This window comes from Chenopodium quinoa, unplaced genomic scaffold (genome assembly GCF_001683475.1).
Source record: "Chenopodium quinoa cultivar QQ74 unplaced genomic scaffold, ASM168347v1, whole genome shotgun sequence".
NCBI classification, from domain to species: domain Eukaryota; kingdom Viridiplantae; phylum Streptophyta; class Magnoliopsida; order Caryophyllales; family Amaranthaceae; genus Chenopodium; species Chenopodium quinoa.
Window position 1 is genome coordinate 414,643 of NW_018742931.1, and position 71,856 is coordinate 486,498.

Sequence of the window (71,856 nt, forward strand, 5' to 3'; positions counted from 1 at the left end):
ACGCCAGCCCCCTGGTTCCGGCGGCCGGAGCAGACGCCACCACCAGGGGCTGGGCGTCCTGGCCAGGCGCCCCACCTCTTCTGTTTTTTTTTTTAAAAAAAAAATTTAAAAAAAAACCCTGCCACCGTGAGCCGTCCTTCCCTCCGCCGCTGTGGCCGCCAAGTCCTTGCCTTGCCGCCTCAACATTGCCGTATTTTCGGGTGATTAGAGTGTGGGTATGGGTTAGATTTTTTAATTTTAGGTTTAGGGCAATAAGGTAAATTCAATATAGATTTGTGGGCTTTATGTGGAGATTTGCGGGCGATGTTTAGCAATCCACAAAAAATAGTGTAAAAATTTATCATTATCTCTTTGGGTTTTTTTTTTTTTTTTTCTTCTCTTCTTCTTCTTCTGCAGTTTATTACTTTAATTTGCTAAAAATCAAAGTATTTTACTTGTTAAAACACAAAGTATTGGAAGAGTCTATCCACCCATTAATAATCAATACTCCGTACTACATAACATTCCAAGAAATGATATGTCCAATAACTTATTTAATACTTTCAAAAACTTATATTGCGTATATGAATTTCAAAAGTCGAGATGTTTAAAAATTTACATGAATGTCAAATGCGTAATAACTTATATTCGTTCTAGTGAGTAATCTATCTCAACGCCATTAGCCTCAAGGGGGGTTAGTGACCACCTAATAAGACCAAATTGCCTACACTATCATACGTAGTACTTAATTAGTAATCTCTCTATTACAAGCTAACAAATGCAACACATAGAATTAGTTATCCCTCCATTTAAACTCTCCTTGCTTCACCACAAAATATATAATTAAAGAATCCTTGTCAAGTTGTCCTACAATAACAATTTCATACAAGTATAAAATTGCAAACAACATAACTTGTTCGATAATTATTTAAGGCGAATTCTTGCCCTCAACATGCTATACATTGCCAATGTATCCCTCAGAGAAATCCTCCATGAAGAAATGAGATGAATGACCTACGTATTAGACCTGCTTAAGACATAACTAAAGAAAATTGTCCCTCTCAACTTCTCAAATCAGATGGAAAATTTATGCCCGGATGAATGCTCAGTTTTGAAATATTTTTAAAACCTCACTTTAAATGAAAGTTTTATGTTAGTTGTTTGAAATATGATTACCATAATATTTTAATGATTTTGTAGTTTAAACAACCGCGGTAAGGAAAAGAAGCAAACACCAATTGACAAACCTATGATCAAACTTCTAGATGAAAACTTAAATTAGTATGTTGAATTAACCATATGAAGAGAACCAATTGCCAAAATGTTGAATTATATCATACCAAATAACACATGTAAGTATCCCACATTAGTTGAAGAAAAAAATAGGTAATCACTATATAAGGCTAAGGAGCTACTCCTCTTATTACTATATGATTTTGGGATGTAACCTCATTTGGATTTGTGAAGTGGACTTTCTCTTTTCATTTGCAGGTGCGGCCTAAACCCGTATTTAACATGGTATCAGAGCCAGGTTCATGATATGGGGACCTCTAATGGCTTGAGTATATTGTCAGGCCCAAGGTTTGAGACCTTAAATGACATTAAGGGGTTGTTTGGTTGACAAAACAAAATGGGGGAAGTGAAAATTCATGGGATTTTGTAATTTTGGTTTGTTTGGTTGTCACAGAAAAGCAAAAATGGGGGAAGTGAAAATTCATGGGATTTTGTAATTTTGGTTTGTTTGGTTGTCACAGAAAAGCAAAAATGGGGGAAGTTGGAATTCATGGGAATTTCAACTTTCCTCAAAATGTAGGAAGTAAATTATCTAGCCCCCCCCTTGGTTATTCAAAATTCATGGGAATTCCAACTCTCCATTGGCACAACCAAACAACTTAAAGAAATAACTTAAAAAATATTTCCCATGAAATATAACTTCCTATGGGAATTTATTTCCCTTGTCAACCAAACGAGGCCTAAGTATTGTGGGCCAAATTGAATTGGATCAAGTGATCCTCAGGTTAAAGGGATCTTACATGTGAGGGGGAGTACTGAAGTATATCCTACCAAATAACACATGTAAGTTTCTCACATTGGTTGAAAAAGAGAGAGTTAATCACTATATAAGGTTAAGAACCTATAAGGTTAAAGAACTACTAGGAGGGTATGTTAGCTAGTGTATGTACAACATGCATACAATATCTCTTACATATAAGAAAACAATGCATAAATATTATGCACATTTTATGATATACTTCCTCCGTTTTTTTTAGTTGACACGTTTCTTTAGTCACGTTTGCCAATGCACAAATTAAATCATTAATATCTTTAATTACCGATAAACAAAATTTATGAAAAGTAGATTTTTTGAAAATATATATCGTGACGAATCTAACAAGATCCCACATGACTATATTTTTCATTATGTATAAAGCACCAAACACGGTCAAAGGAAAGTGTGTGACTAATGCTAAAGTCAAAATGTGTCAACTAAAAAAAACGAAGGTAGTACTTCATACGATTTGGCGAAAAATTGTGGAACAACCTAGAATAATTGGTAAATACTACTCCGTAGTGAGCTTCTAAATACATGAGAAGTATAGCTTCAACGGAAAAATTCTTTGAAATTAAATGTGCAAATATTAAAGAAAATCAAATCAAAATTAAAAAAAAAAAACAAAATTGATATAAATTGAGAAAAGAAAACATTAGCAATTGTTTATATAGATTATAGAGTCTGGTATTAGAATATAATATAATATAATATAATAGTAATTTTGCTTATAATTTAAAATATAATATAGGTCATGTTTATTATTTATTTATTTTGCTTATTTAATATAATAGTAATTTTTTAAAATAATATATATTATACGTCTTCTTGTATTCGTTGTACCCATACTCTACCAAAAACTTTCCTAAAAATAAAAAACAATTTAAATTAGACTTAGTCAAAAATATAAACAAAATGAGTCACCTTAAATCTTTTTTATAAACACTCGAGATAATAATAATAAAAAAAAAATTGTAAGAAAAATTGATTTAAATAATTCAAATTTAGTCAATTTACCTTTACTAATCTCTAACTTTCGATTATTATAAAATACTGGAGTTAAGCTAATAAAATGGACCTAAACTTTTGCATTTTTCACCTTTAAGGATCTTAGGTTATTTTTTTCACCTTTAAGAACCTGGGTTAAGGTTTTTGGTCACTTAACTCACCTTTAACCATAGGTTGACTTTTCAAATGTTAATATAGTAATATTTGTATTTTTTGAGTTTATTAAGAAAAGGAAAAAAATACATAAAATTCAACAGTACCTGTTGCATAATAGTTATAATTTTAAGCTATTATAATATTAATGATTTTTCTATTATAGTTAAAAGAAATAAAACATAAATTACCTACAAATGTACTCAATCTCTTGCACACTATATATATATATATATATATATATATATATATATATATATATATATATATATATGTATATATATGTATATATATATTTGATAAACCATTATGTTATCCTAATAAGCAGCACCTCTTGATTTATTGCTAATTAAATGTATTTCTTGTTGAATAATTTGACTTATTTATTGAAATATATATAATAAAATATTGTAAACTTCTTTAATTATATAATTACATCTATTAATAATTAATTTAAACCCACTATTCTAACAAAGGAAGTGAGAGGAAGGGGGGTTTTTTGAGATTGATAAAAATATATTTTAACAAAGAATTTTAAAACCAACACTTGTATTAACAATATTAAAATAGACTCTTATAATTTTAAAATCAATATTTGTACGAATACTGGACACTTATAGCAAGTTATATATCTCCATGAATTTTTTTGCTTTTATCCAAAGTTTATGAAGTAATAACAAAAGAACTCTTGACCAATATCAAGCATTTTAATTCAAAAATTACCCCCTTGTTCTTCCAAGAAATCGATCTACTATGAAAATTAAGCTTTTACATCATTATATTCTTACAAATATTTTGCCTTCAGTTTTCTTATTTTTTATAAGTGTAGAGGTGAAAAAAATAGTTAAGTACTTATAAGTGAAAATTATAAAAGTTTAGCTTTTGTTCTTTTATTTTTTAACCTAAAGAACTCACTAATCTAACTAGTGTGGTTAACTTTTGACCAATGAGGTCCTTAAAGGTGAAATAAAATAAAATTATGAGGTCTTTAAAGGTGAAAAAACCAAAACTTTGGGTCCTTCATGTATGCTTAACTCTAAAATACTGAGAATTTCAGGAGTAACTTAAGTAGCTACTGAGGCATTTTCTGCACCACAAAGTATGACTATTAATTCCATACGGGGGGCATAATAGTAAAATTTTATAAAGTTTTTTTAAAACAACTTTTTTTAATTATTCATATATTCTGTCCATTTTGAGATTATAGTCATATACACTACATAAAATTGAGTGATGGAAAGAGTTGAAATAATGTGACTATTACTTCAAGAGAGAGGACGTTTATTTGATTTTCGAAAGTATTACCGGTGAAATTTCAAGCTCAAAACCTCTCACATCCACGAGTCCCCTACTAAAAAATTTACATAATTTGGAATCAATTAACAATATATGATTGTAATTGAATCTGAATTCTTATCTTCAACATGCTTGCTAAGGTCAATAATTCTTAACAAAAGACAGTAGAGGAAAGACCAACGTAATAGACCTGCTTAAGACTTGAGAATGAGAATAATTACTAAATAACTCTAACATGGTTTTCAAACTAGATAGAAAATTGAGGCCATTAAACCCCATAATTTACTCAAATGCATCTATATTTCCAATTCTCTTGTAGAAGAGAAACCCATACCTTGAATCAGTCTACCTTGCTACCCTTATAAATACAGGTACTTCTAACACTTGTAACCTACAACATAACACACAGCAAACTGATTGATAAACACAATACCCAAACACAATGGCTTCGCGTGCCTTCAGTTTCTCTTTTCTGCTTGTGCAACTGCTTCTGGTTGCAATCCTGATCCTTTTAGGTTCTCCTGCCCAAGTCGCAGCTGAGGCGAAACTATCATCACGCAAGGCATTAACAAAACAGCCCAAAGTCCAATCCTCATTGGCTCCTACACCTACATCTTCCTGTGAACCCCCGTCTAATACTCCTTTTCCACCAATGACACCATCCTCCTTCAATCCTTCTCCACCAGACTTCCCTTTTACCCCAGAATATCCCTCCCCACCTTATTCTCCTTCCCCACCTGAGACTCCTTTCCCTCCGAAATTTCCCTCCCCACCTCAAAATCCATCCCCGCTAGACTCTCCTTCCCCACCTTATTCTCCTTTTCCTCCAGAATTTCCTTCCCCACCTTACTCTCCTTTCCCTCCAGAATTTCCTTCCCCACCTAACTCTCCTTTCCCTCCAGAATTTCCTTCCCCGCCTTACTCTCCTTTCCCTCCAGAATTTCCTACCCCGCCTTACTCTCCTTTACCTCCAGAATTTCCTTCCCCGCCTTACTCTCCTTTCCCTCCGGAATTTCCTTCCCCACCTTACTCTCCTTTTCCTCCAGAATTTCCGTTCCCCCCAGAAACTAGTTCCTCATCCCTAAGCAGGGAAAAGAAGCAAACACCAGCTCAAAAAACCCAGATTAAACCTCCAGCCAAAAATGGAAACTAATATGCCTGGCCTTAATATATGAAGACAACCTAAGGGGAATAGCAGGGTATACAGCATAAAGATACTATCAATTAGTAGCATACATTAATATATAGCCAGCTTACTAAAGTTGGAATATTCTCCAAGTATATGCTTAGTAAAGAACTCGAGAGTTTATGTAAAACCAGTCAGTGCAGATGTGTGGTGACTCCCTCCCTCTTAACTTTTGTACTGAAATTTGCATACTATATATCAAGTATATCTTTATATAGCATTGGAATTACTAAATTCGTTTTGCTTAATCACATTTACAAGTAGTTTTCTTGTTCAAGCATGGTGTTATTGAAATTAATGCGTGTGAGGAAATTTATGGCACCAGAAACATGCTAAAAGGTATACAACTAACACAAACATGCAATAATCACTAAAGCTGAAAAAGGTCAGCAATACAAAATTCTGAAAATTATATATACAGACTTGCTCATTCAGAGAACCAACAGAGTGACTAAAGCTTACTTAACTACGTTGTGGATATGCATATGCTACCAGCTACAATCGTGAGAGACTTGAAATAAGCAGCAGAAAATATCAGAGTAATCCCCCTTCTTAACTCAGAACTTTTGTTCTTGTTGAGCCCACATAACTGATAATCAGAACACGATTCTAAACAGATAAAACCATAGGTTTAGCTCTAAAAGCAGATAGTTAAAGGCCTATTTTATGATTTGTTTCTCTAATAAAATAAACTATAATATTGTGTATGATTTGTTTCTTAACGTCAGCCAATTGACTTTGGAGCTCAGCTTGCAGTAGGATTTATTCCAGTCCATCCAAAACAAGAATTTATGAAGGAATTATATAATTTACCTTTCATCAGTACTCATCTCAACCACCTAGGAAGCCTAATGAACAAGTCAAGTTAAAAAAAAAAAAACAAAATTCTATGTCAAACTCATAACTCTCACCAGTTTGATGGGAATGCTGACCCTCTTCTAACACCAAATGGGGAAACTCGGAAAGTACAGCTAAAAATTAGTTTGTAATATGTAAGACCATTGATTTGTTGTTGGGAGCAGAGTGCAGACCAATTCAATAACCCCAAGCATGCAAGATAGAAAAGCAATATACATGCTCAAAAAGGAAAATAAACAGAAGCTTTGCTCTATTTGACTTTTTTTTATTTGAGTTTATGGTATTTGAGCTTAACCAAACTTATATTCTGAACTTATTTTCCCTATAACAGAATTCAGTGCAGCAGAAATTTCTTTTGGGTGTCATAACTTAAGTTCATTGTAATAAAACTTAATTTGTCTGAACTTAACTCATTTAAACTTATCTAAGTTGAACAGAACAAGGTCCGGATGTAACTCTCAGTTCAGAAAAGGTCGATTTTCTGACCAGATTAAGACAATATTTCCTATGCATCCTCTCACCTTAACTGTTCTTGAATCCTAAGCCTTCCACTAAAAATGACTTATCTAGAGTAGAGGGAGAATTTTCATCATTATATTTGTTTAGGAAAGGATGAAAAGATGTAAGACATCACCATAATTACACAATAGTAGAATACAAATATCTTAACTGATCTCAATAACTTCCATAGCAACAGAGCAGTCTTAACATGATTATTGACCAACATAATGACAGTATAATCAGGGTATACAAGAAACCTTCTATGTAGAGGCTTAGAAAGGATTTGCATACAGTCTCACAGGCTTGTATCTCTAAGCTCACTCAAAGTTGTAATGCTTATCAACAGTTTCTGAGACATCCCATGTACACTTCATACCTTTTGGGAACACCACCAAATCACCAGCTCCAAACTCAACAGCTTCGCTGGAACCATCAGGATAAACCTTCACCTTTCCTTTCAACAGAAAGCAAGTCTCCTTTGCTTCATAAGTCCAAGGAAACTTACTAGGAGCACAACCCCACCTATATGATGATAAAGAAAAAAACATTATATGATAACCAAAAATAAATAACTGTACATAAATCTATAAATTAATAAGCTCCTGGTACTCAAACATTCCTTGTTATGTTGGGAAAATGGTAGAGTAATTTAGATTAAAGTGCTTAAAATTGACACTCATACTCAAGTAAATAATTAAGTAATCCCCTCTGTCTACAAAAAATTAATAATACAATTTCAACTTGATTTGGCTTTATATTATATTCCTATTTTTGGCCTAGTCTGTATGTGTATTCTCATAGTCGATAAGTGCATTGTACACTTAACTCCTCAAAACCTAATCAATATACATGTTTTACAATTACTTCCTCAAATCCTAATAAGATTGTCACCCCCTTGGCTTAGCCTACTAGCACATTGTTAATAAAACACAATCTATATGTCGTTATTCTTCTTTTCTGCTTCACCTTTCTTGCATAATCCCTTTGTCCCTAAATAAAAGTCTCATGTCACTACAAAATCTATTCTTTTGTTTAAAAGGTAAAACCTCATATTTTTCTACTATCTTATTTGTTTTACAAAATTTACATTTACATCAAACAAACCCTACTATCTCTTTTTCTTTCTTTCTTTCTATTTTTTTTTCTTTTTCAAATCAATCTTTAATCAACTCCACTATCTTCTTCTTCTATCCATCTTTAATCAACCAAATCTCAATATCTTCTTTTATTCACCACAGCCAAACCACATTTTCTTCTTATTATATTCACCTTTAATCAAGCAAAACCTACTATCTATTTATTTTATTAAACTCTCTTAAATATAGGTGCGTTGAGCAGATGAGACTTGAGGGAGTATGGTTTTAGAGGAAAAAAATATGCACTCAAGACAAAACTACAAGTAGCCTAATCACTGAGGGAATGAAAGTAAATCCAAAGACTAATCAATAACGTCTACACTAGACTCTATAAGCCATAAAGGCTTCACATGAGAGTACCATTGCTAACAAGTCATTAGTATTTGATGACATGAAAGGATCAGTAAATGTTGAGATCATAATGTTAACACAAAACTGAAGCCTGTATACATGATAATAGTTTCCAGAGATGCTCAATCTCTGAAAATCTGCAATAAAATACTACAAAACGAATCAAACAAAAAACCAAAAAAAAAAAAAAAAAGATGTTATTGTCAAACGACACTTTTAGAAATCTCATAGAAATGTTACTACCTTGAAATGCTGATCACTTAATCCAAACATTGGAGCGCCGTTTATAAAAAGACAACCATTGACACTCATATTCTAGATCAATTTCATTTTAGTGAACATTACCAAGATCACCAACATATATCCTAAGATTCCTAACAGACATAACTACAGGTCCTAAGAGCACTAGATTAACAACTCTATCAATAAGCTCAATTACTCAAAAATCCCATATTCCCATGTCTATAATCATTAATCAATCGTGAATAATTATGTTATGCACAAATTATACAATATAAAAATATCTCTTGTTCAAACCCAAAATACATGTATCACTTCAAAATTACATATTCTATCCAATTTTGACATGTTTACAAATTACTAACACAGACACAGTAGCTTCATTTATTTCATTCATATAAAACTAAACTTAATTTCACTAGAATGAAATTTCCAAAAAATAATGCAAACCCATTCCACCCAAACCCTCAAAAAGTGTTTCAACATTGCACACATAAAGCTTCATAAGCAACTCAAAATGACATAGCTACCTACTCAAAGTCTCACAAAATACCAATACGTGTCCAAATGTCAAACTCGGCTATTCAATGAAATGTTTTCGGGATTATAGCCCAAAATGAAGCGTTCATACCCCACATAACAGTGCGGATTCTAACACGACTATTAATTGATAATGAAGAGTCCAAATAATATAACAAAGGAAAATAAGTTATAATAAAATTGAAAACATTACCATAGATATAACCATGAAATAACAAGAGAGATAGAGAAATATACTTAGGCCAATCACGAACACCGAGCTCAGAGAGCCTAGACTCAGGAGGGTTCCTTTCAATTTTAACACCCAATTTCTCGATTGTAATTGACATGCTTGTGCCCTCTGTTGATGCCTTAACAGTGCAAAAAGATGGGTTTTTCTTGGTTTTTACTTGAAAAAAATTCGACCCACTTTTTGATTTTAATTGAAAAGGTTGAATTTGAAGAGGGTGATGATTTGGGTAGGAGCAGTTTTTGTGGGTTGAAGAAGGTAGTAACCCTATACTTGACTGTCCTGTGATTTTAAGACCAAACATTCCCATATTTTTTTAAGGACTTTTTAGATATCCCAGTTTTTTAAGGCAGCTTTAAAAATAAGTTTTATTAGTACGTCAATTTTTCTGGAATCTGGTTTTTTTTAGTACACAAATATTTTTAACCAAAGAAGCAAAGATTCATTTGAATAAACTATGTCCACTCGCGACCTATCTTGTATTTGATTTTCATATTTTTTTTAAACGATAAGGAAAAATGCTCTATTGGGTCGGAACCTATCTCAAGTCAACTCAACTTGAATGAGCGTACAGCGTACTACTAGACAAATTGGGAGTGAGGGGAAGGGTAAGGAATCCCCACCCCAAATTGCCTCTAGTGAAGTTTGATCTCACAATCTTTTGGTTGTGAGGTGACAAACCTTGGGCTGGGGATGTTTCAGGGATGGGCTAGGGCGTTTAGGCGGTGGGTTAGGGTGTGTCGGGGGTGGGATAGGCTTCTAGCAGTTGGTTGTGGTGCCGGCGGTAGGCTGGGATGGGGAAGGCCGGTGATTTCGGTAGGTGTGCTTAGCGGTAGTGGGGCTGCCGGCGGTAGGGGTTAGGGTGGCTGATGGTAGGAGTGGTGGCTGTGTTTGGGTTTAGGTTTTTTTTTTTTTTTTTTTTTTTTTTAATTTTTCTTTTAGTTTTTTTTTAAAAATCAATAGATAAGTGATCCATATACGTTGTGGGGCTCACTAAGTCACTAACGGTTTTTTGAATGACATCTGTTAAGTGGTGGTGAAATCAATAAGGTTTTTTTTTTTTTTTTAGGTGGTGGTGTTATAATCCATGCATTTTCCCTCTTTTTTATAGTGTTATTTTGCAAAAAATATATATTTTTTGAACTGGAGCAAAATATCCTTTTATAAAAGTAGGGAAAAATGTACAAAAGTTTTCATAATATTTTGAAAATATAAACACATGTAACAAACAATACTGTATATTTTATTCTGTCAAAGCAAAAAAAAAAAAACAATATATTTATTGTATTTATATGCATATTTTGCCTAATTGATATCACACGTATAAGCACATCCTAGATCCCTTATATGATAACTTTATCATATCTTTAGTTAATTAAAGTACAGATATATGAGATATATTATATAATAATGATAGTTAAGTGCAATCGATATCACATTAAAATGTTAAAGATATAAGATATGTTATTTTATGAAAATAATATTGATAGTTAAGTGCAATCGATATCACATCTACACATTAAGATGTTAAAGATATAAGATATGTTATTTTCAAAAAAAAAAAAAAAAAAAAAAAAAAAAAAAAGATATGAGATATATTACAGTTACAAATATGGGATAGGAAGTGTTTTATTACTAGAATAATATATTTATGTAAAGATAAGTTTTTTTGTTTTTGTTTTTTTTGACGAGTATGTTAAGATATGTTTATGAAAAGATTTTAGTGGTTGACATAAGATAGATTTAAATTTAGAGTTTTGACGGGCCAAGAATATAAATACTGATTATATCACATATCTCTAACAAATTAAAATTCATAACTTGTCGATGGCTGATTGGGGTAATATACCCAGCGAAATAGCGAGTGTGATTGCAGAACATTTGGAAAAAGTAGAAGACTATGAAGCTTTTGCGTTGGTTTATTCAAGTTGGAGAAGAGGGGCGAAAGAATGCAAGTTTGGGTATGAAGCCAAGGCATGGCTTATGCTGCCAAGACGCAAAGAAGGTGGGCCGGAGCAACGTCAGTTTTACAGCCTCTGTAACCGCAAAGTGCGCACAGTGAACCTCCCTCTGTGGTTCCCCCACGGCTACAATACGAGGCTGTTATCGTCGCATGGATGGTTACTGCCCAGTGCTACTGACGAAGAAAGTAATCTGTTTATTCTCAACCCCATGTCCGGTGCCAAAATAAACCTTCCTAAGGTTGCCTGCTTGATTGGCCGTTACCATGCCTTTATTGGCAAGGAAATTCTCAAGTTCATCCTATCAGGGAACCCATCCTCCTCTAGTGATTTCACTATCGCCTTAGTTGCGCCCGCTCCCAACTTTCTGGGTCCTGGGGTCATCTGTTTCTGGAGACACGGCTGTGAAAGATGGCAGACAGTTTTTACGGACAAAGAACTTGATGTTACTTTTTACAAGGGAAACTTTTATGGCGTCAACGATTATGGAAATATATGGTGTTATGAGTTTGACCAATCAACAGGTCGTCCTCACCAGCGGCTTGTTGCTAAACTGGAACCTACCCGCGTTTTCACGAGATACCTTTTCCCTAAAGATTACTCGACTTGCAGGCTAATAGAATGCTACTTGGTTGAATCAGAGAATCGCTTGTTGCTCGTGATTAGATTGGTTTGGGCTGAATTCTGCAACCCCTCAATCTACCGAACTATGTTATTCAAGGTGTATGAGCTGAATGTTAACAATGGAGAGGCAAAACATGTTCCTGACTTGGGTGATATAGCGATTTTCGTGGGTTGGAACTCATCCTTTTCTGTAAAGGCATCATCCTTTGCTCATGGTATCAAACATAACTCTTATCTATTTTACTGATGATTATCGGATACCTGAGAATAGTGACGCTGGCATCTTCACTTTGACAGATGAAAATATTCATCGCTTTGATGGCATTATTAAACCAGAACATTGTTATGAAAATAGTTATGCAAATGCACCATATGTGTGGCTTCAGGATCCAAGCTTATGATCTATCTCTTATACTTCGCACATTATATATATAGCTACAAAAAAGCATTCTAATTTAGATTCTATCAATAATACAACTTTTGTTTACATCTTTTCTTATTTTTGTATTTTAATGGTTTGCGGTTTTGTTTTGTTTTTATTTATTTTTTATTTTATTTTTATTTTTTATTTTGTATTATGGCAAGTAGCCACCATAACAGCCCCGCAGCTATCACGAACCACACCACCCAAACCAACAGACTCATTGTTGAAAACAGCAGCATCTGTATTCAGCTTGAAGCAACCAGGGGAGGGGGGAGACCAGGTGTGGTGCACCTCCTGTCTGGTCCTTAGCTCCGTAGGGAGAGGACAGTTAGCCAAATCATACTCACCCACGGTGCTCACAGCTTTGTTAATAACAGACTCCACATCAACCACTTTCTTATCGGAGCACCAAGCGTTTCGTTTTAGCTAAATCCCCCAAAGTGTACACCAGAAAATATCCCACCAATGTTTATCCTTATACACCATCAATAAAGAATGGCACCAGTTAAAGAAAGAAAACTTATTATTCTCTCGGCAGCCAGCCTGAGAGGGGAGAGATACCACACATTTTTTGCATGGATACAGAAGATAAGAGCATGAGCACTACTTTCAGAAAACTCACCACGCACAGGACACACATCAGAGCTGCAGATACCTCTCCTTTTCAGATTATAACACACAGGAAGACCATTGTGCAGAGATCTCCACCCAAAATGCTTGATTTTTGGTGGGACTCTAGCATACCAAAGTAATGACCAGGTGGTTTTGTTGGGAATAGTTAAAGTAGTTGGCCCTGTTGTCTCTTCTAGCAGACAGCTCGCACTACGCACCGAAAACTCCCCATTCTTTGTAAAGTGCCACGTCCAGCCATCCTCAACTCCCTGGTGAGCAACCGGAATTTTCAGAATTTCCCTCACCTCCCAAGCAGAAAAATGCTCCCTGAGACGGTCCTGATCCCACTCCCCATTACAGAAAAGTTCAGCCACCAATTTCGGAGCATCGTCAGGAAGATGCAGACGCTGTAGAGCTTTAAAGTTAGGCAAATTTGGGACCCAAGGGTCTTTCCAAATCTCAACCGTGTTGCCATTACCAACCAGCTTGCGCGCACCTCTAGCAATGACACCACGAGCCGACATCAGAGATCTCCAGGTATAACTAACATTTGTGTTCACTTTGGCCTCCATGAGCTCACAATTTGGAAAGTATTTCTGTTTCAGAGTTTTAGACATAAGGGAGTTCGGCTTGTTGAGCAAACGACAGACCTGTTTTGCAAGCATAGCCTTATTAAAGACTGACAGATCACGCATACCCAGCCCCCCATCTCTCTTAGAAAAATTCAGCTTTTCCCACGCAACCCAGGCAGTCTTGTGCTCATTATTTCGTTGACTGCAGAAAAAATTAAGACACATTTTTTCAATTTCCTTGAGAATGCTAGAGGGGAGAATGAAGCATTCCATTGCATAAGTCGGAATGGCATGAGCAATGGACTTAATAAGAATTTCCTGCCCCGCTTGAGAAAGATAGCCTCCTTTCCACCGCTTCAACTTCTTCCAAACCTTATCTTGAATGATGGAAAAAATGTGTTTCTTTGAACTCCCGAGGTAAGTCGGGAGGCCAAGGTATTTCTTATGTCCTTCGATGGCCTTAAATGATAACTTCGATTGAAGCATATTTTTCTTTTCCAGATCAATGTTTCGACTAAAGGACACTTCGGATTTTTCCATGTTCGATTTTTGGCCCGAAGTAGTTTCATAGGTTTGTGTTAGTTTACATAATATTATTATATGCTAACTTATTTTGATATGAGAGCTTTGCATTTGAGCAATCGAAAGACATATCTGCAAGTATTCACATAATTAAGTCGGTTTTTTTTTTTTTTTTTTTTTTTTTTTGTTAGAAAGTTTATGTATTAGAAATGAGTCTTCACCATCTTCATAGAAAATTTCATTTCTTCAAGTGGCCGTAGAAGGTTTAACAAAGTTACAAAAAACTAACTCATTATGCCCCTTCTCTAATCTCTATGGATGCAATTTGCAGACGAGGCACTAACGCAGGTGTCGGCGATAGTATAAAGAATATGGTTTACTTCTTAGGTGACATAAAAGCAACCCTAGTGTTGTATAAGCCGTATTGACAAATCACTGTACACTATAATATGGACAAAAGGCATATGCAGAAATTAGTACGAGGAGTTAACACTCAATGCAGCAGAAACCTTGCTGTGACTTAGTGATGACCTCTTCTGAGAGCTGAGAAGAATCCGCCACCACCATGTTTGTCTTTCTGGCCTTCAGCACTTGCAAGTAGTTGCAACCTGTTTCAAAATATGAGCAGTCAGAAACACACAGAGAAGAAAGGAAGGAAAGGCCAAAGGTATCAAAATATAAAATGGGGGCAAAAATGTAAATAAACTTTTTCAGGGTTAAAATGGTCAGGGAGAAATGTCATACTAGAACAAGCAAGCCATTTAGCCATCCCATGACTGATAAGATTCACCAACTTCAGGTCAACTCCAAATTTGTGGCTTTAGACGCATAACCCCAATTCAATGCAACATCAACAACATAACAGAAATAAAATACTGAAAAGGTCATTACCAGAAATAATTGAGGGAAAACAGAAATAATAGACTTTTAGAGAGCGAGAAACAACTTGGAAAACAGATGGCAAGACTGCAATTGGGAGAAAGAGATGAGAAGGATATTTTCCTGAAAATTTTTGGTTTTTTTTTTTTTTTTTTTTTTTTTTTTTTTTTTCTTCTTCTGAAAACACCCATGAAGGTTAGCTAAGGTTGACTATATTGTTCGTAAATCTGCTAAATAGTTTAAGGTAGATCCATCAAGAAGTATTATTTAGAAAGGTAGATCCCTTAAAGAATATTCCCCAAGCAAACTAAATGCACATAGTTTTTTACAGTAGGGAAGGGAAAGATAGTAATAGAGACATACACAAAAATCATGTCAACTTAGTGCGTTGTATCTCATCCACATGTATAAGCCCACCACCATCTGATCCACAACCACGGCCATGCTTCCTAATTTGGGCAGGAAAAAAACACAATTGCATAATTAATTTGATTAGGGAATTTCCAAAAGAAGTCACTTTATTATAATTACCTGAGCCTGTTTTTAATGAGCAGGTTAAGATTCGTATGAAAAAGTCCTAGTTTTCCTTCGTACTTCATCAAACCCACCTGAAATTAATTAGATCATACTATTAACAAGATGGAGGTTACGGAAATGGGCATGTCAAGATGGATAGCTAGTTTTAAAAAATAAAAAAAAATAATCAGGGAGAGTGGCTGGAGATTAATATGGTGGGGGTGAGTGAGGGAGGGCAGGGAGATGCAGGGCAGAACATGGATTACCGAGCTGGTTAAGAGGGGTGATTGAAGAATACCAGGGGGGTTTTCAATAGCCAGAAGTGTTGCCTCCCATTTGGTGGCATGAACACTCCATACATGGGCATGGTCTTATTTGTGAGATGCTAGTAGCTGGTATAATTAAGCCCTCAACTATTCCAGAATGGGAGGCTAGTTAAGGGCTTAATTGTTCCAGAATGTGAGGAATTAAGCCTGCAACTTCAAAATACACTATAAACCTGGTGCAAGAAATAGGGTGGTAGACGCCTTGTCAAGGAAGGGAGGTGAAGTGGTTCAGTTGGTAGCCTTCATCACATTACAGGGGGGATGGATTGGGACAAGTTGAGAAAGGAGGTTCAAAGCAATTCTGAACTGGGCAAAATTCAGCAGAAGTGATGGCAGGCGAGGAAGGAAATCAGGGCTATTCGTGTGAAGGTGGCAGACTAATGTTCTGAGGGAGAGTGGTCATTCCCAGACATACGACTCTCATCCTGAAATTACTGAGAGAATACCATGACACTCCTGTATCAGGGCACCAGGAGAAACTAAGACCTATTTGAGAATCGAAGCTGAGTGGTATTAGATGAGTATGAGAAAAGACATTGGGAGCTATGTGAAACAATGCTCGGTTTGTCAACGGTGCTAGTATTCACATAGCTGAGTGTGGTTCAGCCCGGTCTGTTCAGTCTGTCAACAATGCTAATAAGAAGAGAAGAGATGAAGAGTTTAGTGTGGGAGTAGGGGTATACTTGAAGATACAGCCTTACAAGAAGAAATCTCTGGCAAAAAGGTCCTGTGAGAAGTTAGCACCTCGGTCCTATGGTCCATTTAGGGTGGTCCAACAAATTGGGAAGGTGGCCTAAGAGCTAGATCTCCCTGAGAATTGCCGTATTTGATCTGAGGAACTAAACAATCTGCAGGATATTGAAGGATTATTGCTCCTTTGAAAGTAAAAAATAGCCACCAATCCTCTATTGTCTTTCAATTCTTCAATCCATTTTTTTGCTTTTTTTATTCATTTTCAGTTCTTCTGCAGTTTATATCCATTGTTTGGATGCTCTAAATCAGCTCAAAAAATGTATATTGTTGCAACATATAAATCAACTCAAAGACGTCTGTATTTAATACTACTCCTTAGCATTAAGAAAAGAATTACAGTGTAATGTAACTGTCCATAAGAAAATTTGCCCTCAGATCTCGATCATTGAGTCATTAAATTGGCAATCCTGGTATCATAGTCCAAGGTGGATCCAGCCTAAGACGACTTGCTTTCAATAGTCTACTACAGTACGAAAACAGACTGCCTAAACATCAAGGGCATAAACATGACATTTAGGTGCCATAAAGTACTATATCATGTGGATAACTGTCCAAAACACTTAAAGATGCTTTGGAATTTAGCTACTTAAAGTAAGACATCTAACAAGAAAAAACATACTTCCCTCAAAAATACTTAACATGGAACGCAAAAAAGCAATTATTTAACCATCTCAAATGCAGAAGAGCATCAGTCTAACCTTGAAGAAATGCATCAGACAAGTTATCAATATCATAGTTCTTAAGGATCACAGATTCCACATAATTGTCTCTGCCATCAGCATCCTGTATAGAGCAGACAACAGTGACTTTGAAATTAAAAGGATCACTATTCTTAAGAGAAGTTTGGAACGCTTTCATAAGAAATGTAGCAATCAATTTTACCGATAAAGTCACTGTAGAGTCCACTTCGCTATCTAGACATGCGCCGATCAGAATTACTTTCCCCTTGGAGCTCATACTTATCTATATATCTTACTTATCTAAGCGTCTCACCAGAATTTAAATGCAGCCCACTCAAGCCTGGCGATATGCTGTACGGGTTACCATCCCTGTGGAAAGATGGATGCCCAAAAGGCATGGGCCGGTCTGGAATTTGAGGAACTTCAATATCACCTTCCAGCATTTTCAGTGCATCTGAGATTGTAGGTCTTAGTGCAACCATGACATGAGCACACAGAATACCAACACGTACAAATCGTTCCATAATTCCCCTTGGATTCAGCTCCGAGTTATCCCCTTCTCTCAACAAGAATGAGTCAAGAACCTCTTCTGATTTTCCTTCTTTAACCAAAGACCAAGCCCAATCTGTTATTAAAACAGTGGCAGAGGACCCTAAAGCTGACAGATCAAGGGCCCTTCTCCCACACATTATCTCTAAAACAACCACTCCGAAACTGTAGACATCGCTCTTCTCAGTTAGCTGCCCATAAAGTGCATATTCCGGGGCCAAATAGCCATGTGTGCCTGCTACTCTGGTAGTGAGATGAGAATGCCCTTCTTTAATTTCTTTTGCCAATCCAAAATCAGCCACCCTTGCTCGCATATCTGAACCTAAGAGAATGTTTGTAGCCTTGATGTCCCGATGGTATATTGCAGGTTTTATTCCATGATGGAGATAAGCTAACCCCCTTGCCACATCCAATATTATGCACTTTCTTTGGGGCCATGTTAAGGATTTTCTGAGTGGCCCACTTTGGTTTGTTGGATTCTGAAAGAGATGGTCATCAAGATTGCCATTCAGCATGTATTCATAAACAAGATATCTCTGTTTTCCTCCATAATCATCAGCACTCACAGTTTCATCAACCATGCAACATCCTTTAAGTGGTACCAGATTTCGATGCCTCAGGTTGCTTATAATCTCAACCTCATTTTGAAAATCAGAATCCCTTTCAAAATTGGGTTCAGTTAGCCTCTTGACAGCAACTATTGTCCCATCTGGTAAGGTTCCCTTGTAAACCATCCCAAAACCACCACGCCCAATAAAATTCTTCTGCGAGAAGTTGTTAGTTGCCCTCTCAAGGTCTTCAATTTTAAACCATATTGCACCAGTGTTAGGCCGCATTCTAGGTCTACTTTCTTGATTTGCATCAACTTCCATCTTAGGTTTCTTCTGCTGTTTCTTGTAATACCAAAAGTACAAACCTAAGAGGCAAATTACTAAAAACACTGCAGTAGCAGCACCGATTAATCCCAGATGCAGCTTCAAATGTCTCACACCATGAGACCCAGCTGACGGAAGTAATTGAAGCTGAAAAACACATGAAGTTGTTCCAGCATTTTCAGGGCCAAGTTTATTGATTATCCCAGCAACATAAAGAATAGTGAAGTAAAAGCAATCTCGAGCATGTGAGCTGTTCCCATCAATGGCAATCAACTGATTTTGGATTCTCGTACCAGCAGCATAGCAGGTTTCACAGGCAGTGAGATCAGAGAGGTCAGATCCACAAACTTGATCTAAAGAATTATCACTTCCAAGCTTATCAGTCCAATTTCGGATGGTAACAATGCCAGCACAAACATCAGGAGTGATCACAAATTGCTCAGGATCAAAACACTTAGAGGTCAAATTTGGGGCTAGAGACATAGAATCAAGCTTGGATTGGAAATCTGAGAGGCAAGATACCGAAGTCGGATAATCTCGAAATCCAAAGAGGGAAGTCTGATTAAGATTATGGGAAAGAGCTATTCCCATTAAACTCAAAAGGGCTTGGCAACAACCTGTTCTTGGATTACTTCCTGAACTATTTCCATGGCACGCCGACGTATTCCATCGGAGTTTTACAACATAGTCTAGATCCACAGGACAATTTGTTACATTAGTTGAACCCAAAATTGTGCAGAAATATGAATAACCAACTAAAATCAAAATCACTAATACCCACTTCATTTCTCCAGATAATCAAAATCCCAATTGCCCACTATAAAAGTCCAATAAAATTTCCAAAACCCACTTCATTTCTCTTTCATATGTCTTCCAATTTCAGCTTCAATACCTGATTTTTGTTAACAAAATACCAAAATAAGCATAACCTAGAAAAAATTCTGTACTATAATTAACACCCAATATCCACAATTCTAATTAGGAAAAAACAAGAAAAATCATAACCAAAAAAAAAAAAAAAACCAATTTTACTGATTCTGAGCATAAGCTAATGCAACATTAATTCAACAGCAAAAAAAGCTCATAATCAGGCAGTTTTAAATCATCAAATAAACATAAAAATTGGTCAAAATTAAGATAATTTACCTTTAAAAGGCTCCATTAGATTGCAGAATTTGTAAGCTACTTTGTGGAGAAGGTAAATTCAAGAGTGGCAGTTAAGGTATTGAGCTAAAGAGTCGTAACAAAGTTGTTAATATCTGAAATGTTGTCAAAACTTTCTCAAATTTTTCAGAAGTGGGTTGAGCTGACGTTTTTTGTGTTATTAATTAATTTATTAATATTGTTGTAATTGCTGATTGTTGTTGGCGTACAGTTGCTTAGCTTATTATTACCGTTGGATGCAAGGTTTCAACGGTAAGATGTAATTAATCATATGGAGTAGGAGCGGCCGGTCAACTTGTTGACTTTGTAATGTATCGCAACGTGAGAGATAGAGATAATCATTGGGCAGGGCGGGTAGGATACGGGCTGGACCGCTGTCAAAAAAAATCAGCCACTTCTCGGGCCGGTTCGGGCCAAGCTTCGGCTGTAATTTTGTATTCAAAACCGCCCAAACTGGTCGGGCCGTGCGGGTTTTTCGGTCCATTGTCAGGTCGGACAAAAAAAATCAAATAAAAATACATAAAATCGCATTCCCAAACCCGTTCAAAAAAAAAAATCGAGCGGACCGGGCCCAACTCGATTTCAGGCCGAAAAACTCTGTCCAAAACCCGATCAAAATCGGGTCGGGTCGGGTCATGCTAACATTGGTTAGGTCTAGTGAGAAGCCACCCCCATTTATTAGCCTGATATGAATAAGCTATGTATATTATGTGGCAATAAAGGTAATTTTTTGCAACTTTTTTTTTCAAAAATCCTTACCTTTTAAAAAGTAGGAGAGAGCTCCTACAAATATTATGCAGACATTTATACCACTAAATATGTTTGTTTACATATATGCCTCCATTTATAAGTTTAAGAAGCTCTATTTTTCTTACATAAAATGTTTGTTTATATATTTTCCCCCCATCTATAAGTTTAAGAAGTTCTTTTTTCGTATTTATACAACCTTTCTTTAATAAGTACCCTTAGGTAGTAGTATTCAGCCTTAAAAAAAAAAAATGATAACAGTATATTAAACATTTACATTTCTAGAACACGATAATTTTTGTCACTTCCTCACTAAATATAAATTAAAGTTTCGAAGAATATTCTACCACATTTTTAGTCTTTATGCAAATAGTTATAATAAATTACCATGCAAATACATTAGGGCCAATTGTAAAAACTCATTTTAAAATACTAGCCATAGCGCGTATCGCGCACGCCGGAATCCCTAGTAATTAAATTAAAATTCCAATAATTAGAATTTCATATCTACTCAGTATCACCATCACAACAACCACTACCACCCGAAATCCATAACAGCCACCACAATCTATCTTCCCGCCGATCACATCTGGGGCATTGCACAATCAAAGTGGAATTAAGAATCTATTGCAAGTAACAAGGGGTATTTTGATTGTTTTCGTGAATTTCTATGATCAAATTATCTACTAGATTGATCTGTTGTATATAGAGAGATTGGTTATAGATAGTAACAAGGCGAACCATCTCCGGGGCATTGCACAATCAAATATTAAAGCAAGCAAAATGAGATAGTTCAAACTAGAAACACTAAAATAAGGATGGAAAACTAGATTTGAGAGAAATATGATCAAAACACTAGGGAGAGGGGGTTCCAATCATGATTAACTAAGACAACAATGATAATCAACATGGATTCATACCAAGGAATAAAAATTCTACTTAAATAATTCATTCTCATGCAATTAGTCAAGCAAATTGATGAAATAGATCAAAACTAAACTAGACCATTCCCATACATCTAATTTAGAACTCAAATATTAGAATTAAAGGTGCACATCAATAACTCCAAGCAATTTAAGCACAAAATCATCAACTCAAGGCTAAATCCAATCAATCATCAATTTAATCCCAATCAATCATGATTTTCGCCCCTTTCCCTAGCTAGTAATCTAAGCTAGAGAAGAGAAAATAGCCATCACAACTATACTAAGCATGGATTCAATCTTAGCAAAGCTAAACATGATTCAAATTCAAGGAAAAAGCAATCAAAAAAGTAAAATCAAGGCAATAGATGGAAATCAACACTATCAAAAGCAATTAAACCAAACAAAAGGTAAGAGTAAGGAGATTACTACTATGAAGCTTGATTGATGAAGAAAACATGAAATACTTGCATTGAATTGAGGAAAACTTGAAAAAAATCTTGATTACAATGATGAAACTTGAAGATTAAACAACTTTCTCTCTCTAAAATACTAGAGTTTCTCTCACTACAAAATTCTAATTATTATTGGAAAAAATAGCCTCACCATATAGTGCTTAAAGAAACCGGATATAACGAACTAAGGAGAGCCCTCTCAAACAATGTCGCGCCCTCTCCAAGCTGGGTACGGAGATGCCAAACCCATGAAGCCGCGCCCGCGACATTCTGATGGAGAGCCCTCTCCTAGTTGGGGAAAGGTCGCGGCTGGGAAACAGGGAAACAAAGCCATGAATTGTCGCGCTCGCGGCCTTGTGAGCTGCGCCCGCAGGTGGCAGGGGAGAGCCCTCTCCATGGGCGCGGCCAGCCTTCTACAGGCTCTAAAGATGAGCTCCAATTCATCCTGTGCGCGCCCGCGCTCTTAATACAACACATGTCCCAATAGCCTGCTGACACGTGTCAACCTCGGAGAGGCCCAAAGGGATCCAACCCTCTGCTGACACGTGTCACCAAAATCCTAGAAGGGGAACTGATCCCCTTCCCTATAAATAGAGGAACCATCCTCATTTATAAGAGATACATTGAATACACATTCAATCCACACAAAAACCGAGCAATATTCATTGCAGAATTCTCTCTGAATCGAGAGAAGTATTTACATTCTGCAATATACTCCTCATACACGTTCTAACTTGATCGTCGAAGGCGGAACTCCCTCGGGAGTCTCCGTTGTTTTGCAGGTACAAGCAGCCGGTGGTCAGTCTCGGTGTTGTAACTCTCCCGCAGGACACATAAAAAACCCCGAAACACCCGCGGCTCCCTATGCGCGCCCGCGCTCTTAAGCATCTCCTCTTTTTCCTTGGCCCCATTAGCTCCTTTAACTTCATCCTAAGGTGCCAAAAACCTTCAAAGTCAACAAAGAAAAGAAATAAAACAAAAGAAAACATAAAAGAAGAGGAAAAACACGAGAAGAACAGAAGTAACCAAAACAAAGGTAAAAACAGATAAAGAAGGCGCAAACAAGTGACAAATGAGGGAAAATCATTAGTGAAAATGGGTGAAATAGTGGCATAAATGCCACTCATCAACAGTGCGGGGTGACTTCATGTCAATGACCGCTTGTATCTTCTTTGGATTTGCCTCTATCCCCCCTTGATCAATCAGTAATCCGTGAAATTTGCCAAACCCAACACCAAAGACGCACTGCTACATTTCTCTGGGTCTGAGTGTGGTGAAGGTTTCTCAGAGGTCAGCAAGATGATTCGTCTGTAGCTTGGATTTTACTATCATATCATTAATGTACCCCTTTACATTTCTTACGATTTGATTAACGAAGACCGTATTAATCATTCATTGGAAAATAGCAGGCGCATTCTTCAAGCCAAACAACATCACTGTTTAACAAAATATAACCCTGATCAGTGGCGAATGCTGTCTTCTCTTGATCTTTCTTCTACAGGGGTATTTGATGAAAGCCTGAATAGGCGTCCATGAAACTCATCAAAGCATGTCCGGCTGTAGAGTCGACCAAACTGTCAATCTTTGGAATTGGATAACTATCCTTCGGACATGCCTTGTTCAGATCAGTATAATCAACACACATGCGCCAGGTCTTATTCGACTTCTTTACAAGAACAATATTCGCAACCCAATCTGACAAGTGACATTGCCGAATGAACCCAGCGTCTAACAACTTCTTATCCTCGGCGGCTGCCGCCTGAGATCTTTCCTCGCCGTGATTTCTTTTCTTTTGCCTGACAGGCTTCTTTTTTGGATCCACGGCGAGTTTGTGTACAGCGAGATTTGGGCTGATGCCTGGCATCTCTTCCACTTCAAAGGAAAAAATGTCCTGGAATTCTTTCAGTAAGTTGTGTAAGTCTGCCCCTAACTTTGCAAAAGCAACCTTCCCCACCTTAACAGTACGCTCTAGACGTTTGTCATCCAGAACTATATCAATGTGTTCACCAGCCGGCTGGGGACGGAGTTCATCTTACCGTTCTCCGGTCAGTGATTGTTATTGCTTCTCTTTCTTGACAGTCACCACCTGGTCAGCCTTTCTCTTTTTCCTGCCTACTGGTGGGGCAGACTCAGATTCCTTGACATCGTCAAGGTCTATTTGCTTCACATCTCGGCTAACTATCGTAGGCTTGACGTCTGAGAGATAGCACTCTCGAGCCGTCTTTTGAACTCCATTTAGGGAGCCAACGGAACCATCATCTTTTTCAAATTTCAGGAGCGTGAGGGATGGGATAATGACGGCCTTGGATTCGTTCAGGGTCGGACGACCTATGATGAGATTATAGGCGGTCAGCTCCTTCATGACCAAGAACCGGACGACCATATTGCGCCCTTGCCCTCTCTCCCCCGGTCGGATGGGTAGATCAATCCGGCCGAGCAGGTGCACAACTCCACCCCCAAAACCAACCAAGGGGTGAGTGACCTTGTGCATGCTGCCCAGCTTATACTTCAGCTTGGACAGACAGTTCTAGCTAATAATGTCAAACGAGCTACCTGTATCAATAAGGATCCGACCAACCTTTTGGTTGGCCACCTTACATTCGATGACAATGGGGTCGTCATGCGGCTGGCGGAATTTGCCCGGTCCTTTTCAAAAATGACGACCTCAAGAAATGTAACGGCAAACATCTGGCCTTCATCGAACGAGCTGACATCCATCTGCCTAACATGGTCCTTGGTGTCGTTGATGGTTGGGCCTCCACAGGCAAAGCCGCCTGCATTAGTGCAGATGGTGTCCGAATTTGTGTCCGAGCCACTATCAGCCTTTGCTGACTTCTTTGATGGCTGCCTAGGATCCGCCTTCACGGTCACCTTGGACTTCAAGATGTAGGACTTTAACACCCCCTTATCAACCAATCTGTCCAACAACCGCTTGAGGCTATAGCAGTCATTGGTGTCATGGCCAATATCCTTATGGAAATGACAGTACTTGTCTTTGTTCTGGTTTTTGGCCGGACCTTTCATTGTCACGGGCTTCTTAATGGCCACCCGGTTTTAGGTCTCTTTGGGACGTACGGTTGAAACTCTTTCTTTTTCTTCTTGGACGGTTGATCAGAGTTCTTAATCGCCCAAACTTCTTTTCTCTTTTTGCCCTCTTCAACTTTTTGAGCCGATTGTTCTTGTCGACTCCCTTTTTGTTTCTCAGACTTCTTTGAGTCCGACTGCTTGTTGGTGGAGCAGAGCTCGGTTGCTTGTATATAAGCTTCCGCCTCCATCAGCGCTTCTTAAAGAGTTAAGATTCTCTTCCGGACGAGGTCGAACTTGAAAGTTGACTCATCTTTTAGACCCTTGAAGAAGTCTATATAAGCAACATCCTCAGACAGTCCTTGGATCTAGATTCTCACAAGATTTAACTGCCTGACATAAGAATGAAGTCCTTCCCTGTCTCTCTGTTGTACAACACCCAAGTCAGGACTTATCTTTTTGGTGGGTATGTTCATGGAGAAATTAGAGGCAAATAAGATCGCAAGCGTCTTGATGTTATTAATGCCCCTAGGCGGCAGATTGCTAAACCACTGTTGGGCAATGCCCTTCAGTGTAGCTGAGAAGCATCTGCACCATGCGGTGTCATCCAGCCCCTACAAGAACATGAGGTGGAAGTAGGCCATCAGGTGGTTTTCTGGGTTGGTGGTACCGTCATAGGTACCAATCAGGACATTTTTACCCTTGGCGGGGTGTGCCGCCTCAGTTAATTCCTTGGAGAATGCAGAAGGTTGTTCTCTAAGCTTTAGCAGACGGAGCTGTCAGTCCAGTGGCTGGACTTGATATGCCGCCTGACCCCCAAAGAGGGCAAGTGGCTAGTATGGTTGGGCAAACATCCCGTATGGTTGTTGGGGCACATACGGGATCGAGCCTATCATTTGAGGACCTGTATGGACGGACTAGTCGTTTGACAGGTGCTCTTGTGCAGATTGAGAATACCACATCGAAGTACTCCTGAAGCTGTCTGGCATAGTCGACGGTGAAGCCGAGTCAGACAGTTGCTTGTTTCTATTTTTCTCATTGATGTGTCGAGCATCAAAGTAAGTCTTCTTACTACCATCCGTCTCAGTATGCCGGATGGGCTTTCTCTTTCCCTGGTCTGGGAAGAGAACCTTGGACCAATCGATAAATGGTTTGCCCCCCTCCTTTGTATTGGGATGCGGAGTGGGCTGCCTGTCCTTTACCTACTTAGCCTTCTTAGAGTGAAAGGGCTTCTTTGCCGACTGACACTAGGACCAGCCGTCTTTTTGGAGATCAGGTCCTTCATTTCTCCCTTGAAGGTCGTCATGAATTTCATGAAATCTTCTCGGGTGATGTGAGAAGTCTGTCCTGCCACTTGGGGCTGGCCCGTTGACTTGCTCGGACCTACATGACCATCGCCCCGTTCCCTGTTATTGATGTGGTTATTTTATATAGTATTTTATCCCCGTCCCGTGATCATAGTTAGGAGTATTTTTGGCTCTTTGGAGCCACTTTTATTACTAATATGTGTTTTCTAGTGTTTTCGTAGTTGTGGTATTATTTTACAGGAAATTGCAGATTTGGAGCATTTCCCCGTACTTAGTTGAGCCACTATGAGCATTAGAGCGGGAACGCATTGCTATGATCGTATTCCGAAGCCCAGGACCGTATTTGAGAAGTCAATCCGGTGATTAAGGGCTCGGCAAAAAAGAAGAGTCTGGGGCAAGGGACCATGTATTTAGAACCCAAAGAGGAAATGCGAATTGGGCTAAGAAACGGCCCAATTGAAGAAGTCCAAGTCTGCTTGGGAGCTTGCCCGAAGGCGCGCCCGGCAGGGCGAGACCTCGCCCGATCGGGCGCGTGTTTTTATTAGGATTTTTAATTATTTTATCTTTTTCTTTAATTAGGATTATTAGTTTAGTGTAAATACTTTTTGGTTGCCAAAGATTGTTGGACGCTTTTCATTATCTCCGTTTTCTTAATAGTAGATTTAGCTTTTGATTATTTTCTTGTTAACATTATTCTCTCTACTTCCCTTCGTTAATGCAATTCATTTATTCCATTTAATCTTGGTACGATTTCTTCCCTTGTTTTATTTTCAGCAATTTAATTCCTTTAGTTAATTATGTCTTGCTTCAATATTTTGTTTAGTTTAGATTTAATTATGTGTGAGTAGATTTATTTCTAGGGTTGTGGGGATCCATAAATAATATGAAGGGGTAATTTATTATTATTGATTATTAATGATTGATTAATTTTCTATTGATTGATTAAACGATATGCAATTAGATTAGGCCTGGTTTAATTGTATGAGTTTTGCAATATTGTTTCGAGATTCGAGAGATGAGAATTGCTGTTTAGGCTTAGTTTCAATAGGCATGTTATTCTATAAATGGTTAGGTCAAGATTTGAGAGATGCGATTTAATACCGGTAGATTAATTATGTGATTATAATACGTAGCGACAGCCCTTTATAATTTGGTTAATTTATGCATTAATGATTGATTGTTATTTTTACCATGGAGTATTATTTATTGGTGAACCTATACCCTAGATCTTTTATTATTGATTATTCCCTCGTTTAATATGCTTAGTTTAATTATTAGTATAATTCACACATTACAAATTGGTTACTCTATAATTTAGATTATAATAATTAATTAGGAGTAAAAGAACATTGTTTCCTTGTGGATTCGACCCTACTTCCCTATCTACTTTAGTTAGAGGACTTAGGAATTACTTTTGATTAGGTGATACGACTAGATCCTGTCAAAATTTGGCGTCGTTGCCGGGGAAACGATTTTTATTTTTATAGTCTAAATTATTTTCTTTCGTCTCAGAGAACGCAAGTTATTTGGGACAGTTTCTCATACTTGTTTGTTTAGTTCTGTGTTTATGCCCAGGAGTTCTAGATCAGGTTACATTCCGTTTGACCCTGAGATTGACTGTTCTTTTCATAGACAGAAGATCCTTTTTAGACAGGTACGAGCTACTTCCGAGGGTACCATACCTTTGTAACCACCATCTGATTCTAGTGATACAAAAGTTTATTCAGAACTAGAAGCAGAGATGACGCACCAACCACCTTGCAAGCTCAGCGATTATCCGCAGCCATCCCTAACAGATTTCCCACATCTTATTCCTCCACCTGATCTCGAAGGAGTACAGTTTGAAATCAAACCCCAGTTTATTACTATGATTGAAAGGAAGCAATTTAGCGGAGCTAAGGGTGAAGATCCAAATCTTCATATTTTAGATTTCTGCCAATATTGCAATACTATTAGGCAAGCTGGGGTCACGCAGGACCAAGTCAGGGAGATTCTTTTTCCCTTTTCTTTATGTGGTAAAGCTAAATTGTGGTATAATGGATTAAATAGAACTACTCTTGGTATTACTAACTGGGATACTTTTTCTTTGAATTTCGATAATAAATATTACCCTGCAGAGAAGACAGCTCTACTAAGGAGTTCAATCCAAAAAATTTCCCAAGAGGTTGATGAAAGTCTATATGAGGCTTGGGAAAGATTTAAGGATTTGCAGAGAGAGTGTCCCCATCATGGTTTGGCGCAGTGGCAGGTAATCCAAGCCTTCTACAACGGGCTTGGAAATACATCTAGATCAATACTTGACTCAGCAGCCAATGGAAGATTTATGAATCTCCAAGAAGACTTAGCAGGAACAGTTATTGAAGAGATGACAATTCATAATTCCCAATACGGGAATACTAGAGGTTTTGCAAACAAGGGGAAACATAATGTCGATTCAGTATCCTTTGTGCAAGCTCAATTAACCTCTTGCCAAAAATTAGATAATATTAGTATTGCTATTCCGAATTCTTTAGCTAATGTTTCCACTGTCAATAATACTAACGATGCTTTTTGTGAAAATTGTGGAATTGTAGGTCATTGGGAACAATATTGTAGGAGTTCCATGGAGCAAGTTAATGCCTTCCAAACCTATAGGCAAAATAACCCATACACCAACACTTATAATCTTGGTCTTCGGAACCATCCAAATCTATCTTACCGGAGTACAAATGTTCAAAACCCTCCACCTCCACAACAACCACAACAACAAGCACCACAACAACCACATCAAAAATATTATCAACCACCCAACCAAAGGACCCAACTTCAAACTCCACCTCCATCTTCTGACCCTGCCTTGTCAGAAATTAAAACTATGTTGGCCAGTATGCAAAAGCACATGCAGAGTAGGGATGCACAAATTGATTCACTTTTAGCCCATAATAAAATTATAGATAATCAAATTGCGCAACTTTCCACCACTCTACAAACTCGCCAGCAGGGAGCCCTACCATCGCAGCCGGTGCAACCTACGGATCACGTGAATGCAATTACGCTGAGAAGTGGTTCAAATTACGATGGGCCTTCTATGCCCAAAGATGATGAACCTATCATTACAAAAACTGCTAATCCCGATTCTGTTACACCAAATATTGTTGTTACTAACCCTACAGGGCTCTAGAATAAAACTAACTCTTCTCCCAAGTTCGCCTATACGAGAGTGAGGAAAAAAAACCAACAAAAAACTTCCCACTTTTGATGTCCCACGATTCTGCTAGGATAATAAATTGCAGGGTAAAACTCAAGACAAGAGTGGAGATGTGCAAAAACCAGTTATCCCAAATAGACATCTTAAGAGTAAGTTGGATAAGCAGTTTGGTAAGTTTCTGGAGGTTGTCAAGAATTTGCAGGTAACAGTTCCTTTCACAGAATTAATTACTCAAGTTCCTGTATACTCTATATTTATGAAAAATATCTTGACTAGAAAAAGATCTATTAGTGAGGTAGAGAAGTTTCTTTTACTGAGGAATGTAGTGCTATACCACAGAATAAATCTCCACCTAAGCTAAAAGATCCTGGTAGTTTTTCTATTCCTTGTCACATTGGAAATTTGATGATTGATAAAGCTCTATGTGATTTGGGTGCTAGTGTAAGTGTTATGCCACTATCTGTGAGCTCTAAATTAAATATAGGTAAATTAAAAGCTACCAATATTACTCTGCAAATGGCTGATCGTTCTCTTAAATATCCTTTAGGTGTTTTAGAGGATATACCTGTTAGAGTAGGTAAATTTTATATACCTGTTGATTTTGTTGTTCTTGATATGGAGGAAGATTTGCAAATTCCAATTATATTGGGTAGACCATTCCTTCATACTGCAAGGGTAATAATAGATGTGAAAAGTGGTAAACTTACGTTATGTGTAGGGGATGACCATATTATTTTTAATTTACATAATGCCCCCAAAAGCCCCTGTTGGAAGAAAAGTGCTATAGTATTGATGTGGTTGATATATATAATTATTCTAATAAGCCCCAAGCTCTCGTTAGAGATCCCTTGGAGGCGATATTTTGTGTCACATCTTCCGCAGGAAAAGCCACTACATGGAAGGATGAAGTGGATGCTATATTAAGGGCTCTAAATTGTGTAGGGCTTGGGTTTGAAGATGAACAAGTGGAGAAAAAGGAACAAATTGAGAAAAATCGGACTCAAAGTGCTGTAGGGCGCTCGATCGGGCGCGAGAGGAAATCCGTATACGAGCAATCTCGCCCGACTGGGCGCGAGAGAAAAGAGGATTTTTGCCAAAAATTCGCCCGACCGGGCGAACTCTTGCCCGAAGGCGCGCTCGGCCAAGCGGAGCCTCACCCGACCGGGCGCGATAGCGCGACAGCAAAATAGGCCAACTTCAAAACGCCATAACTTTTGCATTTCTTAACGGAATTTTTCGTGTGACCTATCATTGGAAAGATCTTCAAGTCTAATTTCCAATGCAATTGGAATCACTTCATTATCATTTGTATAAAAAACGTTATGAACGAAATAGTGAGCTTGATTCATTTTTACCTCTTTTCCTACTAACACTTTGTTTCTTTCTTGTCCAGAATTGTAACAAGGTGATGCATTTCAATGCTTGGGATGGTGGTGGATACAATTTTAATGATGAGGGGTAGTCGCCTGGGTTAATTTTTTCCCTTTGAGCCAATGAGGACATTGTCTGGTTTGGCTTGGGGGGAATTTCTTGTATATATAGATTTTCTTTCTTTCCTTTTTCTTTTTATTTTCTTTGGTGTGCTTAGTTTAGTCTTTTTTTTATTGCTTTATAGTTTAGATTTTATTGCTTTTCAAATAAAAAAAATACAAAAATACGATTTAATGAATGATAAATCATGCTTCCCTGTGCCCCATACATGTAAATTGTTTTGATTCTTGGTATATGATGATAAGTATTGTGGATAGGTTATCCATGATTTGATGTTTGATTGCTTGGATGCCTTAACATGAGTCGATTTTGTCCAATTGTTTGTGGATTTGGTGCTTGACTAGTTGATTTGGTTAGGAATGTGTGTTAGTTCCTGGTACGTCAATGAAGTTGAGTATTGATTTATAACTTTTAGTAATGTTTGTATAACTCACTATTATGCCCAATGAGGAGGACGAAGGCATTTGTTCTTTTAGGTAGCCCTCAGAATTATTAGATACATTTGTTCCCTTCTTGCTACCCATGTTGTTGCTTGTGCCCTTTTATTGTTTATTAACCACATTACAAGCATAATTATGCCCCATTGGTTACTAGTCCCAAGCTTGTCTTGGGGGAGCTATTAGTGAGTGAGGTGAGGGAGTTTGTAGTGTGCATTTTCATTTGCACAATTTTGGGTGAATTTGAGAAGTTGTTTAGTTGTTCTTATTCTTGTGAATTGGAATAAATATTGAAAAAAAAATGTTCTAAAGTGAAAAAATTCCAAGTAAGATAGAAAAGAAAAAAATTTATTTGATGTTCAAATGTTCTGTTGAAGATTTCTTGAAAAGAAGAAAAAAAAAAGAAAAAAATCAGAAAGAGTTCAAAGTTTGTTATCACTCAAGTTTTATGATGTTATATATATACGAGTGAGATTGTAAGTGTTGGGAATTTTTAATATAATTGGATGTTTGGTGAATTTTTGGTAGAGTTGAGTTGTGTTGGAGATGATTTGGTCATTATTTAATTTTGACCTTGGTTTTATTTATTAGGATTTTGGCTCCCTTAAGCATGTCTTTACTCTCACATTTTCCCAAATTTATCCTACCTTTTACCCTAGCCTTACATTATAAGCTTTGAAGACCTTCCGACCTTTGTGCATAGAGTTGTGTGAATGTGAAATTAGTTGTTTATCAATGCAAGAATGATTTGATATATTCCGAGTTGACTATTAGGTTGAGTGCTTGTTTTCTTAAACACACGAGTGTTGTGAGTTTGGGAGGGCATTGTTCACAATAAAGGGGTTGGATGGAGAGCGATCGGATACATTCTATATCCGCCACAAAAAGAGTGCAGAGTGCGTGAGCACTAGTCTTGAATTCCATATACACTTGTGGTTTGCTCTATTTGACGATTGTTAGGGGGGATAAGTAGTTAGATGGATTTGATTGGTTGATTTTGATGCATGCTTGTTGGATTTGCCCTGAATCGGTTGTGCTTGATTTTTATTGATATTTGGGGTGAAGTATGTTTTATTCATTCATTGATGAGCTCTTTGCTTTGGGACAAGCAAAGGTTTGGCTTGGGGGAGTTTGATGTGTTTATTTTATATAGTATTTTATCCCCATCCCGTGATCATAGTTAGGAGTATTTTTGGCTCTTTGGAGCCACTTTTATTACTAATATGCGTTTTCTAGTGCTTTCGTAGTTGTGGTATTATTTTACAGGAAATTGCAGATTTGAAGCATTTCCCCGTACTTAGTTGAGCCACCGTGAGTATTGGAGCGGGAACGCATTGCTATGATCGTATTCCGAAGCCCAGGACCGTATTTGAGAAGTCAATCAGGTGATTAAGGGCTCGACGAAAAAGAAGAATCTGGGGCAATGGACCATGTATTTAGAACCCAAAGAGGAAATGCAAATTGGGCTAAGAAACGGCCCAATTGAAGAAGTCCAAGTCTGCTTGGGAGCTCGCCCGGAGGCGCGCCCGGTAGGGCGAGACCTCGCCCGATCGGGCGCGTGTTTTTATTAGGATTTTTAATTATTTTATCTTTTTCTTTAATTAGGATTATTAGTTTAGTATAAATACTTTTTGGTTGCCAAAGATTGTTGGACGCTTTTCATTATCTAGAATTCCGTTTTCTTAATAGTAGATTTAGCTTTTGATTATTTTCTTGTTAACATTATTCTCTCTACTTCCCTTCGTTAATGCAATTCATTTATTCCGTTTAGTCTTGGTACGATTTCTTCCCTTGTTTTATTTTCAGCAATTTAATTCCTTTAGTTAATTATGTCTTGCTTCAATATTTTGTTTAGTTTAGATTTAATTATGTGTGAGTAGATTTATTTCTAGGGTTGTGGGGATCCATAAATAATATGAAGGGGTAATTTATTATTATTGATTATTAATGATTGATTAATTTCATATTGATCGATTAAATGCTATGCAATTAGATTAGGCCTGGTTTAATTGTATGAGTTTTGAAATATTGTTTCGAGATTCGAGAGATGAGAATTGCTGTTTAGGCTTAGTTTCAATAGGCATGTTAATCTATAAATGGTTAGGTCAAGATTCGAGAGATGCGATTTAATACCGGTAGATTAATTATGTGATTATAATACGTAGCGACAGCCCTTTATAATTTGGTTAATTTATGCGTTAATGATTGATTGTTATTTTTACCATGGAGTATTATTTATTGGTGAACCTATACCCTAGATCTTTTATTATTGATTATTCCCTCGTTTAATATGCTTAGTTTAATTATTAGTATAATTCACACATTACAAATTGGTTACTCTATAATTTAGATTATAATAATTAATTAGGAGTAAAAGAACATTGTTTCCCTGTGGATTCGACCCTACTTCCCTATCTACTTTAGTTAGAGGACTTAGGAATTACTTTTGATTAGGTGATACGACTAGATCTTGTTAGTTATCCTTGGAACAGATGCGTCTAGTTTTAAGGGATCCATCTTTGGCCGCGTATACTTCGACTTCTAGATTAGAATCTGTATCATGGTCCGAATGGACCTCTACTTCTGGACGTTTGTCCTTAGGAGGCGGTACAATCTCTTGAAAAACCATCTTAGAGGTACTCTCCCCACAGACGGCATCAAATGTTCCGGGGTTTTTTATGTGTCCTACGAGAGAGTTATGTCACCAAGACTGAGTTCCCTTCGCCTGTACCTTCAAACAAACGGAAGCTCTGGTAACGTTGTGCAAAGTTCCGCCTCCAACGATCAAGTTAGTAAAAGTCGTAGGAGAGTAAAAAGTGCGGAAAGTAAATGTAGATCCTCTCGGATTCCGAGATCAGATGTTTTCTCTGATGTGAGAGAATTGATTGTGTTGTAATTAATGAATGTGTCCCTAAATTGGGTAAATCTCCCTGTTTATAGGGTCATGGGAATCAGTCCCCACTTTTCCAGGTCATCAACCTAAGTAAATGGGTGCGGCGTTTTTACGGCGTTCTCGGGATTTTGGCCTTTAAAAGTTGCCTTTTTGCCTGATGATTGGGAGTGCCACATGTCAACTGGTGATTGGTCTTTTTTGGGCCTCTCTTGGGGTGACACGTGTCCCTTTCTGATTGGGCCATGTGGCCTGGGTATTTTTACCCAAATCAAGAGTCACACACACCTTTAAGTCTTTAAGCACATTCTTGACAATAGCTTGTGGCGTCGGGCGCAACCATGAATATCTTGCATGGCCACGCTTAGACAACACAATATAATGTTATTTTAACCTATGCATCGGCTTTTTAACTCGTAAGGTTCATATTTAATTGGGTTTAGCATATTTTCAATCCCTAATTTGTGTTTGAGTTAGTTCCGTTCATTTGTAATGGGTATGTTTGGGTTTTAAGGGAATTTGATCACCTTTTCTCACATTCCGAAGTCCACAGGAGCTTGGTTTTGATCTCTTTCTCAATCTCAGCTCTTTCTCGTCTCACCCATCATTATCTGTTCGGTTAAGAGCCCAAAAGTAGATGTGTAGATAAGCAAGGTTTTTGATGCTCCTCACAAAATAGATATGGAAGTGCAAAAATCAACTCCCAATAGAGGAGAGTTGCTTTATAAAGTTGAAGAAAATAGTCTAAGTTCACTCTTGTGATTACAGTAAGAGGTTAATGTAATCCTGATAGAGGCGACCCGACTCGATTCGAAACCGACCCGAAAAATATCCGGCTCAGATTTGGACTCGCGTGGACATAATAATTTAGCATGACTTAACTTTAAAAATTGACCCGACCCGACCCGACCTCATCACACACCTCTAATTCTTGACAGATCATGAGTAATATATGCTGATAACATATATGGAAGCCCTAAATACCATTTTAAAAGAACAAAAATCCTTTCTTAAAAAAAAAGCAGAGAAATAAGGCAACATGTACAGGATGTCAAAAAATACGTAAGATTTCCCAGATATTCTTCTTGTGTTTGACAGATATCACAAGAAACTGGTAGCTAATAATGCGAATAAACTGTCCCCCAGACCAATCTTATTTTTCCCATTCCCTGTGTGGTACATATCATTGATGAAGCTTAATCTACTAACGTGTTAAATCGCTAGTAAGCTCCTCTTTTCTTTACAGAATCAAGACATGTGTCAAGTTTGCAAAAAAAAAAAATCTCGTGTCTTTGTTTTTCTTCTGTACAAGATTCATGACTATGAGAACGGGCAACGTTACCTCCTGCAGTTTTTGACTCTACAGCAAAGTGATAAATGGAGCTCATACTTATCTACTATATCTTACTTACCTAATCGTCTCACCAGTATTTAAATGCAGCCCACTCAAGACTTGCGATATGCTGTATAGGTTACCATCCGGGTGGAAAGATGGATGCCCAAAAGGCATGGGCCGGTCTGAAATTTGAGGAACTTTAATATTACCTTCCAGCATTTTCAGTGCATATGAGATTGCAGGTCTTAGTGCAACCATGACATGAGCACACAGAATACCAATACCAACACGTACAGATCGTTCCATAGTTCCCCTTGGATTCAGCTCCGAGTTATCCCCTTCTCTCAGCAAGAATGAGTCAAGAATCTCTTATGATTTTCCTTCTTTAACCAAAGACCAAGCCCAATCTATTATTAAACAGTGGCAGAGGACCCTAAAGCTGACAGATCAAGGGCCCTTCTCCCACACATTATCTCTAAAACAACCACTCCGAAACTATAGACATCGCTCTTCTCAGTTAGCTGCCCATAAAGTGCATATTCCGGGGCCAAATAGGCCATGTGTGCCTGCTACTCTGGTAGTGAGATGAGAATGCCCTTCTTTGATTTCTTTTGCCAATCCAAAATCAGCCACCCTTGCTCGCATATCTGAACCTAAGAGAATGTTTGTAGCCTTGATGTCCCGATGGTATATTGCAGGTTTTATTCCATGATGGAGATAAGCTAACCCCCTTGCCACATCCAATATTATGCACTTTCTTTGGGGCCATGTTAAGGATTTTCTGAGTGGCCCACTTTGGTTTGTTGGATTCTGAAAGAGATGGTCATCAAGATTGCCATTCAGCATGTATTCATAAACAAGATATCTCTGTTTTCCTCCATAATCATCAGCACTCACAGTTTCATCAACCATGCAACATCCTTTAAATGGTACCAGATTTCGATGCCTCAGGTTGCTTATAATCTCAACCTCATTTTGAAAATCAGAATCCCTTTCAAAATTGGGTTCAGTAAGCCTCTTGACCGCAACTATTGTCCCATCTGGTAAGGTTCCCTAGTAAACCATCCCAAAACCACCACGCCCAATAAAATTCTTCTGCGAAAAGTTGTTAGTTGCCCTCTCAAGGTCTTCAATTTTAAACCATATTGCACCAGTGTTAGGCCGCATTCTAGGTCTACTTTCTTGATTTGCATCAACTTCCATCTTAGGTTTCTTCTGTTGTTTCTTGTAATACCAAAAGTACAAACCTAAGAGGCAAATTACTAAAAACACTGCAGTAGCAACACCGATTAATCCCAGATGCAACTTCAAATGTCTCACACCATGAGACCCAGCTGACGGAAGTAATTGAAGCTGAAAAACACATGAAGTTGTTCCAGCATTTTCAGGGCCAAGTTTATTGATTATCCCAGCAACATAAAGAATAGTGAAGTAAAAGCAATCTTAAGCATGTGAGCTGTTCCCATCAATGGCAATCAACCGATTTTGGATTCTCGTACCAGCAGCATAGCAGGTTTCACAGGTAGTGAGATCAGAGAGGTTAGATCCACAAACTTGATCTAAAGAATTATCACCTCCAAGCTTATCAGTCCAATTTCGGATGGTAACAATGCTAGCACAAACATCAGGAGTGATCACAAATTGCTCAGGATCAAAACACTTAGAGGTTAAATTTAGGGCTAGAGACATAGAATCAAGTTTGGATTGGAAATCTGAGAGGCAAGATACCGAAGTCGGATAATCTTGAAATCCAAAGAGGGAAGTCTGATTAAGATTATGGGAAAGAGCTATTCCCATTAAACTCAAAAGGGCTTGGAAAAATACCTGGTCCAAGTGGCCTAATAGCATGCTGACATTTGTCAGCCTCAGAGAGGTTCATCCAGAACCAATCCTCTGATGACACGTGGCACTCCACCCCATGAAATGGGAACTGATCCCCAAACACTATAAATAGAGTCAAATCCTCATTTATTACACATTCATAAATCTACATATAAAAGTCGAGCAATATTAATTGCAGAATCCTCTCGGAATCTGAGAGAAAACCCTTTACATTCCGCACTTTTATACATCTGGACGCGTTCTAACTTGATCGTCGGAGGCAGAACTCCTACCAACCGGAGTCTCCTTGATTTTGCAGGTATTGACGGTCGGCATCCAGTTCAGGAATTGTAACTCTCCCGAGGGACTCCAAAAACCCCAAAACATTTGGCGCCGTCTGTGGGGAGTGTACTTTCATAATGGCATCCCATGAATCCGTAACGCCTGGTAATGAGAAACAGTCTTCGGCCGAAGTTGAGGTCCACACGGACCAAGACAGTGGCGAGGACCATGAGGTCGAAGCCTACATGGCCCCAGACGGGTCATTCTGAATAAAATTCTCCCGTCCCAAGGGAACAAGGGAACGGTGCGACAAAGCTGGTCCCAGCAACCCAACCGGTCTGCCGGCTAGGCACGCCCTGGCGGCGGATGGTGCTGCTCCCGTTACACGAGACGAACTCATGAAATTCATGACGAGTTTCAAAGGGGAGATCAAGGACCTAATAAATAAAAAGGCTGGCACCAACAAGGGTTAGTCGGCCAAGAAACCTTCTCCCTCTGGGAAGAAGCCAATTAAAGATTGTGTGCCTACTCCTCACCCTAAACCAAAGGGAGAGGATTGACCCACGGTTGATCTGTCAAAATTCCGATTCCCCGAAGTGGGGAAGAGGAAGGCCATTCGGAAAGTTCACCCGGATAGGTCCAAAAAGACTTTCTCGAATGCCCGGATGTTAATCCAGCAGAAGAGAAGTCAACAAATGTCTGAGTCGACTTCAACGTCGACGTACTTAGACAGTTTTCAGAATACTTCAATGAGGTATTCAGAAATAAACCGAGAGAGACAGTCACGTGACTTGTTCGCATGTACTGGCCCTCAGATTATCCAGTCGGCTCTGTATGTGCCCCAACAGCCATATCTAACGTATGGATCACCATACATGCAGCCGACCCTCTTCGTGTAATCCCCAGTATTTTTAAATATTTTATAAATGAAATTTTATTTTACTTATAATATTTATTTGTATTTTTCTAGAATTTAATTTAAAAGTTTCAAATTATTAATTTAGGTCAAAAATTATTTTAGGCTAAATTGTTTTATATGAACCTATATCCTACAATCCATTATCATAGAAACAAAGTCTAACCCATTTGTTTATTTAATTGGCCCATTATTTTCATGAGGCCCGATTCTACCCTACAATTCTCTTCTATAAATATCCCATGAATCCCCAAATTTTCCCCACACAAAAAAGTTAGTCTTATTTTCTTCCTCCTTTATTATCTTATTATTTTCATAAAGCTTATGTAATTGATTTTTGGGTTTTGGTTTTTATTGCTTAAAATTAGTTTATTTAGTATCAAAATCATGTTTTCGATGTTTCAAACTAATAATTTTAGATTATAATTGTTGTTTTAATTTTTAGATTTTGTAATTTTAAACCTAGGGTTTTAATTTAGTTAAATTGGGATTTTAGGGTTCTAATGATCAATTAATTTGGGGCTTTTGTTCTATTGAATTTCTAATGATTAATTAAGCATAAAAACAAATTTTCAGTTTTTCGTAATCAACTTATGATCTCCATTCTTAATATTTTTTTTTAAACGTTTTAATCACGTTTAGATTCTAACTCGTCCGATTTTTACAAAAAAAATAGTGTTTTTCGTGTCAAAACGACGTTTTAATCAAAACTCACTACCTAAGGTAGTGAACACCACCCTCTCGTGGCCAAATTCAGCCTTTAATTGTGGTTTTCGGGCAGTTTTTGATTTTTAACGAAGGTTTAATGTTTAAAATAAATTTTTAGATTATTAAAGTTTTAATCTTGGGTTTAAATTGTATTGATTTCATGTGTTTCAAGTCTCTAATTTCATTAAACAAAGGTTGTGGTTATTTTATAATTATAAAGTTTGGAACTCTAAAGTTTAATTGCAAGAATAAATTTTCAAATTTTTGGTCTTTAATTACATTGAATTGAGGAATTTTTGGGTTTAAAGTCTACTAACTTTCTATATAATGTATGTAGTGATAAAGATTTCTATAATTTCAAGATTTCATGTGTAAAATAAAATTTTCAGATTTTTATAAAGCTCTAAACAAGCTATAATTTCATGAATAAGTATGTATTTTAAGGTTTTTATCAAGGAAAATTAAAGAACTATATACAAGCTTTTGATTTTAATTAAAAGGAAGGTTTTAAATAGTTGTTTAATTGAATTTTGAAGGCTTTAGAGTAAGTTAGTGTTGCTGTAAATTTAATTGCTTGGGTATTGATTGGACTATTGTTGATTGGTTTAGGAGAGGATTTCGTAGAAGGTGATTTCTAGTTCCTAAAGTGGCCAACCAACTTGTTTACTCAAGGTACGTACAAGCTAAGGATACGAAAACCTTGACTTTAGGAGCATGTTTAAGGACTGGGAAAATTTAAAATCATGTTAGGAAACTTGTGGATTGGTTGGAATTGTATGGTAGTAAGTTTGATTGGTGATTAATGTGATGATTGGTTTTGTTTCATGTATGAGAAATACGTATTGATTTATCTTGTAAGTATTATTCATGCATTAACTTGCAAGATGAGCTAAGAGGCAAGGGTACGTAAATGTGGGGAATGAATTACTTTTATTGATTGTTCATGTTTATTGAAATGGAATGAGTAAAGGGAGAATTAAATTCATATGAGACGAGGTTGATGATTTGAGGTGCCTTATGAACTTAAGGTGTTTATACACCGAGGTAGTTAAAGGATTTAATAATAAATATTGTTTGTCACTAATAAATCAAGAATTGAATTGGAAATTTGAATTGCTTGAATGATTGATGTATGATTGGTTGTATCATTTTGCATTAGAGTCATCACCAAGTTTAAACTGGTAAATCATGTAAAGTGAAAGAAGGATGAGCAATAAAACTCTAGATTTGTGCACATCTAGAGTATTGACAATCAGAGCTTGGGGTTCACAGGGTATTAGCCGTGTACTTTCTAGAGGTCGTCTCATCTACGAGTCCCTTGTTTACAACTGTTTTTTTTAAACTATAAGGAGTTAGATGAGATCTCATACTAGCTATGGCCACGGAGTCGCGCCCGTCTGCCATTAGATGTTTATTGATGTTTCCGAAAGGAGGCATGGGGTTTTTCTTTTATTGATGTTCCGAAATGGAGCATGGGGAGTCAACCTTGTCTATTGCTTAATCCAATCAATGAATGAAATAAATTATTTATTATTAATTAGTGAAATCTTAGTAATGTTAACAGTATAGACATATGCTTGAGTAAATAATTAAATTGTGTGTGTTGATTGCTTAATAGTAGCATGCTAGGAAATCTTTGTTATATTTCGTAGCTTGTATGTACTCAGCGTGGTTGATTGCGTGCTTTTATGTGTCTTTTCTTGGTCATGGCCTTCGCCTTTAAATGACCCTGTAATGATCCAATTTTTACACTTGTAATATTGGGGAGCAGATTAATCACAGGTTTTTACATAATCAGAACTTGAATCAAGGTGGTGGGATTTTGAGTGGAGTGTTGGATATTTTCACAGTTATTTCATTTCATAAGTTGGATTTATTTTAACTCTGATTTGATTTATTTACTACTTTTATTTGGGTTTTGAATAAGGGCCTTAATGGTTCCAACTTGTAAGACTAAATTTGGTTTTGATTTTTGGTTTTGAAACTTATTGATAACTGAGTTATTTTTTCCACTACTAAATTCTAAACTAGCCTTAACGTTTAAACACGTGGCGGTAGCACGTCAGTAATTCTCTTGCAGAGTGTTAAAGGTATTTACAGGTTTTCAAAGAGAGAATTAGTGGAGTATTACACTTCGGGGGTGAGGCGGCACCTAATGTCCAGCCAATGGACTGGCAGCTCCGGCTGTTAAACCTTGGGGAACAGCCTTTGGCTTTCTCCAGGGAGATAACTGAGGCGGCTCAGTCGGCCAAGGTTAAGAACATGTTGGTCGGTGCCTATGACGATACCACCAACCCGGAAGACCACCTAATGGCGTACACCAACCTCATGTATTTGCAAGGGTTGGATGACGTCGCCTGGTGCCGATGCTTCTCGACAACATTGAAGGGCATAACCCAACGATGGTTTAGCAATCTGCTAGCCGGTTGTGTCAACAACTTCAAGACGCTTGCATATCTGTTTGTGTCCAACTTCTCTATGAACATCCCAGCCAAAAAGACAAGTCTCGACTTGGGGGCTATTCAGCAGGGAGATAAAGAGGGGCTAAGGTCCTATGTTAGGCGTTTCAATATGATGAGAATTCAGATCCAAGGGCTGTCTGATGAAGTTGCCTACACAGACTTCTTCAAGGGTCTGAAAGACGGGTTGACCTTTAAATTCGACTTGGTCAGAAAGAGGGTGGCAACCCTCCAAGAAGCTTTGATGGAAGCCGAAGCCTATATACAGGCAACGGAACTCTGTGCCATTAAGCAGTCGTTGGACCCTAAAAAGTCCGACAAAAAATATAGTCGGTCTGCTTAGTCGGTTAAAAAAGAAGAGAGTAAGAAAAGAAAAGAAGTATGGGTGACGGCCAATTTTGGTCAGCTGTCCCACAAGAGAAAGAAAGAGTTGAAGTCGTACGTCCCTAAGTACGAGTTCAACAAGGAATGCTCCTCCATCCTCATGGAGATTAAAGACCGGTTGACCATTGAGAAACCGGCTCTAATGAAAAGTCCCATCAAAAGCCGGGACAAGAGCAAGTACTGTCATTTCCATGAGGATATAGGCCATGACACCAATGGCTGCTATAGCCTCAGGCGTTTAATGGACCGTCTGGCTGGCGAGGGGGTTTTAAAGTCCTACGTTCTGAAGTCCAAGGCTACCCCTAGAACAAACAGTGAACAACCGTTCAAGAAGCCTGACAACCTTGCTATAAGCTTTGACACTAATGAAGAGCAAACTAATGAAGAGCAAATCTTCACTATAGCAGGCTGTTTCACGGGAGGTGGTCCTACCATCCAGGGCACCAAGGACAACATCAGAAGGCTGGAGGTCAACTCAGTGGACGAGGGTCAAGCGTCGAAAGACACCTTCCCTGAGATCATCATCACTGAGAAGGACCGGGGTAAGGTCAGGCGACCTCATGATGACCCTATAGTCATCGAGTGCAAGGTTGCCAACCAACGAGTAGGCTGGATCCTCATTGATACCGGGAGCTCGTCTGACCTTATCAGCTATCGGTGCTTAGCAAAGCTCAAGTACAAGCCTAGCAGCAAGCACAAGGTTTCTCACCCCTTAGTTGAATTTGGGGGAGGAGTAGTGCATCCGGTGTGGAGGATTGACCTACCCATCCGGCTAGGAGAAAAGGGGGAAGGACGCCACATGGTCGTCAAGTTTTTGGTGGTCGAGGAATTGACCGCCTACAATCGGATTTTGAATCGTCCAACCCTCAACAAGTCCAAGGCAGTCATCATCCCATCCCTCATGTTGCTGAAATTTGAGAAGGATGATGGGTCAGTGGGTTCCCAAAATGGGGATCAATCAGAAGGTGGCAAGGGAGTGTTATCTCTCAGACGTCAAGCCTACTGTGGCCGCAGCCGGTCAAGGCAAAGAATCCATTGACCTTGATGACTTCAAGGAAGCCGCGTCTGCTCCTAAAACAGCCGGCAAAAAGAGAAAGGCGGACCACCTGGTGGCCGTCAAGAAAGAGAAGCAATAGCAATCACTGATCAGGGAATGATCAGATGATCTCCGTCCCCAGCCGGCTGGTGAAAATATTGACATTGTTCTTGACGACTCTCGTCCGGAACGAACCGTTAAGGTAGGGACGGTTGCCTTTGCAAAGTTGGGTGCAGACTTGCCTTTGAAGTGGAAGAGATGCCAATCATCAGCCTGGATCTTGCTGTCCACAAACTCGCCATGAATCCAAAAAAGAAGCCGGTTAGGCAAAAGAAGAGAAATCATGCCGAGGAAAGATCTTAGGCGGCTACCGCCGAGGTCAAGAAGCTGATGGATGCCGGGTTCATTCGGCAATGCTACTACCCGAATTGGGTAGCAAACGTCGTTCTTGTTAAAAAGTCGAATGGTACCTGGCGGATGTGTGTTGATTACATAGATCTGAACAAGGCATGTCCAAAGGATAGTTATCCACTTCCAAAGATCGACAGTCTATTCGACTCTACAGCCGGTCATGCCATGATGAGCTTCATGGACGCCTACTCAGGCTTCCATCAAATACCCTTGTGGAAAAAAGATCAAGAGAAGACGACATTCGTCACTGATCAAGGGTTATTCTGTTATACAGTGATATCATTTGGGTTGAAGAATGTGCCTGCTACTTTCAAGCGTATGATTAATACCATCTTCATTAATCAAATTGGGAGGAATGTAGAGGCGTACATTGATGACATGATAGTCAAATCAAGCTACAGACGGATTACCTTACTGACCTCCGAGAAACCTTCACCACACTCAGGCGGCATAAGGTCATGCTTAATCCCAAGAAGTGTGTCTTTGGTGTTGAGTCTGGGAAGTTTCTCGGATTTTTAATTGATCAAAGGGGAATAGAGGCCAATCCGGAAAAGGTACAGGCGGTAATTGACATGAAGTCACCCCGCACTGTCAAAGAAGTCCAAAAATTAACCAGTTGCCTAGCGGCATTGGGGAGATTCCTCATCCGGTCAGGTGACAAGTGCCTCTACTTCTTCCAAGCAATAAAAAAGAAGACTTGATTTGAATGGGGGGAAAATGGTGAGGCGACATTCTTGAATTTGAAAGAGCACCTCCACTCATTGCCACGGCTGGTCAGTCCTCTAGCCAAGGAGGTTCTTTACATGTATTTGGCCGTCTCAGATCATGCCCTCAGTGCCGTTCTCCTATCTGAAAGAGACGACATTCAGCTCCTGGTATATTTCATCAGCCATGTACTCCGGAATGCTGAGCTACGGTACCCCTTGGTTGAAAAATTTGGCCTTGCTCTCTTCATGGCCATAAAGAAGTTGAAACTATACTTCTTGGCACATCCGGTGGTGCTCTACACAGACCAACCCCTCAAGCGGCCAATGACAACTTTAGAGTCATCCGGCAGAATGCTCAAATGGGCTATTTAAATGCAAAGTCTGGAAATAACTTTCGAACCAAGAAAGGCGGTGAAAGGTCAGGCGTTTGCCGACTTCATCGTCGAAATGACAAGGTCGGCTCAGCCGGAAAATATTGATCAGGTTTGGAAGGTATATGTAAACGGGAGCTATACTATGAACGGTTGTGGTGCAGGCGTAATTTGCAAGTCTCCGGAAAGGGACAAATATGAATATGCACTACGGTTCAAATTTCAAGCCTCGAATAATAAGGCGGAATATGAGGCCCTGCTAGCCGGTATCCGCATGTGTAAGGCGACAAGGGCAAGAAAGGTTGATGCCTGCTCTGATTCTTAGTTGATTGTTAGCCAATACCATGGTGACTATGAGGCCACCCATCCGGCAATGATCAAGTATCTTTAGGCGGTCAAGAATGAGGCAGGGACACTTGATGAATTTAATCTAAGTCAAGTGCCCAGGTCAGAAAACAATCAGGCGGATGCACTCTCCAAGCTGGCATCATCTGCCTCTTGTGATACACCTAGGTCTGTCTTTTAGGAAGTCATGAAAAAGAGAAGTATTGAGCATGATCCCATTGGAGTTCTTGACCGAAGCTCGACCTGAATGGATGCCATCTGGGCTTACCTAGTAGACGACACTCTGCCGGATTCCCCTTCAGAAGCGGCTGCACTGAAGAAGCGGGCCTCAAGTTTTGAGATCCATTATGGAGAACTCATAAAGAAGGGTTACCTCCAGCCACTGCTGAAATGTGTTACCCCCAGAAAAAGAGAAAGAGGTTCTAGAGGATCTGCACTCGACCTTTTGTGCATCAGCAAAGAGGGTCAAGCGGCAAGGCTACTTTTGGCCCACTCTTGAGGCAGACGCCATGGAAATGGTGAAGAAGTGTGATAAATGTCAAAAATTCGGCAAACTCACACATCGTCCGGCCACTGATCTAACGGCTATCTACAGCCCGGTTCCATTCACAAAGTGGGGCATGGACATTCTGGGTCCATATACGCTTGCCACAGGCGGACGGAGGTACATATTGATTGCCATAGATTACTTCACCAAATGGGTAGAGGCAGAGGCGGTTAAAGGCATTAAGGCAAAGGATGTCATCTCCTTCATTCGGAGGAACATTATCACCCGGTTTGGGGTACCTATGTCTATGGTCTTTGACAATGGCCATCAGTTTGAAACGCCTACCCTCAAGAGCTGGTTGGGAGATCAAGGGATCTCACATTGTTTTGCGTCAGTCGACCATCCCCAAGCAAACAGCCAAGTTGAAGCCTTCAACAAACTCATCTTAGACGATATCAAAAAGAAAATTAAAAGGGCTAGCGGTCAGAATAACTGAAGTTGTCTCGTGTCCTATGGGCCATCAGAACAACTGAAAAGGGGGCAACCGGTGAAATTTCGTTTCTCATGACATACGGCATTGAAGCCGTCCTGCCTATTGAACATTACGAGCCAACACTTCGCATCATGCTTTATGATGAAGAGGCTAATTGGGAGATCATGTGGCTAGCATTGGATTCACTCCCGGAGCGCAGGGGCAATGCCGCCTTGCGTCATGAGATCTACCGTCTGAGAATGATGAGAGCCTAAAACAAAAGAGTGCACAAACGGCCCTTGAAGGTAGGGGACTTTGTGTTATGAAAAATGGAGGCAACCGGTAGGGCCAATGAGCAAGGAAAGCTGACTCCTAATTGGGAAGGCTCCTACCGGATTTTTGAAGAAGTTAGAGGCGGCACCTACCGCCTGGAAACTCCAGAGGGCAGGTAGCTAGCCAAAACATGGAATGTAGATAACTTGAAAAAGTAATACTTCTAAAGACTTCTAAATTTTTGTAAATAGAGTATATTAATGAAATGATGCTTTATTTTCATAATTTTTGTTTCTGTACAAAGTCCCGTCTGTGCGATGCACACCGGGCTATTTTGAGGCCAATGGCCGGATTTAATTAAAATCACCTCCTGCTCCAACATGAGCTGGTAGCCGGCGACGCCCCTTCGGGGTGAAATCGTCAAAGAGAGCATCTCCCATTTGGGTGGTACATTGTTCTATAAATTATAATACAAACGGCTTTAACCGACTGTCCTGGTTAAAAGATTCAGTCGTTTGAATTTCCAATTGAGATCAAGATACAGCTGCATGTTGCTCCAAAGTAGCACAGACGGTAACCGAGATCTTGGTCGGAGTTACCTGGTTTTTGCTCAAAAGCACTACAGCCGGTTACTACTGAAAACTTGATTAAGCAAGGTCAAAACCTTAGCAGCTAATTCATAACCTGGTTATGATGCCTACGCACGGCCAATGGCCGCCTGTTCCTTAACAAACGGCTAAGACTGATTTACTCAAAGGGTAACTCACAGCCGGTTGAACGAATACTCTAGGTTGGTCCCTAGCCGGCATTGTCTCCTAATCCAACTTAGAATTAATTCAACTTCTTTAAATATGGTTAATGACCGTCTGTTACCACTCCGGATGCTTGATTGGACGGCTTCACGCTTAGGGTGGGGAAACTACCAAGCAAACAACCGTCCAGGGGCAAATAAGCCAATGCATCCGGTACATCGCATGTGCTAAGTCACTTTGCAAAAATTGAAACAAATATCAAATAGAAGCAAAATCGGCCAAGCTGGCTAATTTCTTAAATAGTGGCTAATAGCCAAATAATTGTCAGTCGAACTTACGTCCGGGGAAAAAGGTACATCAAAAGTACACGGCACGCATGTCGGAAATCAAGACATTAAGTTCACTGTTGCTGTTGGGGAGGCGGAGACGTCTGGCCCTGACCGGATGGGGGAGCGTCTTGAATTGGCTGGGTTGAGCCTGATTGGCATCAACCAGTACTTCTTCGTTCGCCTGCTCCTCCTCTTCTTCCTCCGAGCCTGGAAGACTGGCCTATTCCTCGAAGGGATCCGGCTTATCAGTATCGAGCACCTAAGCATCGAATACCTCGGTGGCGTACTTGTACTACAGCTCAAAGAACTCCCAAGTCGTGTCTGGGTGGACAAGGGACCAGGCCACCTTCATTCGCTCTTCGCAGTCGCGCTCATTTTCGGAGATCAGCTGGTCTTGCTCGGCCTCCAGCTCGGCTTTGTGGTCCGCCTGCGTCTGGGCCAGTTCATTTTTCAGACGGTTGACGTCTGACCTCAGCTGAGTATTTTCTTTATCAGCATTCTCCAGCGCCTTGAGGTTAGACTGGAGATTCTTAACCTGCAGCTCAGCATCTGCTGCCTTCTTATTGGTCGCCTCCACAGCCGCAGTGAGCTCCTTTATTAGCTCCTCCTGTTTTATCTCCCGGCTTGTCTCAATTTCATACATCAATGTATTGTATTGAGTAAAATCTATGACGTTAGCTGCTCGCCTATTGGCGTCCCTTACCTCTTCTTGCTTCTTCCTCAAGGGGACCGTGAGGCCGTCTATCCTGATCATTGTCTGCAAATCAGCCGGTAAAGAGTTAAATATTTCAATTACAGTACAACCAGCTAAGGGATGAAAATACATTCCATTAACCAGCCGGTGGAGAGCCAATTTGGCTTCAATACCCCAACCGGCGAAATTACCTCGGCAATAAGGACAATAAGGCGATCAAGGTTGACCTGGTGCAGTGCCAGCACCGCCTCCTTCTCCGACCGGGTGAGGCTTCGCGGCATCCGCTTGGCGTACTGTTGGAGGTCGGGCCACCTTTGGGAGGCATCTGCATCAACAGATTTATTGGTTAAGTACTGAGCATAGGCGGCACCTATATTCTGCCGGCTGCCTGAAGAAACCCCGGATTGGGTAGCTTGGGACTTGACTCGCATAGGCCCAAGCGGCCAGGGGGATCAAAGGTGAAAGACATACCTTCGTTTTCAGGCTGAGGGGTCACCCTACCCCCAGCCGTATTGGAGTCGGTTGCTACAGCTTGCTGCCGGCTCGAAGGATTCTCCGGCTCCTTGGTCTCTAGGTCGACCGTCTTAGTGTTGAGACCAAGACCTTTCAAGCTCTTGCCTGCAGAAGTAGGCCTGTCAGCTTTAGGCGGTCTCCCGGATGAGGCAACGGCAGACGGCACCTTCCGTGCCTTAGAAGGAGCTTGAGAGGGTTCCTTTGCCCTCTTCTTCAGCATTGTAGACAGGGAGCGAGGAACGTTCTTGTTCCAAGCCTGAAAAGAAAACAAGTCAACCGGTTAATTAACAGCCCACACTAAAGCTATATAGACGGTAATACAAGTTACAACCGGAACTTACCCCGTCGTCTTTGGCCGCCAGTTGGGCCTTCTTCTTTTCCAACTGATCCTTCCAAATCTATGCGGCAAACTCAGCAGGCGTCTTCTCTGGAGGCACCATTTCTAATCCTTTCTCTGCAAAAAAGAAAATCAGCAAGTCAAAGTACATTCAAGAACGATACAAATGGCATAAAATGCCGGTTATCAGTCAACATACGTTTGCTAAATAATGTGCTAAGGCCACAGGCGAAAAGGAACGCCTCGTCCTTTAGCCACTCCGGATGAGGGACCCAGTTCTTAGGGACAATGATTTTAGTCCCATCATCCAGCGGCATGGAGGTTCTTTTGAAGAGCCCTGTCTCCATTATTTGCATCCAGGCCTCTTCCGGGACTTTAGGAAGGGCGCATTTCTTTCCCAAGAGAGCCAGGTGCTTATTGTAGTGACACAGCCGGCGATTCCTGCGCAAAAATGGAGAAGAAAACATGTAAAACTTTCTCTTCCAGCTGCTCCAATTTGACGGCTTGTCGAGCGTCATCATGTACTCCGGGTGCGTGGTCAATGTATACCACGCATTCCAGCCGCCTGGGGCACGAATGAGGTAGTGCATATGCGCAAACACCTCCCAGCTTGGCGTTATGTCCTGCATCTCACAGGCGGCTATGTATCCTAATATATTCACCCAAGAATTGGGTGTTAACTGCCAAACGCCAAGGTCGTAGCCCCTTAGGATGGCTTTTATTGCATTATGGAGGGGAAACCGGAGGCCGACTTTGAACGCTGCCTCTTAGCAGCCGAAGTAATTGTAAGCATGCTCGGTATCGTCTTCCCAGACGACGGTTGCCTCCACAGGCGGCACTATAACTTCCCATCCTTCCCCAACCGGGCACTTCTTTATAAATCCGGGGAAGGTGGCGTTCAGAGTGACAACATCCCTGGAGGACATGTGCGCCTCTGTTGGATTATTGATTAAGGGCCATTTATACGCCTCATCATCCTCTTGGAAGGCATCCGGCTCTAAGGAAGACTCCTTAGAGTCTGATTGTTGGACGGTCTCATCACCGCATATATCCTCGGACTCCTCTAAAATGTCATCACTAGGTGTGCTAGGTACACCCGGATGATCATAATGTACATGGTCAGCCGGAGCTTCGGCTGAGCCATCCGAGCCATTCTGTCCTGCCTATGCATAGAGACGGTCGGATTCGTGGAAGAGAAAGGGTGGTCTAAACACCCCCAGATGGCATCCCCAATTCTAGACCCAGCCGTATCTGGTGACCGGCTAACAACTGTCCTAGGTCGTGCCGTGTGTGTGTTGGGTGAGTCCATTATTCTTTACAAGCTATACAACCGAAAGACTCAAAAAAGTTGCACGGGGTGGAGACGGTACCTTGAAGATGTTTTCAGTATGGGGGAGGTTGACTATTTGAATCAGCAGCCGGAAATCTCTTTGTTGCTTGCTAGATACCCAGACAGTTGCTCGAATGTACCCACTTAAAGAGCAATTGAAAATTGTTGAAAGAGCCCAGACGTTTTTCTGAAATTTTGCTTGATGATACCCCAAACGGCTGACCGGCAATGAGTGTATAGGAAGCTAGGGGAATCTGTCAAATGATCCTCGGGTGGTTCTAATGTGTTCTGGGTGATGATCACTCAGACGGTAGCCGGTTGAGTAAAGGAAAGAAAGACGGTTGTGCAAGAAACAGCAGTTGGTCTCAGAGCTCTCTTTTCAGAAAATTTCTTAAAAATTGCAAAGTGAGGAGAATGAGGGGAGGAACCTCTACTAATAGGGAAAATCCCCATAAGGCGAACCGTCACCTTTTAAAATTCAAATTCAAAAAAAAAAAGAAAAAAGAAAGAGAGAAGGAGACGAAACCTCACCTTCTCAGAGCATGACACCTGTCACAGGTGCCACATGGCAAGCCACGTCACACACCTGTGAGGGGCAAATGTTTAGGGTAAAGATACCGGTCCAAGTGACCCAATAGCATGCTGACACGTGTCAGCCTTAGAGAGGTTCATCTAGAACCAATCCTTTGATGACACGTGGCACTCCACCCTATGAAAGGGGAACTGATCCCCAAACACTATAAATAGAGGAAAATCCTCATTTCTTACACATTCATAAATCTACACATAAAACCCGAGCAATATTAATTGCAGAATCCTCTTGGATTCCGAGAGAGAACCCTTTACATTCCGCACTTTCATACATCCGGACACGTTCTAACTTGATCGTCGGAGGCGGAACTCCTACCAACCGGAGTCTCCATGGTTTTGCTGGTACAGACGGTCGGCATCCAGTTCAGGAATTGTAACTCTTCCGAAGGACTCCAAAAACTTTGAAACACACTTCATTTCTCTTTCATATGTCTTCCAATTTCAGCTTCAATACCTAATTTTTGTTAACAAAATACCAAAATAAGCATAACTTAGAAAAAATTCCCTACTATAATTAACACCCAATATCCACAATTCTAATTAGGAAAAAAACAAGAAAATAAAAAACCCAACTTTTCTGATTCTGAGCATAAGCTAATGCAACATTAATTCAACCGCAAAAAAAGCTCATAATCAGGCATTTTTAAAACATAAAAAAAATATAAAAATTGGTCAAAATTAAGATGATTTACCTTTAAAAGGCTCCATTAGATTGCAGAATTTGTAAGCTAATTTGTGGAGAAGGTAAAGTCAAGAGTGGCAGTTAAGTTATTGAGCTAAAGAGTCGTAACAAAGTTGTTAATTTTAAAATGTTGTCAAAACTTTCCCAAATTTTTCAGAAGTGGGTTGAACTGACGTTTTTTGTGTTATTTATTAATTAATTAATTAATACTATTGCAATTGCTGATTGTTGTTGGCGTAAGAAAAATGTGCAACAGTTGCTTAGCTTATTATTACCGTTGGATGCAAGGTTTCAACTAGGGCTGAGCAAAACTATCTGAAGATCTGATCTGAAAATCCGATGATCTAATCCGCATTCGATCCGAAAATTATGGATAATCAATCCGAATTTGATTTCAGAACAGATACTCAATCCGAAATTTTTGGATATCGATCGGATATCGGATATCCAAATTTTGGATTTCGGATATTCGATATCCGAAAAAAAGTCGGATATCGGATATTCGATCTAATATCCGAAAAAAACAACTATTACCTGGTTTTTTAAAATACTATATTACTCTCCAAAAGCCCAAGGCCCAAATCTACTAACCCTAATTATTCCCTCAAAATCTCAAACCACCCCCCCACTGACTTTCTCTCTCCCTTTCTCATCTATCTTTCTAACTTTCTCTCTCCTCAAACCCACCCCTGCTTCTTTCTCTCTCCTCTCTTTTCCTCCATTACCACGGTACCACCTTCATCCTTCCTCCATTACCACGGTACCTTCCCTCCCAGTTACCCACTAACAACATCACCACAAGCAACCACCGTTCCTCAACCTACCACAACCCATTACAAGCAACCACCCTCCCTCAACCCACTAGCCACCACCAGTAACTCCCCTTAACCCACCAGCAATGGCGCCCCCTTCAACACACCACTAACAATCCACAATCGGCCACCTCCTCCGTGGAAAACCTTCCCACCCACCTGAAAACTCCAAAGTAATTCACCCACCCTCTTAAGAACCCTCCACCACCGCAACCCACACCAACAAAACCCTCCATCAACAGCGACCCACACCAAAAAAAACCCTCCCTACCCACTTGAAAACCCCAAAGTGAACTCACCCCACTCTCTTAAGAACCTTCCACCGCAAAACTGGGAAAAACATTAGGGAAATTAGGGTTTTTTTTTAAGGGTAATTCGACTGGAATCTGGCGAAGGAAAGGAAGGTGGTGGGCAAGGGTGGGGAGCAGTGGCAGGGAAGAAGGGTGAAGGGTGCGCGGCTGGGTAGGGAGGTGGAGGAAAAAGAAAGGGGATCGGGGAGGAGGTAGCTACTAGGAAGGGGAGGAGGTGGTGGCTAACTGGCCGGTGGGGGTGGTCAATGAACACGGTGGTGAGATGAGCAGGGAAAGGGTAAAGAGGAGAGAGGAGGTTTTAAAAAACCATATTATAAGAAAGGTTGGATATTGGATATCCGAACTATCCGATCCGAAAATTTTAAATCGGATACTGATATCAAATATCTGATATTTCGGATACGGATATCTGATCCGAAATTGGATTTCGGATCAGATATCCGATCCTTGCTCACCCTTAGTTTCAACAAGTAAGATGTAATCAATCATATGGAGTGGGAGCCGCCGGCCTCAACTTGTTGACTTTGTAATGTATCGCAATGTGAGAGGTAGAGGTGATAATTGGGCGGGGCGGGTAGGATACGGGCCAGACCGATGTCAAAAAAATCAGTCACTTCTCGGGCCAGGTTAGGCCAAGCTTCGGACCGGAATTTTTGTACACAAAACCGCCCAAAATGGCCGGCCGTGCGGGTTTTTCCGTCCACTTTCGGGTCGGACAAAAAAAATCAATACAAAATACATAAAATCGCATTCCCAAACCCGTTAAAAAAAATCGGGGCGGACCGGGCCCAACTCGATTTCAGGCCGAAAAACTCTGTCCAAAACCCGACCAAAAACGGGTCAGGTCAGGCTGTGCTAACATTGGTTAGGTCTAGTGAGAAGCCACCCACATTTATTAGCCTTATATGAATAGGCTATGTATATTGTGTGGCAATAAAGGTAATTTTTTGCAACTTTTTTTTTCAAAAATCCCTACCTTTTAAAAAGTAGGAGAGCTCTTATAAATAGTATGCAGACATTTATACCACTAAATATATTTGTTTACATATTTGCCTCCATTTATAAGTTTAAGAAGCTCTATTTTTCTTACATAAAATGTTTGTTTACATATTTGCCCCCATCTATAAGTTTAAGAAGCTCTTTTTTCGTATTAATACATTACTTTAATAAGTACTCTTAGGTAGTAGTATTCAGCCTTCAAAAAAAATAAATGATAATAGTATATTAAACATTTACATTTCTAGAATTGATAATTTTTGTCACTTCCTCACTAAATATAAATTAAAGTTTCAAAGAATATTCTTCCACAGTTTTAGTCTATATGCAAATAGTTATAATAAAATACCATGCAAATACATTAGGGCCAATTGTAAAAACTCATTTAAAAATGCTAGCCATAGCGCGAATCGCGCACGCCGGAATCCCTAGTAATTAAATTAAAATTCCAATAATTAGAATTTCATATCTACTCAGTATCACCATCACAACAACCACTACCACCCGAAATCCATCACAGCCACCACAACCTATCTTCCCGCCGATCAACCACAGAGGCTTTCCTCTTCTTCTCATCGTTATCCTCTTCTTCCCACCTCTTCTTGTCCATCCTTTCTCAACAGTAATGACCCAACGACGCTTCGTGACTGTAGACACCTAAAAATGTCTCCCTAAACCAAACCCGATGATGAATAACCTTTTACCACCATTATAAGTCAGGTAAAGTATTTGACCTTTGGAGTGCTTAAATCCATATTCAATCCAGTTTCATAAACCAACCCAATTCTTAGCCCATTTCCCCAACCGTAACTTATTTTCCACTTTTCGTGTCCACATCACAAAACCAAGTTAAAATGATTTTATGGCCATATAATTTTGATCCAAATATTATTTTCTATATAGGCCTTGAAATAATCTTTCCAACGGTATATCATAAGCCCAATTCCAATTTAAAATGAAGAAGATATGAGCAACATACTAAACTCGGCCCAAAATCGACACTCTTTCACTAAAACGGCCACATTATAAAATCTAAAAACTATTTTGATCTGATTATAATTTGGTTGGAAACTAGACTTAAATATCTTTCCAACGATATATTATATGATATTTCTTATTCCGAGTTACGGATCAAAAGTTATCGAAGTTTTAAAAATGCATAAAAACTGGAAATTACCGCGCCACGGTAAAAATACAGTGACACGGCAGACATTGCCATGTCACGGCAATTTGTGCCGTGACAAGGCAATTTCTAGGGTTTATTTCTCTGCGGCGCCTCAATCCTAGGGTTCTGTAGCTCACCCCTCACATTTTCTCTATGAATATGAGGTTGATTTCATCAGTTTTTGGCACCAAATAATTCTCTTCCTCTCTTATGCACCAACACACATTTTCATCTCTCTCGCAAATTTTAAGCCTTAAATCTATTCTCCTAATTACACCATTTCTTCCCTAAGCGCTCCAAGGAGTCCATACAAGCCCTGAAGTTCCATACTTAAACCAAGGCGTGAAAGGAAGAACCGATTGAGGGTTTGGGTCAAATCTACTCTACTTTTATTTAATTTAATTTCAATTGATTTATTATTTATTGAAGTTACTAACATTTTTATTCATGATGTAGCAATTTAGAAGCGTGGAATGTGAGTAATTTATTCACTTAATTACTCTTATTTTTATTTTATATTGCTAGTATCATGATTAGGTTTATTATTATGATTTGATTTGACTAACGATGTTATGGTTAAATTGCTTCCAATATTAATGTTAATTCTATTATATTTATTGATCACCATATTGCATGTTAAAGGGAATATGAAATTGAATATAACCTTTAATAAGATAATTTGGATGGTCGGTTTTGGTTCCTTTTTAATTTTGTTATTAATTGAAGTGATCACTAATATTTAGAATTATGTGTGCATTAATATTCAACCAATTTAGCTTAATATTAGTTTGGAGCAAATTGAATCTTTGATTGTGTGCCTTTGAGATCGCAAGAAATGCTTTTCACTATAAGAATTGAGTAGAGGCCAATACGGGCGAATGTGACTCCATGACTCACTTCATACCATCATCCCCGATCCTCCTTTCATGGTTGTGAACCATATGGAGTTGGTAATCTCATGGATTATGAATGGGGTTAACCTTCATGGGTCAATCGTTGTTGCCTATTGATGTCCCTATTTTCGTGGTTGCCTTAAATGATCCGTGAACGGTTTACAAGATTCTTAAAAACTTGTTGGCGGCTCCCTATTTTGCTTTGTCCCTAATTGTGTCTCTTATCCTATGTCAATTCCCACTTCCTAAGAGTGCCAAGCATATTCACTACATGTCTAAGTAGGCGCGCTTCGAATAACGCCTACAGTGATGATAATAAAAAGACACTTTTGTAGCAAAGAATGTAAAATTGGGGTCATACTAAACCTTTAGGGAAATTATCTTCTTTGTGCCGACATTTTTATCTTAGCAATAATGGTGTTGCTCATGGGGAGGAAGGAGGAATTTCGAACAACCATAGATGTGATGTAATAAGGGAAGAAGACAAGGATTCCAATTACCTATATCTACCCAATTTTATTGATGAAATTACCAACATACCCCCTGATACACATAGATGTATATCAATCTGCTAAACTTGTATTTTTTGTACAACGAATCTTATATGCAGTATTCACTTTGTTTCAACAAAAGATTTTGTATACTTTTGGTTTACAATAGCGCTGGTATAATTAAAAATTGAATAGGTCGTTATAGGCAACTTTTAGATAATATGGTATTTTAACCTATTTTGGGCATTTTAAATCTAATACTACCTTCGTTACGTAATAAATGTAAAATTTTGACCTTTAGTTTCTTAACACCACTTTGATCATTAATAATTATATAGCTTAATTAATACTTCATTCGTTTTGTAATAATCGTAATACTTTCCTTTTACATCCGATTTGTAATTATAGCAACACTTCCTTATTTTTTTTTATAGAGTTACCACTATTTTAATATTTCTTCCTTCTGCCAACTCCACTTATATTACTCTTCTTTTTTCCCTTCCTCATTTTTTAGATGCATCACATTTAAATTTACAAAATCTTAGACAATTTATAGAGCGAAGAAAGATAGAGAGAAAAATTAAAGACCTTGATATATGAGAGAGATAGAGAGAATTTATCAACTAAAAAGAAAAGTGATGCATCAAAATTGAAACTTCTTTTTATAGAAAATGATGCATCTAAAAAAATGGAGAAAATATTATTATTTCTCTCTTCTATCAACAATTAAATATATCCCACTAAATTTACTTTATATCATTAAAATCTCTCTTAGGTCCCTACTCTATAAATATCTTTCTTACAACTTTGTGCATTATCTAGTATTGCAATTATTACGAAACAGAGAGAGTAAAATAAATTAAATAAAATTATATCTTGAATATATGCATTAAGTTTTTGATACATAAATATTAAATTTTTATATATATATATATATGTAAAAAGTATAACAAACTTTATAGAAGTGCACAAGCAAAATAGAAATTTTGTGTCTATTGTGAAACAAATATAGTATGATTTTAATGTATATATGCTATGAAATTTTTTTTTATAATGTTAATATAATTACCTTAATACATGAGATTTGGTTTTTACCTCTCTAAGGCTCTATTCTCTTCTCCTTGTTTTTGATGAATTGAAATTTTTTTATTGAAATAATATTATTTTACTAAAAAAAAATTGCATTTACGGATTAAAACTAATTTTTATCAATTATTTATTATATTTGTCCTTTAAAGTTATTTAATTTTTAGTCGACAATGCTTATTTTTACTAAATAATATTTTGACAAGGTGAAAAAGGTAATCGGCTTGAATCTATACTTAATAATATATAAAAAAAACAAACCATCATGCCATATGTCACTTTTTTCTATAAAACAATGTCACATGTGACTTTATTTAATTATCATTTTTATCCCCTTTCTAACATAAACAAAAAAAAATAAAAAATAAAAAAGCCTTAATCAAATATATATATATATATATATATATATATATATATATATATATATATATATATATATATATATATATATATTAATATTAATATTAATGTTGTTTAATTCATTTTCCCCCAACTTAATATCTCTTACAAGTTTATTTATTTAACAAATCAAACCTAGTCTTTTGGTATTCCTTACCTATTACCTTTTCCCAAAAATATCACAAGAGATTAATTAAAATAAGCAAATTAACATTTGATCATTAAGGATCAATGCAAGGTTCCCATCTGCACTGTTTTTCACCACAAAAAAAAAAAAAAAAAAAAAAAAAAAAAAAAAAAAAAACATTCATGATTTTATTAATGCGAATGTAACTAGTGCAGATGGAGCAGAAAAGGGAATAAAGAGAGTATGAGACCTTTTGGAAGGGTAGATCTTTCAAGCAAGTGTGGTGAATAAGAATCAGAGGGCAACTCGTTGACAGCATCATGAAAATCAAGTAGGTTGAAGCTTCTTTTCTCGGGAGAGTATGCAACCTAGAGCTGCTCATGCAAACACAAATACTCACTTCAGAGTTCAGAAATTAAGCTTCACAGATTAGAACATTGATTTTTATATAGCCATTAGTTCTTTTATTTTATTAAGCTTCACATATCAGAACACTAATTTTTATATAACCATTAGTTCTTTTATTTTATTAAGCACATTAAATGTTTTACATAATAAGAAGTGATAATTTAATTATTACATGATACACTTATTAAAAGTGAATTGAATCATGTAATAATTTAATTATAAGTAACAAGAAAAAATTAATGTAACCTTAATTCAATTTTATAAGAAATAGCTAAATTTATTATTTATAAAACATGATTATTATTTATTATTCACTCATATTTATAGATTGGGACAAATATATTTAATACTCTTTTATAGAATGAGTAATGAGTCAAAGAAGGATTCCAACGTAGAAGTGAAATTATGCACATTTTGTGTGTGTCATAACCATGTAATAATTTGATCAATCACGAAATTAAGGGGCAAATGCAATAAATTATTACATATAAATATTTAAAAATATGATATTTAAAAATATAATATTCTAACGGATAAATCACAAAAGAAATTCAAAAGAGGTGAGTGAATAGTAAAAAAGTGTAAATAATGCAATTAAAATACACATGAAGTAATTAACAAATTACATAAAATTATTTTGAATTAACAAATTACATGAAAATTTTTAATTATAAAAACAAATAATTTATTCAACAAAAGTATTATCATTTTGCCCCGGGCCACCAAAATATTAGAAACGGCTATGTAAGCAATTCTTGATTAGTTTCAACAATTGAGGTGAGAGGGTACGTAAATCAACAACGAATACTAAAAAAGCCATGAGTTTAGGACTCGATTATCGATTTTATGACGATCAACAGCTTGATTTTGAAGAAGTGAGCAAATTTTGAGAGAAGAGGAAATCGATTTTGAAGAACCCTAGTTATGGTGGTTTAATGATTGTGGTGTAGAAGAGGAAATGAAGTGTGTAACCTTTTATATACAGGATATAGCTGAGCATTGAGGTTGTAGCACCTGGAGAGGGAGAGATGATATAACTGAGCATTGAGGTTGTAGCGCCTGCAGGGGGAAACATACTGGGTGAAAAGAGAAATATCAAGGTACTCGATGGATGAAATGAGTTACAACTTTATATATATATATATATATATAATAAAAATGAGTGTTAGAACTTTGAACAAAGAAAATTGCAGTAATGGAGTAAGAGTTAAGGATGAAAGAAGGATGAGTAATAAAAAATTAAAAATTAAAAAATTAAAAAAATAAAAAGAAAACATGTATGTGCTTGATTCAATGTGTTCACTACACTTATATATCTTCAATATCATATCATTCTTTCTCTTTTTCCTTCTCTTACGTCGTTGTCAACGTATGTTTTTCGTTTACACTTGAATCTAAACCGCGATTGAGGTTAGAAACACTCCTTGATATGGCAACGGAATGTTGTTCTAATATAGAATATTGTTCATCATCATCATCAATTGAAATTACTTCATCATCAACTTCATTAGGAAGCCTACATTTTTCACCAAGTATAATCCTCTTAGTCCATAATGACTCAGAATCATGTTTCGCCTTCATATGACTCAATTCTGATGCCTTGTCCTTAAAATCGGATGCTTTATCCTTAATTTTCATAGACATTCTCATGCTAAGACTTGAGGATAACTTCCTTCTTGTTGATCCTTTTGATATATAATTTTGTAAAGATGATGGTGACTTATCAATCTTGGAGGGTTGATTCGGCTTTTTGTTCCCCGTAGTTTCACCAAGTTCTAGCTTTGTGGCTGCCGGTGGTGGTGGTAATGGCTTCGATAAACCACCATCATCATTCGTCGTGGTTGTTGTAGTATGATCAATAGTATTTGTATCTTGTGATTGTGAGGGAGGTGAATTCGTTGATTCTATTGTCATGGTTGTTGTAATTCGTACATTCTTCTTCTCTTCTTCGTGTTGAGATTTAAGACTTTTCTTGGAACACATTCCACATAAACTTGAAACGGCAGCAACCATAGCTACAACCCATATAACGAATAATGCTAATGATAAAGTTGGGTGAATTGATGTTATTACCACGTTTGAAGGAAATTTTCTTCCCATGCCAAATATTTCACCCTAAAAAGGGTTTTTTTTCTTCCAAAAATCCCTTTCAATCCCTCCTTTATGTTCTTTTGCTAGCTTTATAATTAATTTATTTAATATGATCAATTGACAAAGCCTGAAAAGGTAAAGAAATGGACGTATTTCTCTTACTCCATATTGTTTCAAATGAAGATGAATACATCAGTTTGATATTAGTTATTACAAGGGTGGTTTAGGATTTGAAATTGTGCCCCTTCTCAATTTAAAGGGGCATATGATCAATTGTATGATTTGAAGAAATTTGCTTTAAGTTTCATCTGTATTTTGGATATGCTTTCATATTTGTTAGTGTAAGGATTAACAAAATTGAAAAAAAAAAGATGTTTTTTTTTTCTTTCCTAATCTACTTTGTTTCCTTGACATTGCTATAAACATATAGATCCTTCAATATAGGACGGACATGAGGAAAATGATAATGAGAGGGATCGCATCATTTTGACTTGACATATTTGGATGATACCATAAATGGTAAATTCTATTATGTCAAACCGTTAAGACAGGTTATATATATTTGACCAAAGAAAATGTTTAACATATAACTCTTAGTTTGACAGAAAATAAGGATATAGCGTTCTTGTTGTTCCTTCTTGCTTGACAACTAACTTATAGCAATAAAAAAACAAAAATTAAATAAAAAATTATACTTCGTATAAAGAAACGTTTGAATTATAGTAGCCACTTCAAAAAGGTTCATATATCTTAAAAATGAAGGCCTCTTATATTTAGGTGTTTGAATTTGAATTTTATTGTATTAAAAACTTTGATTATTATCTTCGTCATGAGTTCGACTCTTTTACCATGTACTATCTATATACTCAATATAAATTCTTAAAAAATTATTCAATTGTATTTTATAGTTTATGTTAAAGGAAGAAAAATTATTACCGTGACATATATATTTCTTCAATGTTAATACGAAGTATTCAATAGTTCTACTTCTATTCGTAATTTTCACATATATATAGTTGAAGACATTAATGATCAAAGATACGTATTGATAATCGTGTTTGAATTGAATTTACATTGTGATTATTTTTTTTTTTTTTTGAAGGGGAATTTACATTGTGATTATTGTTTGTATATCATGCACATTTAAGAAACAAGTTTCGTATGACTAGTCGATTACATGGTTTGGGTCTTCAAAAACCACAATATGTCATTAATGTTTTTCTAATTAAGAAATTAATGAGATGCATGCATTCTTAAGTTGATTACTTATGAAAATCTTTTTGGGAAATTCTCAATGGTACTCTTAAACTTTTTATTTTTCTCAATGGTAAACATCAAAAAATCAAATTATCACCGGTAATCAACAATTTGTGTTATTAATTCAGTGGTAACAATAATTTAGTATTTTAAAAAAAATATTAACCATGGTTAATCTTTTAAAAGGGAGGGAAAATAAAAATGCCTAAAATACCCCTTTTTAACAAAAACCCACCACCCACTTTTCCCCCTGCCACCCAACCAATCCCCCGGCCGGCGTCGATCGCGCCCATCAAGATTCCCCCCCCCCCCCGGCGCCATCCGGAATCCCCTCCGCCTTGTCGTGCGACCCCTGAACCACCCAATCCCCAACATCCCAGCCAACCCCGCTCTTCACCCCTCCCCCTATTGCATCTCCCTTCCACGCGCTGAGCACCCAACAACTTCCCATAAACCCCTCTCTCTCCCCCACGAAACCCCTAAAACCATCAACCACCTTTGAAAAACCCTAATCGGCCTTCCGCCGCCATCGCTATGGTTCCGGTTGGGGTTTTTCGAGGGTTGAGATCGATGGTTTTTCCAGGGTTGGATGGTTTTTAGAGGGTTTAGGGTTTCGTGGGGATAGTGGGGATAAGGAGGGGGGCTGGTGGTTCGTGGGCGCCGGCGCCGGGGGAACGGGATCGAGGCTGGGCGTGTTGTGGCCGGCAATTGGCTGGCTGTGGTGGGAAAGAGTGGTTGGTGGTTTTTTTTAAAAAAATAATTAAAATGTTAAAAAAATAAAGGAAAAATTCTGATTTTCAAGGATATAATAATCATTTTGCTTTTAGTTAATATGGTTAGGCTTTTTATTGTAGATTATTCTCATTAATATCACCATTGAATTAATAACACAAATGGTTGATTACCAACGATAATTTGATTTTTTTGATGTTTACCATTGAGAAAAATAAAAAGTTGAAAAGTACCATTGAGAATTTCCCAATCTTTTTAAAAAAAAAAAAAAAAAATTGGACGCCTTTCAGTGTAAGATAGCAACCCAACTAGGCTCGTATAAACCAAACCAATCATATTCAATGTTGATAAATTCTTCTCCAATTTTTTATTAAACATAAAAAAATAAAATAAAATAAAATAAAATAAAAAAGCAAACTAGCTCCAATGTCAATAGGTCGTCTTTTGTAATGGCTTAATACTAATGATAAAAATTAATTAGACCTAATCAAACGTCGAGCCGGGCCGAAGCTAAAATTTATGTCCACTTCTTGGCCCAGGTCGGGCCAAGCTTCGAGCCGGAATTTATGTGCCCAAACTCGCTCAAAATGGTCGTGCTGTGTGAGCTTTTCGGGCCGGGCCTAAAAATCAACTAAATATGCATAAAAACGCATTCTGCCCAAAATCCACCCCAAATCGGGCCGGGTTGGGCCAGGCCATACTTGATCAGATCTACTTAAAATCCAAAAGTGAAAAAGTAATTCTTATTTTACTTTCCAAATCATTGCTCTTATGTCGTCATGCATGAGATGAACATATCAAATTATCAAGTTGGTGTTGGATCTACTCTTACCAAGAAGGAAAGGAAAGCCCAAAACTTTTAATTTCATTAATTTGGAAAAAAAAAACAAAGGGAAAAATTCACATGATTAATATGAACTATCCAGATGGCTTGAAACCGGTTAAGAAGGTAAAAATTTATTTTCCAAAAAAAAAAAAAAAAAAACTCTTCAACCACCAGTCCGGCAGTCCACCCCACTCCTTTCACCACCAAGTCATCTCTCTCTCCCTCACTACCTTTCTCTACCTTAATGCCACCATCGACCGCCATTGATCCTCGAAAACAAATAGCCACAATCAACCGCTTTCTTTATTGGCCTCCAAACACCACAATCCACTCGACTACCCTAAATGACCGACGTGTTGCTCCCTTCACTTGTTAGCATCAACCAAGCGTTCTCCCTTGTAACTCCATTGCACTCTCTCTCCCCCTCTCTTGCCTTTTACTCCCCTGATTCTTTCTCTCCTATTCATTCAAAATCAATCAACCACCAAACCCTAGGCACCCCTACCGTTGCACCACCACTGTGGGTCTCGACTTTAATTTGCTGTCCATTAACAAAATTTATGACTGCTTTTTCTTTTTTTTGGAAAATTATGACTGGTTTTTTATAAAAAAAATAATAAAATGGTTATATGCCAATCAATCAATCATGATTTGCCACCTAGCCCAAGTAACCTGCCCAAACGGTGAACCCAAGTCACCAGATCATTTTTGGAAGAGCCCCTAGTTGAGATTATTCTAAGATAGCCCATAGTAGGAATTAATATTGGAAGACCGCCAATAGTTGGGATTAATTATGTGAATTATATTTTATTTGTCTCTAAAAGATCGTCTTATACAACTATTTTGTATTTTATTTTAGTTACTCAGTAGTATCATTCCCGCAGTTAATTTTCTTCTATACACTCAAATTTAAATGAATGGGGAATTTGCTATAATTAAAAAAAAAAAAAAAAAAAAAAAATTACTTTGAAAATCTCTCAATTTTCTATTGCCATAATTTTCAATGTAGTCCTTCTAATCCTTTTTGTTCATTATCTTCATAGAAACGCATATTTCAAATTTTAAAATACATATTGAAATTATTAGTCTAATAACAAGATTCTACATGAATACGTTCTTACGGAGTATAGAAATTTCATTTGCAATTAGAATCTTTCCTATGAGTCTATGTATGATAAACAAAGATTTGATGCTGAAAGCCTTGACTAAATAAACAATAAATGTCGTATTTAATTAATTGACCTCATCAAAAATCGTAGGGCCTTGACCAACACACATTACAAATATTTTGATGATGAAATCAAGTTGATACTTAAAGAAGGTTGGAATATCAATTATCAACAAACTGTGCACGCATGATATAATTGGGTCAGCACTTAACCAAGAATTAAAAATAATTGGGTCAGCACTTAACCAAGAATAAAAAATGTAGGGTAGAATTAACATTAATGATAAATAGAATAGAAATTTATGAAAGAGAAGTGGAACCATCAAATAATGAATAAAACTTTAGTGTATGATATTGACCCAAATATCTTCTTACATTTATAATATGCCCTTTTGCTTCCTCAAAAGCCTACCATTTTAGGTATGAATTTGGTCCTTTATTTGTAGGGTATTCAATATTATTAGTCAGAAAACATTATATTTTATGGCTACAAAAACGCAATGGCATCTCATAAGTGCCCTCTTTACTTTTCTTTCTTTTTTTTTTAATGTATCTTCATCATAATTGAGTTTAAGACCCACTACTAATTACTTATATTTTGATGTAGGTATTTGTATTTGTAGTAGAGTATAAAACATATTCTTGGGTCTCAACTATCAGCTTAAGCTTTTGGTTGAGAGGGTTCTTTAACAATAAGTCCTTACTCTCCTTAGATTGCCCTAGATCAAGCCTCTTGGGGATTTGGATGCCGCTCAAACAATATGTGATTGATAGGTGATTTATGTGCAAATTTAATGTTGTGAAAAAGAAAAAAAGAAAAAAAAAAAAAAAAAAAAAAAATCTCACCATCTACACCATAGTTTAAGAGAAAGTAGTATTGTATAACTCACCATAGTTTTAGAGAAAGTAGTATTGTATAAGTCAGACTCAGGTAAATTGGATATAAGTTATTGGACACTTTGTATAAGTTTTTTAATATCCCGACTTTTGAAATTTAGATAATATATAAGCTTTTGGACATTTCGTGTAAGTGTTTGAAATCTTCAATAAGTTATTGGACATCAAATTTTGAAATTTTATTTTGGGTGGGTGGGCTCACGGCGAAATGAACTCATCCAATACTCTGTGTATGTTTAACAGTGTTGTCATAAGTGCAAGCTAGTGAGTTCATTTAAGGAGGAGGACTTTTGGAGAGACGAGTCGTATGTTCATGGCTACTTGTGGCAAGACCAAAGTTTGAGGTCAAGCGATCAAACAAACATTCAGAAATCACTGATAATTTAAACCATGCTTTGAGTACTCTCCCTCCTACTTTGTATTAGATTACACTTTCATGTAAGTTCACATAAGTTTAAAATTTAAATAAGTTCATACTGTATAAGTTTAGATATCTTTCGCAAAAGCTCTCCTCCTTTTCATTAATGACAATTGACTACAAGTATATAATTGCAACTTTAGAATTCCATCTCTAATACCACCTTTCCTCTAGTAATGGAAACATAAAGGGCTCACATCCTCATCCCCTAGTTCCCCATCAAATAATTTCAGTCCTACCAAAATAAACATGGGATTTTTCATTTTAACACCCTAAATTTTATCACTATTCCCATATTCCCATCTACTATATGGCCACTTTTAGTCCATTATAATAATTCAAAGGTAAAAGGATAAGAACATAAAGATACTATGACCTAAAAAATAATGTTAGAAATTTGGAAGGACAATAACTATGGCAAAGTCCTAAAAGATATATGATGATACAAGGGAAGACCAAAGTGTGTTGTAGAATGAATGAAAAGATGGAAGATTCTCAATTTCTCACCTAAATTTATAGCATTATTGATCTAGTAATTATAAGCTTCTATTTCACATCAATGAAAAAATATACAAAAAGAAGACTAAGGACCCATGCAATACATTTACCTTAAACTTACCACACAAAAAATAAAAAAACCATATAACACTCACATTTTTCCAACAGCTTTCAAATCTAACACCAGTAAATTTGTCAAAATCAAATTCATAAAACTTTCAATGTCTCAATTCCAATAATAGTTGTGTCATATCTCACGACATTTACACAAGAATATGAGTATGTCGAAGATTTGTCACTCTTTTTATAGATGTAGTAGTACAAATCATCTTTAAGGGTTGTTCAAGTCTTAGGTTATGTTCACTTTAGAATCCAACCAAACATATACAAATCACACCAAACCATTCCTAATCTTGCATTTGCTTATCACCAACCAAATATTGGAAATACGTACTAATTAGTTAAGCTTATGAAATATAAACATTTAAAAGATACACATTAAGATGGATCTAACAAAACCCCACTTGATAATGTCATTTTTTTTTTTTATCTATTAGCCTACATATACAGTAAAAGTTCAGTCAAACCAAAAGAAAGGATCAGATTTAAAAAATTTCGAACTGAACCAAAATTTTAAACCAGCATCATTTACTACACAAGCTTACATACGCAAAAGGCTTTTTTTTGAATTAAACTCGTCTTTGACATATAACAAGATTATTACTGTAGTGGTGTTACAAAGATGATTCACTAAATAAAGCTCGCATTTTAGCTCACAGTCAAACATAACTAGATTATTATTGAGAATGAAGTTGCTTGCATTAAGATAAGCTCAACCTGTTCACTTATGCAAAACTACAACTGCAAACCTTAGAAATGAATTCTAGCTTACATTAATATCAAGTGCTGTGACTTTTTATAAATTTTTCACTTCAAAAGTAAGTAGTAGATGCTGACACGGCATAAAACTTATAACAAACTGAGCCGAGCTGGGACCCAGTAAATCATAATCAACCATATTAGATATATATAAAGATGGTCCATCAAAAAAGAGCTAGGACATGAGGATATTCAACTAATCATGATTATCTACCCACAAAGATACTGATTGCAATAAACATCAGTATGGAACATTAGATAATATAAGTTATGCATTGACGAACATAATATCGAGGTCCAATGAGTTACAATTTACAAGCAAGCAGCAAAAAGCATTTCACCAGAATCAGAAAAATCTAATGAGTAGGAAAACCAAACAAGCAAACAGGGCCTTTGTTTGAAGGCACCTTTTTTTCTTTTTCTTTTTTCTCCTAAACAAACTTAAATGATTGTTCCATCTTATCTGAATCAATCTATATATTATGTGTACCTACAATAGTTGGAGGAGAATCACTAACATATATTTTGTTGGCTTGGATATTTACCCAATTGCTGCATTTGCCAGCTTTCATGAGGTGCAACATGTTGATGGGACGGAGTAAATTGCTGCAAAATTGATTTAGAAAAAAAGTTAGAACTACTTGCATTTTCTCCAACTATTATAATAAGTTACAGGAAAAATTAGATCACATAATGGCCAATTTATTCAGAAAAGGGGAAAACAAAACGTTAAGTTACCCTAGTTAAAATCAAAACCACTAAAAGTATTAATAAGTTCCAAGGGCTAATAAGTTCATCTAAGCCTATATTCTCTTCACGTAAGCTGTGAATTTTGTTAGGTTTAATTTGGTTTAGTTTTGTCACTGGTTTGACTGAACTTTGACTTATTTGTACATTAATACATAAGGAAAAATGTTATCAAGTGAAGGCTTGTTAAATTCGTCTCTAATGTATATTTTCCAAATATTTAATATTTCTAATTTTAATAATACAGAATTACATGTATTTGGCAATAAGCAAACACAAATAGGAAGATTGGGTCTAGTATAATTTGGTTTGATTCTTATAAGAATAAGTTCCTAAAAAAGGTGAAGAGAAACAGCCTAAGCCTCATGATCATATTAAGAACCATTTTTGGCATTTATATTCATGCTCTACAACAGGTTACAACAAGAAACTATTGCAGCCTTCTGCATAAATACATAGTCCTCATTCTTTGACTAAAGTACATTAAGATGTTCTTCATTGAATATAGTGTCTTCTCACAAAGAGCATTAGGATAAAGCTTAAAGCCGCTAACACACGGGATTATTAGATCATCTAGCTTTAATTTCTTTAAGTACCATCTGATTCGTCTTGTAGAGGTCGATTGACTAATCAGCCATACATGTCCTTTTCCACTATTTATAAAGGAAAAAACATATAAAATCACACACTTTAATTGCAAAGCAAACTAACCTTACTATGGGAAATTTTGAGGGGTAATATAATCTGATAATGCACACATGCCACTTAATAAATTTCAGACAAGGAGTACAGAAAAGAAACCAATCTTTCTGACAAAATTTCTTGATGAGGCAAGAGGTTATCAAAAAAGCATGTAAGATTCGAAAGCAATAACCTCCATTTTCGTCAAAAGCTCTTCCGCGTTGGGGGCAGATACTACTATATCACGCGCATCTTGTTTGATAAATCCTTCTTTTACACCGTTGTCAAAAAGTTGAAGTAAACAGTCATAATAGCCATCGACATTGAGAAGGCCCACCTGAAACACCAGATAACATAACAACAATGACAATATGCACTTTAACATATCATTATATTTTTAACAAATTGAGCATGAAGTTTACCGGTTTCTTGTGAATTCCGAGCTGAGCCCAGGTTATCATCTCCAACATCTCTTCCATTGTACCATACCCACCTATGAAACAATTGAAACTGTTTACACACATTGAAGTACACATACCTGTAAGGCTTGGAATTCAAAAAATGCAGTATCCATACCAGGAAGAGCAATAAAAGCTTCAGCCTCTCGAGCCATTTCAGCTTTTCTTTCATGCATGTCTGCAACAATTCTTACTTCCCCTACAGTTTCTCCAGATATCTGATCATCTCATTCACATTAAAAGCATAAGAACAAAGAAGCCCAAGTTTTCTTTTGATTTATAATTACCCTTCTAGTTCACTTTGACAATCTTTAACTTGTTAAGCATAATTGCATAATAATACTGGAAAAGACTCCTAATATTTGTGAGCAGTAGAATTATAAGTACCTAACTAACAACATAGTAACAGATATATATGCCTCCAATCCATCTTAATCCCCAATTATTATAAGGAAGGACAGAGTTGACCTAAAAAACTTCCACACATACTACTCAACAATTTTCTTTTTTTTGGTCAAAACCATGCATCGAACGGGTACTAATGATTGAATGATTACTAAATTAAATTATCAATAAACCACATCAACTATTGCAAGAATGAAAAGCACAAATACCTCTATAGGCATGAGAGCATGAGGGATGACACTGCATTCAAGAAAAAAAATTTCAAATAAGGTAAAGAACAGAAACCCAACTTCATATTTCATGGTATATTGAAGAAATGTTCATAAAATTACCCCAAAACATGGCAGCCTCCACTAAACATTCTCCTGGAAATTAACCCCATTAATCCAACACTTCCACCACCATAAACCAAATCCACCTTCCTTTTCACCTACAAAACCATATATTAAGGTAAATATTCAAATTAATTCACAGTGGCATTTTATCAAACACTACATACAGCAACCAAAAATCATCAAATGGGTCAAATTATTTGCATAACCATAAAATTTTTACCAAATTAACAAACCCATTTCTTAAAATATATCAAATCATCAATATACAAATTTCATTCTTCAAATAAGATGAAAATACTCATTAACTCATCATTCAAAATCCAATTTTGAAACAATTGGTGCAGATTAATAATCATTATATTGACTAGTATGATTGAACATACCTTAATAAATAGCAAAAAATTTAAAAGAAATACAGAAAATTGAGGGGAACAAACCAGTTCATTGCCCAAATCAATGGCACCATCACTGAAAACTTGTCTATAACCAGGATTACTCCCACAAAATACACAAACCCTTTTGAATTTACTTCCTGTATTATTATTATTTTCCATTTTCAAGGAATAATTGTGCAATAAAATAGTGATAATAAAAATACAATTGATAGAATTTTGCAATGTTTCAAAGTATTGAGTGAGAAAGACGTGTAGATAACGCAAGCTTATAAAAAAAATAATAGCAAAAGACAAGTGCTACTTAGATTTCTAGATCAACCAAAAATTAAAAAGTTGGGAAATCCCAGAAAGATAACAAAAATTAGAGAGTTTGGGTTGGTCTCCAAATTTTGTTACACAAAGTTAGCCTATTTATTCATTTATTGTAATCAAATAAGAAAAAGTGCTATTCAAAAAAACATAAAAATATGAATGGAGGAAAAATAAAATTAAGGGAGAAAGGAAAAAGGGAAAAAAAAAAAAGGTGGGATTTTGAAGTAATGATGAGAAATTGGAAAGTAAAAGCAAAGTTTCTTCTTTGTTACTAAAAAATATTGGAGAAGAAGAAAGGGAGGGGTCCTCTAATACTCAATAGAGGGTTTCACAAATTAACAAATCAAAGGGCTTTGGTTTGTAGATTCTAGATTTGTAAAATAGTGGAATTGTACGTTAACAAATGACTAGGAACCAATTCTTCAATTTTGGGACGTTTTTCCAAATTGAGCCCAAATTGGTAAATATTTACCAAAGTGGACGCGTGGCAAAAGTATTTACCAAACTAAGCTTCTAGGGTAAAACGCTGTCTCGGTCAGCGTTTTATCCTGGAATATTTTTTTTTAAAAATTCAGTTGGTAAAACGCTGTCCCAGACAGCGTTTTACCTTGTGTTTAATTTTATTTTAAATTCGTAGTTTATTATAGGTAAAAGGAGGAAAAAAAAACAAGGTAGCACATAAGACGCTGACCCAGGCAGCGTCTTATGCGCGTATATACATTCGCAGCAGTAGCAGAAACAGAACACAACAACAACAACAAAAACGCACTCCCTCCTCCCTCTCACACTAAACCACCAAGGCCGTAAACACCGCTGCTGTCGCCGCCCCCACCGCCGCCGGTGCGCCGCTGCTGCTGCCGCCACCTTGCTGCTGCCCTTCTTTCTCTCACACTCAGTCACTCAATTTCTTGGTAAAACCCTAAACTCAATCTTGTGTAATTGCTCTAAGTTGTGGTGAATTTATGTCAATTTTATGAGATTGTTGCTAATTATTAATGAAAATGTGGTACATTGTTGATAATTATTGATGGTGATGTAGTACATTGTTGATGAAATTGTTCATGACATTGGTGAAGTTGTTGATGGTGAAAATGTTGAAATTGTTAATGGTTGAAATTGGTGAGAAGAGATGAAATTGTTGAAATTATTGAAATAATTTAGGTTGAAATTGTTGAAAGTGTTCATGAAATTGTTGAAATTGTTCATGAAATTGTTGAAAGTGGTGAAGTTGTTGATGGTGAAGTTGTTATTGGTGAGAAGAGTCTTAGTTCATTATTGATAATATATCTATCAATTCATATTAGTGTAATGTTTGCAATTTTAGTTTGTTAGTAATCGTTTTGCATTTCAACCTAAACTAAGAGTTTATAAATGGAGTTAGTGCTTAG

General features: G+C 37.5%; 5 protein-coding genes and 1 pseudogene across 7 annotated transcripts; 2 read left to right on the plus strand and 4 right to left on the minus strand.

Moving 5' to 3' along the window:
- Positions 1-4,774: 4,774 nt before the first annotated feature.
- Positions 4,775-7,007, plus strand: LOC110728384 (vegetative cell wall protein gp1-like). Its single transcript, XM_021908032.1, has 2 exons — positions 4,775-5,270; positions 5,325-7,007. Exons 1-2 carry the CDS (start codon positions 4,929-4,931, stop codon positions 5,637-5,639), a joined length of 657 nt encoding a protein of 218 aa, XP_021763724.1. The 5' UTR covers positions 4,775-4,928; the 3' UTR covers positions 5,640-7,007.
- A 173-nt stretch (positions 7,008-7,180) lies between these two features.
- LOC110728386 lies at positions 7,181-9,891 on the minus strand. The gene is made up of 2 exons (XM_021908033.1): positions 9,536-9,891; positions 7,181-7,553 (listed from the first exon to the last, which is right to left on the minus strand). Exons 1-2 carry the CDS (start codon positions 9,835-9,837, stop codon positions 7,349-7,351), a joined length of 507 nt encoding a protein of 168 aa, XP_021763725.1. The 5' UTR covers positions 9,838-9,891; the 3' UTR covers positions 7,181-7,348.
- A 1,463-nt stretch (positions 9,892-11,354) lies between these two features.
- Positions 11,355-12,513, plus strand: LOC110728356 (F-box/kelch-repeat protein At3g18720-like). Its single transcript, XM_021908004.1, has 2 exons — positions 11,355-12,327; positions 12,410-12,513. Exons 1-2 carry the CDS (start codon positions 11,355-11,357, stop codon positions 12,511-12,513), a joined length of 1,077 nt encoding a protein of 358 aa, XP_021763696.1.
- Positions 12,514-14,401: 1,888 nt separating this feature from the next.
- On the minus strand, positions 14,402-20,123 carry LOC110728387 (probable receptor-like protein kinase At1g11050). Of its 3 annotated transcripts, XM_021908035.1 has the most exons (7): positions 19,967-20,123; positions 17,599-19,712; positions 17,415-17,499; positions 15,653-15,729; positions 15,485-15,570; positions 14,987-15,060; positions 14,402-14,850 (listed from the first exon to the last, which is right to left on the minus strand). In XM_021908035.1, the coding sequence occupies exon 2, from the start codon at positions 19,604-19,606 to the stop codon at positions 17,693-17,695; it is 1,914 nt and encodes a 637-aa protein (XP_021763727.1). In that variant the 5' UTR covers positions 19,607-19,712; positions 19,967-20,123; the 3' UTR covers positions 14,402-14,850; positions 14,987-15,060; positions 15,485-15,570; positions 15,653-15,729; positions 17,415-17,499; positions 17,599-17,692. The 3 variants fall into 3 exon arrangements, with proteins under 3 accessions (XP_021763727.1, XP_021763726.1, XP_021763728.1); XM_021908034.1 differs by lacking the exon at positions 14,987-15,060; XM_021908036.1 differs by lacking the exon at positions 14,402-14,850 and having other exon boundaries at positions 14,857-15,060.
- Positions 20,124-35,420: 15,297 nt separating this feature from the next.
- LOC110728357 lies at positions 35,421-48,961 on the minus strand (annotated as a pseudogene).
- An 18,403-nt stretch (positions 48,962-67,364) lies between these two features.
- Positions 67,365-70,627, minus strand: LOC110728388 (cytokinin riboside 5'-monophosphate phosphoribohydrolase LOG8-like). Its single transcript, XM_021908037.1, has 7 exons — positions 70,199-70,627; positions 69,759-69,856; positions 69,636-69,666; positions 69,140-69,239; positions 68,986-69,056; positions 68,757-68,900; positions 67,365-67,741 (listed from the first exon to the last, which is right to left on the minus strand). Exons 1-7 carry the CDS (start codon positions 70,313-70,315, stop codon positions 67,649-67,651), a joined length of 654 nt encoding a protein of 217 aa, XP_021763729.1. The 5' UTR covers positions 70,316-70,627; the 3' UTR covers positions 67,365-67,648.
- Positions 70,628-71,856: the final 1,229 nt, after the last annotated feature.

Bases quoted from the DNA above. Each gene is read 5' to 3' on its own strand.
- LOC110728384 (XM_021908032.1), top strand. From the start codon at position 4,929: ATGGCTTCGCGTGCCTTCAGTTTCTCTTTTCTGCTTGTGCAACTGCTT. The intron at 5,271-5,324 runs TCCCCGCTAGAC...CCAGAATTTCCT, and splicing joins CCTCCCCACCTCAAAATCCA to TCCCCACCTTACTCTCCTTT.
- LOC110728386 (XM_021908033.1), bottom strand. From the start codon at position 9,837: ATGGGAATGTTTGGTCTTAAAATCACAGGACAGTCAAGTATAGGGTTA. The intron at 7,554-9,535 runs GTATATTTCTCT...ATCATCATATAG, and splicing joins GGTGTTCGTGATTGGCCTAA to GTGGGGTTGTGCTCCTAGTA.
- LOC110728356 (XM_021908004.1), top strand. From the start codon at position 11,355: ATGGCTGATTGGGGTAATATACCCAGCGAAATAGCGAGTGTGATTGCA. The intron at 12,328-12,409 runs GTATCAAACATA...TCACTTTGACAG, and splicing joins GGCATCATCCTTTGCTCATG to ATGAAAATATTCATCGCTTT.
- LOC110728387 (XM_021908034.1), bottom strand. From the start codon at position 19,606: ATGAAGTGGGTATTAGTGATTTTGATTTTAGTTGGTTATTCATATTTC.
- LOC110728388 (XM_021908037.1), bottom strand. From the start codon at position 70,315: ATGGAAAATAATAATAATACAGGAAGTAAATTCAAAAGGGTTTGTGTA. The intron at 69,857-70,198 runs GTTTGTTCCCCT...ATGGTTTTGTAG, and splicing joins TTGATTTGGGCAATGAACTG to GTGAAAAGGAAGGTGGATTT. The intron at 68,901-68,985 runs GTAAACTTCATG...CTGGTGTTTCAG, and splicing joins TCGGAATTCACAAGAAACCG to GTGGGCCTTCTCAATGTCGA.